Source organism: Physcomitrium patens, chromosome 2 (genome assembly GCF_059467195.1).
Source record: "Physcomitrium patens ecotype Gransden chromosome 2, ASM5946719v1, whole genome shotgun sequence".
NCBI classification, from domain to species: Eukaryota; Viridiplantae; Streptophyta; class Bryopsida; order Funariales; family Funariaceae; genus Physcomitrium; species Physcomitrium patens.
The window spans coordinates 7,563,148-7,621,354 of record NC_143411.1 but is presented as its reverse complement, the minus strand read 5'-3'; the positions used below and the strand labels follow the sequence as shown (position 1 = coordinate 7,621,354).

Below are 58,207 nucleotides of genomic sequence, written 5' to 3'. Positions count from 1 at the left end.
CAGACGACAGCTCTGGGGTGTGTCTCACGAGGGGTGCTTCAGCTTGGTTATTGGCGAACGCGTGTGAGTTGCACAGCACCTCTCGCCGAGTCCCTCCCAATCTAGAAACTGGAGTTCCTTGTTTGCAGCAGCAGCAGCAGATGCATGGCTCTGTTTAAATATATCCAACTTCTTCTTTCTGCACTGCAGCCGTAATCGCTGACCTTTATGACAATTGGGTGTGTCGGCATGTCTAGTGATTGTGTGGATATATGATGTTGCTGCGGCGTCTGTTGCCTCTGAGCTCGGGGCTGGGGGAGTTGGAATCATCAACACAAGTCGATGGATGTGGACATTCATGCATCCATTCTCGAGATCTTGATTCATCTCTTCAATTCATCACATAAATGGGGTATTGTGATTGAAATTGCAACTGATATGTGGATGATTTTTGAAACTTCTGACCGAACTGAGATTCAGAAGATGCTGTTGATTCCAACCCAGTGTAGTATTGGTGCCTTTGCGAACTCTTCTTTAGTGTTAATGCTGGTTGTTCAAATAGCAACAGACAATCATTTAGTTTGCTCAGTCAGCTCTTGTTTTTGGGTTTCGCAAAGGACTTTTGAAACTCTTTTATTCATGCTATCATGTTCAACAAAGAATAGATAAATAATAGCGAAGTAAATAAAACTTGGAGCCAGATGCAGTTTGAAGTCAAATGGGTGGTAAATTTTTTATTGAATTTATATTTAAATTCAAATGAAATTTCAAGAAAGACGTTTAACTAAGAAACTAATTGAGATGCACGGAAACTGTACGCCTGTGTGTGACATGACAATCTGAAACAATGATTTATAGTCCATGGGATATATGTGTTTGTATATATATACATATATGTGTGTGTATAAACTCAAACACACTCACACAAAGGGCTAGAAACAGGAATGAAATCCAAATTACATTTTTCATTAAAAAAAATAACGTTATTGTTATGTGTTATTTTGTAAATTCTAAAATACACATTTTAAAATGTTATTTTTTTTGCAATTATTTTTTATAAAATAAAAACTCAAGGAATATTATTGATGCAATCTCATAACTCTCTGGTAACAAAAAGCAAGAAGAATAAAAAGAATCCACCCATAGCAACTTTAGAATTTCTAGAAGTACAAAAACTCATCGATATGTAAACATGCAATCAGCGAAGCACACGTACACAGAGTGCCGGCTGTCAAGCGCTGATACACATGAAACAAAACAAGAAAAGAAGAAATTCACATGATCCATTCAGACAGAGGCACAAGTGCTGGAAGAGGGTGAGCATCATCCAAGGCACCCTGTTAATGGAACAAAATGAAGTGATGCAGTGTATTAACTGTGGAAGGAAACAGACAATCCTGTGCCCAGTGGAGCAATAAAAGATTTAGAGACTGCAGTATAGGTTGAGTCGGAGATGGGGCACCAGAATCCGAGTGCAGAAGTAGACGAGCCAGGTGGGCCCGGAAAGATTCAGGCGATGAGGAGCGGAGCACTGCGATTCATCAGAGCAGCCACAAAGATCGGAAAGCAGGGCTGATGATGAAAACGGAACGGGGTGGATTTCTAGTTGCAGATGTCGATGTGATCCGGAAATTGAAATCCATGATAACTCGGAGTTGGGAATGCTCTCTGGTTGCTGAGGCCGGGCATAGATGAATCTGACTGAGCATCGTGCCTGCGAGTTCGCGCATCCAGAGACTTGGCTCACACTCTCGCAGCACCCAACACGTCGGTTGGTCGAGGTTGCACGCTTCTTAGCCCTGCGACAACCGCACACCGACCGTCTCTGGTGCACCTCTAGCATTCAAGTTGCCGGTATCCACTGCCGGGGCTTGTATCTGTTGCGTTTTTGTTTTTGCTCATTTTTGTTGTTGCTGGGTTTGCAATTGACAGATGTCGTCATCGAGGTTGGGAGGAAGTCTTTCGGGTGCTGAGACGTGGTGACCAGACTGGGTTTCCGGAATAAGCATTTGGATGGGGGAGTTCCATTGTGTTTGAGGGATGTGGGCGCGAGGAGGGGCGTGTAGCGATGACCGGGTTACTTGGCCCTCGCATTTTCTTGCTCAGCATTGTTCTTTTCGCTATGGTGATGCACGATTGAGGGAAGCGGACGCGGATCAGCTGCTGGGCTAGTGGTGTTGATTAGTTTCAAGGCCGTAACTTGCGTTTACATTTCAACGTCTTTGGACCCTGCATGTTGACACTGGCTCTATGGACTTGCAACATGAGGGCTCAAAACCCCAAGATTTTGCAGGATCCTCTCTCGCTTCGATTCAATCCACTCAGGAGACTACGTTATATTCTTCAGCAGCTCAATCTTTGTCGACTTTGAGGAGCGCTCCACGTAATGTAGCGACGAAATTGACGTTGTCTCGGCTCTCCGAGGAATCTCGCAGTCCGAGAGTTGCTAGCAATCAGCCGACGACGCTGTTCATAGCCCTCACTTTCCCCCCCACTACTGTTCCTACACTTAAAATACGCTCGGGCGGTCGCCGCAGCAGAAAAGCTTTGGTGCCGTCATTTAAACCCGATGAGCTGTTTCCTTCACCCAGCGTTTCCGAGAAATCCCATTTTGCGTCGGGGTTGGACTCCACTGCCCCCATCATCTCCCTCATAGGCACCGAAATCTCGACAAACTCACCAGTCTACTCCTCCTTCTCACATCCGACTCCTAGTTTAGAACAATCCTCGCCTCCCTTCTCATCTTTCCCTCCCTCCGTCGAATCCCTGCTCCCACCCTCGCATTCTGAACCCTCCTATACAGAAATTCGGAATTCGTTTGATGCAACATCTGGAGAGCCGCTACAAGAACTTTTTCCGCTAGCTCTACCTTCCGGGCAAAATGTCCCATTTGTGAATCCCTTGACTGCGACAAGCACTCCCGTGTCTCTGACGCCGTCGACAGCCCACTCCCATGGCGCGTTTATCGAATGCCACACTCCTCGATCTCCACCTCCGTTCGCATTGCCCTCTTCGGCCGCCTCCCACTACGAGTACGTTTCTGAGTCAGATCGATCAGGATTTTTCACGCCAGAAACTGGAAGCTTCCTCTCCAATAGCGCGAGCACAGCATACTTCACGCCGGGCACAGTCCCCGGGAATGGAACCCCTCCACGGTTATTGCCAGGGGCGGCTCTCAACGTGCTTGAGAAACGGGATGTCCCTCGACGAAATTATATTGCATCTGATTATCAAACAAAGTCCAGGAATGGAGGTGGAACATTTGGATCGACGTCGTCGACGCAGGATACACCTTGGATTTCTTTGTCACCGGGATCCGCAGCGCACCCCCGGAGCTGCGATGTGTACATAGGTTTGTTCGGGAGGGATCCGATGCTGCTCAGATACGCTAAGTGGCTGCACGCGGAGCTGGAGTTGTATGGGTTTGCCTGTTTCTCTGCGGACCGATCACTGTATGCTGATCAGCGGAGCCACGACATTGCGCGAGGGATTCTGCATTCGGTTACTTTCGGCGTGGTACTCATCTCCCGGAAGGCTTTTAAGAATCCCTACACCGTTGAAGAACTGACCATCTTTCTGGACCGGGGGAACCTGGTGCCAGTGTTTTTTGATGTGGCGCCGCCCGACTGCCTGGTGAGGGACATCGTGGAGAAGCAGGGGGACATTTGGGAGGTCGATGGAGGGGAGCTTTGGAAGGTGTACATGGGTGAGGAGGACGGGTGGTCGGAAGCAGTGAAGGGGTTGCTTACGGTGGAGGATTGGCGGGTGGAAGCCTACAGAAAGAATTGGCGAGAGAGCATCCAGCGAGTAGTAGGCTTGGTGGGGTCGCAGTTAGGAATGCGCAGCATTGCAGAGAGGTTGAAGATCCGTGCGGAGCAAGAAGCTACAGAGGAAATTCCATGGCCGAGGAATGTTTACTTCGCAGGAAGGGAAAAGGAGCTGAAAATTCTAGAGAAGCTGTTGTTTGCTGATACCAAAGCGTCGCCGCTAGCACAAATGCTACCCTCACGGAGGAGCGACGTCTCCAGCAAGGCTAGCGACGAGGACGAAACAGAATCGAGGCTGTCGAATTATGACAGTGAGAATTTTGAAGAGTTTTCGAACCAGAGTGAAGGGGAGCGAGGAAGGGACCATGCCCGTAGTCGGCGAGGTGCAGTCCCCCGCCCAAGTGCGCAAGCCTGCGACAAACGGCAAGACTCTGCAGATCGGAGAGGAGAGGGCGGCAAAACCAGGTTTACGCACACGTGTGTTGTGACGGGAATTTCAGGACTTGGGAAATCTGAGCTAGCTTTAGAATTTGCCTACAGGCACGCACAGATGTATCGGATGGTGTTGTGGGTGGGCGGGGAGTCGCGGTACCTCCGGCAGAACTATATAAATCTGTCCACTCTGTTGGGCCTGAATGTTGGTACGGAGAATGGACCTGGGTCAGAAAGGGGTCGAATGCGGTCGTTCGATGAGCAGGAGGCAGAAGCAGTGGAGAGGGTGCGACATGAATTACAGAAAGACATTCCATACCTTCTTATCATTGACAATTTGGACTCAGAGTGCGACTCCTGGGATGGGCGAGAGATTTCAGAGCTTTTGCCTCGGCCAGGAAGTGCAACGCACGTTATCATCACCACTCGTCTCCCTCGCGTCATGCACCTGGATTCGATCGAGCTTCCTTACTTGTCAACCTTTGAAGCTCTCACCCTCATGCGCGACGGGAAGAAGTCGGAAAGATCGTTTTCTATTCAACAGATTGACAAGTTCAAAGAATTCGAAGAAAAACTCCGCCGTCTGCCGTTTGGATTAGCCATCGTCGGGAGGCTCATTAACGAATTCAACATGAAACCCACGGAGATTCTTGTGAAGATGGGAACGATTGATGCCAAACGAACTTCCACCGTACAGAAAGACGACATGGTGTTGCGCAGTAATCCATTCCTGGTGAAGCTTCTGGACGTTTGCTTCAATCTCATGGGGGGTGTGAGCGACGCCAGCGGCCTAGCAGTGCGCATGGCGTATGTTGGGGGATGGTTTGGCCCGGGGCCTTGCTCTCTCTCGCTTCTTTACAAGGCTGCCAAGAAGCTGAAGAAGGAACTCGGTGGGCGGACCAGAAACATGTTTAGCAGCTGGATGTCTAAAACTAGCACACGCGGTGAGGCTGACTCCAAAAACCTCTTGACCAGACTCGGTCTCGCTCGCGCCTCTGTGCGTCCCGATTGCCTCTACTTCCCAGATATAATCCAGGTGCGGCTTCCTCTCGACTTCATGCTCACAAGCTTTAGGGGTTGAATTCCAAATGCCTTCAAGTGCATAGCGTTTGATTTTGGTAGTTTGATAATTTACCACGCTTAGATACTGGAAAGGCTTATTTCGAGGTGATTTGGCAGGTTTATTGTCAGAAACGGGGAGGCGCAGCAGCGGCTCGGTCCTTCGTGTATGCCATTCGAAAGAGCGGCCATCTTTTACACCATTATAATCTCTTCTGGGCCGCAACTCACTTAATATGTCGGTTGAGCAATGAACCAGTGGTCTTAGAATTCCAAGTGCCAGAACTCCTTGACTTAACAAGGCGCCTTGTAATGCCATTGGCAATTCGTGCCTTCAACAATTTCTCGCGCTGCACAGCTGCATTGGAGATATTGCGCTTGTGTTACGTGATGTTGGAGGACGTTGAGAAACTATACGTTTCACAGATTCAGGATGGGTGGGATCGGTCCCGGTGCTGGGGGTGTAGCCGCAATAGTTCATTGCATCAGGTACGGCTGCATCCACTGCAATCTTCATGACATTTTTTGGTAGTATATTAAGAGCCTATACGTGTCAGTCTTGCAATTCAACAATTCTGAAAAACACTACTCCATGTCTTGGGCACTTCGAGATCGCACCCTACATAGCTAGAACATTGGTTTCTGATTCACGCGTGTCCTGAGCTGACCCTCTTCAACTTCTACCCTCAGGTGGACGAGTACGTATGGCAAGACCTGACCCTCCTAAAAGCCCTCCTGCTAGAAGCGCGAGCGAAGCTCATGCTGCGAGGTGCCCAATACGACGCTGGACAGGAGCTCTGTCGCACTTGTATCAGTATCCGACACATCATGCTTGGACCCGAGCATCCGGACACTCTCGCTGCCCAGGAAACCCTCTCCAAGTTCGACGTCCGAAACAAACTCAGCTACAAGTAACGATTCTCATTTTTATCCGTCGCATGACGCTGCTTCAGCCAGGTTGCAGGGCTCTAGTCGCCGTTTCAACTTGCCAACCGATGCAGAGAGAGTATGGACGACTCAAGGGGGTAATTATTTTCTGGCAACAAATGACCAGTATGGATTGTTGCGAGTAAATCCTGCACATGAACGCAGAGATTTCTGAGAGTACCAAACTCTTGACCCTCGACGAAGATGAGAATCCTAGTTGTGTGTTCGAGGACCTGGGTGACCAAGGAATGTTCCGGAGCTCTGCGAAACGGTGATAAAAAAGTGCCAAGGAATGAACAAGACAAGCACAGAAGCAAGAATATATCTCCAGTTCGATGGAGACTTGTGTGATTGGGAGTTACTAGACGCATTCTGCTGGAATCCTCTAGCTTCTAGCGTGTTGTGTTGTTTTGGTACGGGATCGATGAAGAAGAAGAAGAAGAAGTCTTTTCAACGCCGAGGTTGCAGGTATTCTGGGGCCTCAACACCCAATTCCTATCGTCCATTGTGGCTCCTCAGCACCCACCTCATATATAATTTGTACAATGGGTTCGTAGACAGAAAGTAGTTTGAACTTAGGATGACCTCCAGCTTTGCATTCTTTCCGATGCGCTCCATACACCCCCACACAAGGCGCCGCGTTGTTTTTATAGTGTTTTTGAGGTGTGTGCTTGTGTCCTTTTGTTCCATTTTATTTAAAAATATATATTATTGTTAATGAAATGATCCTTTTTTGAATTTGCGTCTTTGGACTTGTTAATTTTTATTCTGAATCGTGACGAAGAAAGCGGGGTTGAAGATTGAGTGCTGCGTTTTACAGGGAATTTTGGGAATATTTTCGGATGCTATTAAGGAATGTTGTTTGTATTTATGCTGCCATTGAATTACATTGCAGTGCAATTAGAGTGATGCTGTTTAAATGGTTGAGATAATGTATGGTGCTTTCCCTGCCAAAATATCACAACATATAAGTCTTTATCAATGCCATTTAAGAATTAGGCATAAGGTTTTGCAATTAGAAATTGAATTAATCAATACTATTTATAAAAATTATTCGTTGAAATGATTTTGCTTTTATATATATATATATATATATATATATATTTATCTTTTAGATTAATAATTTAATATGGCTAAATGTTGTAAACAAACTGTAACTACTGTGTGCATCATAATATATGTGTAATCATAATATATGTGTGCATCATAATATATGTGTGCATCATAATATATGTGTGCATCATAATATATGTGTGCATCATAATATATTTGTAAGATTATTATTATTTAATACTTTACTTCTATTAATTAGCATTAATTGTATTGCAAGATTTTATCTTAACAAGGTATTTATATGTATATATGTATATAAATATACAATCAAAAAATACATATATTCAACATTTTTATAAATAGTTCTACTGACATAAATAAGATATGAGAGCTCTAAAAAACTTTGTATAGAATTTATGGCTCTGAAATGATTATTATTATAGTTTCCAATATTGTTTCAAATATATATTTTTTAAAAATAAAATCATTAATTTTTTTTCTTAGGATTTTATTCCAACTTTAGTAAGGTAATTTAAAAGCTATATTCATACAACCATTCACAACCTTCTTACTTGTAGTTTGTATACAATTGTAACAAGAAGCTTTGAAACTACATACTGTAAAAAACATCATTCTAATGTTTTGTAATCATTTATTATTCTTTAAATCATTAATTTTCTAAATTATGCTTTTTATGTGTTTTTAAAATACTATGAACTTTGAGATTTACAAACAATATAATATCAAAATAAAGTTTGAATTATGTAGATCAATATTAGAACTTAATAAGACCTTTGCAATCTAAACAATCTATGAACTTTGATAAGGAAACATTAAAAATATGAAAGTATTATAGATATTAGAAAGCATATACAATTGTGGACATGAAGCCAATAAGATGGACGAGTGGAAATGTTTTCAAGAAAATTAGTTGACAATAAATTATGTCACCTTTGAGCCTTTTGATTAGAGCCACATTAGTATCCATTGAGGCATTGAGAATTTTGTTGTTCTTTTAAAAAATCTACTAAAGTTAGTTTTTACCAAAGTACAAAGAAAAACATGAAATAGAATCCTAGAGCTATTGTGGTGTTGTAACTTTGACTTTGACCATGGTATTATGATGGATGTTATAATATATAAGATATTTTAATTTAATTAATCTTACTCTTACTTTTTGATCATGTTGACACAATCTAAATCTTGCTTTAGTAGACTTGACTTGTGTCTCTGTGGTTTGAGTATAGATGGCTATGATTTTTTTGCAATTATGATTTAGCTGTAATTGAATTATTTTGGTATATGCCAAATTATTTTGATGCATTTGAACATTACCAATTTTCTTATTTAATCCATAATTAGAAATTATATTTTCTACAATAGAAATTTTTTATTGGCTTAATAAAAAAAAGTATTTGAAATAAAATGCTATTTATAATTAGCCTAAATTAAAATATATAGTTATAAATTATAATTTTTCTTTAAAAAAGATCCAAAGATACAATTTGATCAATTGTTGGTAACTTGTATGAATATTTAATAAATATGTGTGTTTTGTTGTATTCAAGTAGATTTGTAATTAAATAAGTCTATAAAACTAACCATTGATTTCAATGGTTTGTAATTGCAATGCATTATAATAAATTCTTATCATATTTTTGTAGAAAATATATATTCTTTGATATACTACTATAATTTAAAGGTCTTAAGACAATATTAAAGTAGAGTGATACAACAAGTATTGTAGAAATTAACTCCTTGATTACAATTGCATGTAAACAACAACCATTAGTGCTCAAAATTAGAGAAAGATTTATAGGATCTTAATATGTAATATGCACTTTTAGCACTATTCAATTTTAAATTGAAATAGCTAAATTTTTATTGAAGTAAGATTAGTTTTGTAAGATTGATTCCTCATTCATATATATATATATAATATTAATTTATCAAGTCAAATTATTAGCTTGCATCTAGTTAGATAAGCAAGAGTGATGATTGTAGAGTAAATATAGAGTTGCATCTTTTGATGATCCTAGTATATATTAATAATATGTTATCACAATGATAACAATTTATAAAATATATGTAATAATTTTCTTTCTTCTCTACTTTGGTTCTTTCTTGAATAGTTTTACACATTTTTTCTTCATTCCTTAAGGATCAAAAATATACTTTAAAAGAGTTTATTAAATGTGATAGATATTGTGAAATATTTGATAAATGTATAATGTAAGCATCTACTCCCTATCCATAATATCAACCTTCAAAGAAGGAGAACATGAATTTTTGATGTTTCCATCCTCAAAGAAGGGTGTCAATGTTACAACCAAATCTAACTTCTTTTCTATTCCTTGGTGTGTATTTTGGAATTTTTATGCTGTGTTTATAATTATATTTATATTTTAGATTTTGAGATTGAGAATGAGGTTTATTTGATTATTATTTGTCATTATTAAAATTGTATATATTTTACATGATACATCTTGTAAGTTGTTATTGTTAACTATGCTTGTACTAGATGCTTGTGCACGTTCTCTACCCTACACCTTCACGACCACGATTGGTTGTGTTTGGTATAGAAGGGTTTTATACCAACATCCAAATATAAATACCGGCTTCTTCTCGACCACAGCTATTTCAAACATCTGTTAATTTTCTATTAATCAGCCCAACATGCAGATTTCTTGGACCTACCACAGAAACATTTAATCCAAGCATTGTCATTTTCTGCTTCCTATGTCTGAATAATTAACTGCAAGTATGATTTGTCGGAGAGGAAAGGCATGAACTCACTTTCAAAGCCAGCATAAATGCTATCAGCCGTGACCCAAGTCAGCTATTTCAGCTCACTGCCGAAAAGTTTTCTCCTGATTCGGCACATCCAATGACATAAATATTTTTGTTACTCTGGCACCAAAGATAGTGTACCTGAAAGTCTCTGTGATTAATATTCATGACTTGCTTCAATCTTTGCCTCACTCTGCCAAGTTGAAGACGAAAGCCATGTTGAGTTAATGGGTTCTAACCAAGTATGATCTCAAAGTAAAGGACCCACCGATAGAATAGAATAAGCTGAGATAAATATAAAAGGGTGAGAACATTACATCGCACAGAAGTGGACATACAGAGAGAGAGAGAGTGAGAGACCTCATACAATCTTACTTATACTTGATACGGGATGACTTTATAGTCTGGCCAGGTGGTTACCAATCACGGTTTATCCAGTGGACAATTACCTCGAGGTGAAAGTGTTCCAACAGCTTCCCTCACCTCGAGCATCGGTGACTTGTTTTTGGAATAGGGAGTCTCTTTACTTTTCTACGCTGGAGCCCTCCCTATCTATGATTTTCAATTTCTTTGGAAGTGTTTTGTAATGCCTGAGGTTGGTTGTCCCTCCTGTAGGTGTGGACGTTAGTAATGCAACCTTCCCATGATGTTTCTTACTCAAGAGATTGGAGATCGACTCTTTGTGGTGAGTGTTGTGTCTCATTTGTGTCCTTTAGGCGAGGAATAGAATCTTGAAATATGACTAATCGTCTATGCTTGCAGACAGTGGGAGTCCTTTTTATTACTTCTATGGTCTATATTCTTGCTTGCGCAACATATTTTGGACAGAGTTGGCGCAGTTATTGGAGGTGAGCTGCTTCAGTCGATGAGCTAGCGCAAGGTTTTTGCTTCAACAAATCTACGAGTGAATGGCTACTACTTTTGCGATAGTGAATTGAGTCTGTTTTCACATGCTCTAGATATGGTGATTGAAGAGTTTTTGTGGCCAAAATTGAATTTTCCTGCTTGTCCGTTTCTCTTGTGGCGTTTTTCAAGTAATCAATAGGCGTTGGAGATCGTATGTTGCTAGCACAGTTGAGTGGCAGGGACTTTAAGACGTTAGGATTGATTATTGCGGTTATCTACGAGCAGCTTTACTGGCAGGTGAAGAGTGCAAGTCGATAGCAGCAAGATTAAATTTTAAAACTCAGCATCTACGGATTCTAGACTGACGCTCATTGTTCATATTGGTTGTTCTTCCAATCAAATATTGTGTCCTATGCTTTGTGAGTCACTTTGTGAAGAGGACATCTTCTCTAGCGTATGAGGGAAAATTCAATTCAGAAGTTCTCAAAGTCTATAAGACTCAGTATTCCAATCTGATCACAAAATTGAAGAAATTTTAGGCGACCGAGAGCTTATGTGAGGAGATCGGCCACTTGATTATTAGTTGCTAGGCAGGCGAGATTCACTATGCCTGTGACGACGTTTTCCCTTACAAAGTGTCGCCAAACTTCTACATGATTTGAGCGGGCTTGACTTACTAGATTCTTTGCTGATTTTATAGAGCTTTAATTGTTGCAGTAGATAGATAGTGATGGGTTTAGCATCTTAGCCTGTGATTTGATGCAGCATTGTGCAAAGCCAGATGGCTTCCTTAATTCCTTCTGCAATTGCTTTGGTCTCTGTTGAGAATGTTTAGAAAGACACAAGAGTAATAATAAGTCATACACACACAAGAGTAGTAGTAAGTCATACATACAAGAGGGTTTCTAAGGAGAGAGAGCTTCACACACACACATCTATTGATTTGTTTGTGTCTCGTATACAAGAAGAGAAAAAAGAAGAGGATAAACAATACTTCTCCACTAGACTCTAAATACTGTAGCTATGGTAATTACTATAGTATACAAGAAGAGAAAAAAGAAGAGGATAAACAATACTTCTCCACTAGACTCTAAATACTGTAGCTATGGTAATTACTATAGTCTATAGTAAATATTATGGAGAGCGTCGGCTATATTTAATAATCTCAACACTCCTCTTTGCTCATCATAATATTTACATAATATAAAATTGGTATAGAATTATGATCTATACTTTTCTGTGATCTTGCAAGATCAAGAATTGTTGCCTCATTAAAACCTTATCTAGGAAAACCTTATTTTATTTAAGGACAAAACCATAGATGAAGGAAAAAGAGTACAACATCATTTTCTTTAATTATTTAAAGAGCTCATTAACTTTCTTATTCAAGAAAAGTAAGTCGCTACATAGCAATGCCATAAGTAAGTCGACGATGGTTGCTTAATGGAAGAGCTTTGGTGAAGAGATCAGCAAGGTTATTTGTAGATTCAATTTTCTTAATTATAAGTGCTTGATCAGTAATTAAGTCATGAGTATAACTAAAATACTTTGGATCAATATGCTTTGTCTTGTCACCTTTAATGAAACCAACTTGCATCTATGCAATGCAAATACTATTATTTTCATGCAAGATAGTTAGAGAATCATCATATGAAAATCCACAGGTTGTTTGAATGAATTTATCAATTGATCACAACCAAATACATTCTTGAGATGCTTCATGTAAGGCAATAATTTCTGCATGGTTGGATGAAGTTGCAGTTATTGTTTGTTTCACTGATTTCCATGATATTGCAACTCCATGTCTTAAAAATACATATCCTATTTGAGATTTAGCTGTTGCAATATCAGATTTATATCCTGCATCACAATATCCAACCAATTTTGGATCTACAGATTTTGTGTAATATAATCCCAAGTCTTCAATACCTTTTAAATAACATAATAAATTTTTGATGCCATTCCAATGTCGTAGTATTGGACGTGCACTATATCTTGCAAGAACACTAACTGCAAATGCAATATCTGGTCTTGTAGATGTAGCTAAATACAAAAGTGCTCCAACTGCTGTGAGGTATGGATATTGGTCTCTCAATATTTCTTCTTCCTCCTCGCATAGACGGTATGGATCATGGCCATTACGACCACGTCAAACCATTGGTGTGGACAATAGATAAGCATCAATCATATTAAATCTTTGCAAAATTCATCTAATATACGTTAGTTGGTAGAGAAAAATGCTACCATCTGTAAGATGCATAATTTGAAGACCAATGCAGAAAGTTATTTTTCCTAGCATTTTCATCTCAAATTCACGTACAAATAGGTTTGTAGCTGTAACACATGCAGATGTAGTGCCTACTAGGTTAAGATCATCAACATATACAACGATGATCACAAAACCAGTTTTATCTCGTTTGATAAAGAAACAAGGGATTAGTGGATCACTTATAAAATTATTTGTAATTAAATAATCTCGAAGACATTGATACCACATTGATCCGGATTGTTTTAAACCATACAAGGCCTTACATAATTTAATACCACGATATTTTTCTAGAGCGGGTTGATTTGGAGTTCCTGTTTCTAAACTAAATGGAATTTTCATATAAATATTTGCATCAAGAGAACCATATAGATATACAGTAACTATATCCATCAGATGCATCTCAAGGGTGGCATGAACTGTCATTCCAATAATATATCGAAATGTAATTGAATCCATGACTGGAAAATATGTGGATTCATAATCACTGCCAAATTGTTGAATAAATCCTTGAGCAACAAGAGGAGCTTTATAGCGGGTAATTTGACCTTGAGCATCTCGCTTGCATATTAATACTATTTTATATCCCATAGGGCGAGATGTAAGAGTGTCTTCAATTGGACCAAAGACTTTCATCTTACGCAAAGAGGCATACTCCTCCTCAATAGCAATTTTCCATTTTGACCAATTAGAGCGATGCATCACCTCTTTGATGGTTTGAGGTTCAGAATCATCTTCCTTGCAAGAAAAGGCTTCTATAATCATATATGCAAATGATTCATCTACCATAATAGATGGTCTGTCCCAAATATCATCTGTAGCACAATATATAATAGATAATTCTTTACTCAACTTGTTCTTATTCCTTCCAATTCTAAGTTTGTTTTTCATAGGAATTGAAGGTACATTATGCATGGATATATCATCATGAATTGGTAGTTCTGCAAGATGAGTGGCAATTTCTTGAAAAATAATACCAGGATTAGTTAATTTTATAGCTTTCTTCTTACATGGTTGCTTATCTGGTCCACGAGTTCTTTTAATTGTTGTTGTTATAATTTGAGGTATTGTAGTCAATGGCACTGTAATCTGAGCAGGTGCATTCTGAGCCTCATTAATAGGAATTCTTGTAATTCTAGGTGCATCATTGAAGCCATCAGGTGTTTCATCCGCGATCCATTTTAAATGTAAAATCTTAGCAACTTCAGTTTCTCCCAAAGATGTCCTAGGATCGGGATTCACTATAAACGTTTTTGGTGCTTCAAATATGAGTACTTTATTTCTTTGTTGATTGGATACTCCTCTTTGAAGAGATGGAAATACAATTTCTTCAAAATGGCAATTTTGCAAATATGCATGTAATAATGTGCCAGTTGATGGATCAATAATATGAATAATGCTTGGTGAATCAAAACCAACATATATGCCTTCTTATCTATGAGCTCCAATGGTACGCCATTGAGGTTCTGGTACTAGAATCCAAGCACGGCAACCAAATACTCGTAAGTGAGATACATTTGGAACACGACCCGAAATGAGCTCATGTAGTGAAACAATTTCAAGAGAAGAAGGGCGGAGGCGTATTAATGCTATAGCATGTAAAACTGCATGACCTCACATAAATGCAAGTAGATTTGTATGAAGGAGGAGTAGCCACATAATGAGTTATATACGCTTTATAAATGACTCTGTAAGTCCATTTTGAGCATGTTCATATGGAACACAATATGTCAACTCGATTCTTGTTGCAGTACAATAGTCTTCAAAAGACTTCGATACAAATTCTTTTGCATTATCCATACGCAATGTTTTTATAGGATAATCAAGAAAATGTGCTCGAAAGCAAATAAGCATAGATATAAGATTGGCAAACACCATGTTTCGAGTTGATAATAATGAAACATGTGATTGTTTACCTGATGCATCAACAAGGACCAAAAAATAAGGAAATGGTCTTGATATTGGATTAATAGGACCACAAATATCACCATGCAATCTTTCAAGCCTTGGTGGTAATTCTTGTGGAAGTTTTCAAATTGAAGGCCGAGTAATCTTTTTACCTTGTATGCATATACGACATAATTCCATAGAGTCTACATCTGCAGGCTTTAAATTGTGCCCAGTTATACATGGAATGATCTTTCTAAATAATGTGGATCTTGGATGTCCCAATCGTCCATGCCAGAGAGAAACACGACTCTCTGAGATAGATGATGCAAAATTAAATATAATGGGAGACCGAATTATAATTCTGTATAAACCATTTTCTGTAGCAAAAGCTTTTTCAACAACTTTATGGTTCTTCGCAAGAACCAAAACCTCTTTTCTATTTAAAGTGGCGATCGAGAGGTGTTAACCATTAATACGCACATCTCGGTAGCTGATTAGACTCCGAGGTGCTGAGGGTGCAAACATTGCATGTTTACATTTTATGATGGAACCCGCAGGTAATTTTACCATCGCTGTGCCCTCTTGGAAACAAAATGCATTTGTTCCAACCATGGTTATCATGTTTTTAGTTTGCCAAGTTGAAGATTTTTCAATAAAAAATTGTCTATCTTGCAAGATAATATGTGTTGTTGCAGAATCAATGAGCGCATCATTTGATTCATCATTAGAGGTTCTATCATTCATATAAGCCTCTAAGTCATCAACACCAATTGAATCCATGGATGCATCCATGGTATGAACTTCACGAGCCTCAACTCGTAATTTCTTATTTTCTTGGAATATTTTAATAAAATATTTTGAAGTATGGCACGCATGTGCTAAATGTCCAATCATTCCACACTTATAACAAGAATGCATCTCTGATTTTTATTTTCTACTATAATTACTAGTAGAACATTTATTCTTTCCATATGGGTAAAAATGGTCTTGACTATGATTACCCTGATACTTATGAGCATGTTTGCCATGTTTATATAATTTCTTCTTAGACTTTGAAATATTAAGTGCATGAGATTCTGGAACTGTAGTTCCAATAGGACGAGCTTCTGCATTACGCAAGAGTAACTCATTTTGCTTCTCCGCAAGAAGTAGATAGGACATGAGATCAGAATGACTCTAAAATTTCATATTCCTATATTGTTGTGTAAGCACAGCAGATGCAAGAGGAAATGTAGAGAGAGTTTTCTCAATCATTTCTTCTTCAGAAATGTTTTTTCCACATAATCGTAATTGTGAGACAATACTATATATTTCACTATTGAAAGCATTTAAATTTGGAAAATCCAAGACATATAAATGATTCCAATTATGACGTGCACGTGGAAGAAAAATGGTCTTTTGATGATCAAACCTAGATTTAAGATTCTTCCAAAGTTCTGCAGGGTCTTCCATTTCCAAATATTGATGTTGTAATGTAAGTACAAGATGATGATGAAGGAGAAGAAGTACTTTCCAACAAATAGTAAGAGATATAGAAATACTTGTTGTAGGAGATTCTTCAAACATAATAGCATCTGAGAGTTGTTCTGCAAATAAATTTGCTTTTGCCATTTTTGCCCATAATAGATAATTGTTTCCATCCACAGTCAATGGTGGAAATAAAAGAGCTTGAAAATGTTGAGATGCACTAGTAATAGTTGGAACCATAGTAGAAGTAGTTGAAAATATTGAAGCACTCATTATAAATAAATTTGTAAAGAAAATACAAGATCAAGTAAAAAAGTTGAGTAAAACGTACCTTAAAATATAAAGTCAAATAAATTGATAAACTTGAACTTGAAAAAAACAAATATATATATATATATATATATATTTTAAAGAGAGAGAGTTGTAGATTAAGGCAGTAGAAGAGCGGTAGGGCGGCAGGGTGGCAGCGGCAGACAACTGCGGTGGGCAACGGCAGGCAGCGGCGAACAGCGGCAATGGTAGCGGGCGGCAGTGTCAGCAGCAACAAGGTGGCAGCGGCGGGTTTGGCAGCAGTTTGGCATTTGTTCGGTGACAGGCGCAGGGCGCAGCATGGAGCAAGCAGAGGGTGAAGTTGGGTTAGATCAAGTATTCAGAGCAAACAAAGCAAGGAGTGGAACAAGTGCTCTAAACAAGCAGCTAATGTATGAGGGACCAACAAAAAGAACAAGATCATGAAGCAGACACTAAGCAAGGGTAGCAAAGGGTTTGAAGAGTCAAAGACTAGAGCAAAAAATTGTAATAGTATGTAGAAGAGAATTGTGCTGATAACGTGTTGAGAATGTTTAGAAAGACACAAGAGTAATAATAAGTCATACACACACACAAGAGTAGTAGTAAATCATACACACACAAGAGTAGTAGTAAGTCATATACACAAGAGGGTTTCTAAAGAGAGAGAGCTTCACACACACACATCTATTGATCTGTTTGTGTCTCGTATATAAGAAGAGAAAAAAGAAGAGGATAAACAATACTTCTCCACTAGACTCTAAATACTATAGCTATGGTAATTATTGTAGTCTACAGTAAATATTATGGAGAGCGCCGGCTACATTTAATGATCTCAACAGTCTCAGCATCAATTGAGGATGTGGCTACCGTGGCTTGCTTTTTGTAGGACCAAGTGATGGGTCCTCCTGCGGATTTGAAAATATAAGTTGAGATAGATTTTTGGTAATCAGTGTCGTTTGCCCAGTCTGCATCAATGAAACCAACAATGGTAGGAACTTCTCCTGAAAGATGTCTGCATCAATGAAACCAACAATGGTAGGAACTTCTCCTGAAAGATATGTGATGCCGTGGTCGCTTGTTTCTCTTAGAAATCTCAAAATGTTCTTTGCCGCTTTCCAGTGGAGTACACGGGGATCATGCATATGTCAACTTATAGATCCAACTGCAAACAATATATCTGTTCTAGAATTTTGAAGATAACTGAGTTTTCCAACTAACTTGCAGTAGAGTATTTTGTCCACTGGCTAAGCTTTTTCTTCCTTGCTTAAGCGGAGGCCTTTTGGTATTGGAACTGATAAGTTGTGGCAATCCTTCATTCCAAATTCTTAAGGAATTCACTCGATATAGTTTCTCTAGGTGAGAAAAATTTCCTTGTCTGATGAGATGAATTTTACACTAAGATAAAACTTTATTAGGCCTAGGTCTGACATTTTGATTTTGTGGAGCAATTTTTGTTTGAGTTGGCTTAGTTGTACAAGATTGTCTCATGTTAAGAGGAGATCATCGACGTAGAAGATGAGAAGGAATACTCCCCCGTCATCCCTATGGTAGTACGAAGAGTAATCCGCCTCGGTCCTGGTTAAACCATTTGATTGTAAGAACTCATCTACTTTCTCAAACCAAGCACGGGGTGCTTCCTTGAGGCCGTAAAGAGATTTTAGAAGTCGGCACACTTTTGATGAGCCATGGTGGTTGAAACCTTCGGGGATGAGCATGTAGACAAGTTCTGTAAGATCACCATTTAAGAATGCTCTCTTCATGTTGAGGCGATGAATTTTCCATCAATAGCTGGCAACTAGAGCAATCACAATGCAAATGGAGTTCCATTTTGCCACCAGTGCAAAAATTTCCTGATAACCTAGACCTTCAATCTGCTGGTAGCCTCGTGCTACCAAGTGGGCTTTTAATTTGGTGGATCTGTTGTCGGGGCCGACTTTGGTCTTGTAGATCCATTTGGCAGTCAGAAGATTAGCTCCAGGCGGCAGATCACAAATTTTCCAGGTCCAATTATTGGTTATCGATTCACGTTCCTCGTCCATTGCTGAGCGCTAGCTGGGATGACAAGGTCAATAGTTTCTTCAGCGAGGCCAAAAAATTACTCAACCTTGATTGATTTGACGACTTCAGTGAGGTGTGTGACGCTGTTGCGGAGTCTAGTAGAGAGCTGCCAGGTGCAGGACGGCAGATTGCAAAGACGTGTTGCAAATGTCGGATTGTGATCAATGACTGTGGGTGAAGACGGCGCCATGTCTTGTGTGGGTTGTGATCTGACTAAAGAGGCGGTTGGATCGGAGGCTGTGGTCAGATCATGTTGACAAATGAAACCTTTTTATGTATTTGCCGCTCAATGAGGTGAGTCTGGATTGTGGTATTGTTCTCTATCGAGGATGGGCAGTGGCGGTGCATTGATCCCTTGATGTGATTAGTGGGACTCATCGAACCGCACATTTCAAGTAATTTCTGATCTTTTGTTGTGACGGAAGGAAACAACGGTAACCTTTGGTTTGTTCATCATACCCATCAAAGACCCCTTCTGTGGCGCGTGGTTGGAGCTTATCCCGCTTGTCTTCGTCGATGAAGATGTAAACGTTGCTATCGAAAATACGAACGTTATTGAGTTTAGGCCCTCTCTTATATAACATCTAAAAAGGTATTTTGTCCGGATTCAATCTAGTGGGCGTTTGGTTGAGCAAGAAGGCGGCAGTATTTACTGCTTTGGTCCAAAAAAAACGTGGCCTTCCGGCTTCCAGGTGCATGCTGCGTGCCATCTCCAACAATTTCTGATTTGTTTGTTCAACTATACCGTTCTGTTCGGGAGTGGAAGCATTCGTTAACTGATTCCATAGGTGGAGAACAATGTTGAGAATTTGTCCAATAAAAACTCACCTCTACGATCGGATCTGACTGTTGCAATTTTGGATTTCAGTTGTAATTCTATCATTGTTTTAAAATCACAAAATAATTGAAAGGCTTGTGATTTGGTTGGCAAAAACCTGACCCAGATAAATCTGCTGAAGTCGTCTATGATAGCCATGAAGTAAAGGGATCCTCCGAGTGACTTAGTCAGTAGTGGGCTACTTAAATCGATATGAATTAATTCCAACATCAATGTAGCTTGGGATTTGCTTCGATGTGGAAAAAATCCCAAGGAAAAGCCCAAGATTGTTTTGCAAGCTGGCATGTTCTGCAGATTTTGTCATTAGTTGGTATGTAAGGGATACTTGAGGCGAGTTTATTGGCTGTGAGTTGGTGAAGTCGCTCGAAATTAATATGTCCTAGCCGCCTGTGCCAGAGGCAAGCTAGTTCTACCGTCGAGGAGGCAATGTTAGCCTAAATATTTGTACTTTGTACTATTAGTTGATATAATCCGTTGTGTGGATTGTGTTTCTCTTCGGCCCCGACCTTCTGTAATTTCTTGCTAAAGAGCACACATTTCTCATCATCAAAACATGCTATGCAGCCACGATCAGCGATGGACCCTACTGATAATAATTTTTTCTTGAGGCCTGGGACATACAAAACATTGTGCACACTCTTTATTGTCCCAGAAGGCAATGTGAAGTTTACAGAACCGCAGCCTGTGGTTGAATGATTATGCCTTCCAGCTGTTCTAACGCTTCCTTTAAAATCAGCTAGTCTGTCGAAGTGTTCGCAAGTTCCACTTGCATGCTTGGTAGCTCCTAAATCAAGATACTAGTCTGAGTCATTTTCTTGAATTTCGAGATCTGAAGTAGCTACCTCAAAGATATCTTGGTCGGCAAAGTTGATGTTGTCAGCTAAGATTTCCTCAGACTCTGGTAGATGCCATGATGCTTCTTCTGTAACCACATTCGCAGATCCGAATTTGTTATGTTGTTGGAGCTGCATACTTCGATCTGCTTCGAGCTTGCGTATATCTGTGAGCCATTTGGGACACATTCCCTTCCATTGTCCTTGTTTTCCGTAATAATTGCAATCTCTCTAAGTCTGAAAGTTGGTGTTGTAGCTGGAAGCTCTTCCTAGAAGACTAGTTGGGTTGTGCATGGAATTTGATCTGTTGTTTCGAAAATAAAGAGCTCCGTTGGAGCCGTTGTGTCTGTTATCTTTTACCTTTGCTTTCACTGCACGTCTACTTTCTTCAAGCATGAGGTTAGTTTGTCATTCATTCAGAGGTGGATACTTGCGTGCGCTAGTGTAATGTTGAAGGAAGTGATCGCAACTGTTAGGTACATTCTTGATTACAATCTGAACTAAATCAAAATATGCGATGGTGACTCCTATTGCTGAAAGTTGAGCTCCTAACCTTGTTGAAGTATTGTTCGAATCATGTCTCCTCGCTCATAGTAATGAGGGAGAGCTTGTTCTTCAGATGGTACTTCCGACTGTCTGAATTGACTTCGTAGGTTTTCCTCAAAAAATCCCACAATTCCTTCGGATGATAGATGCTAGTCAGGTTAGCCACAAGTTCTGGTCGAATGGAGTAGATAAGGATATTGAGTACAATCTCATTGTTCTTGTTCGTGTCTGACTCTTAAGTTCCCTTGCCGTTTTTGACTGGGTCCAGGATGCTCCACAGCCGCTCTTTCTTCACCGCACGGATTAAGTAGTACTTCCAGACGTTAAAGTTGGAGGATCCTGTCAATCTGACTTCCTCCGGGACAGGACTGTTCTTTGGCATGATGCTGGATTGCAAACGTTAGTGTAAATAGCCGTATCGGAGAGGAGTACTAGCACATGAGGTAAGGAAGAGAGGGTGAAGTGGGATTCAAAGTTTGAAGAGATGAGAGGGTTGAGGAGTGAGAGAAAGACGCTCACTCTAATACCACAGAAGTGGATATACAGAGAGACCTCGATACAGGATGACTTTACAGTCTGGCAGGTGGTTACTAATCACGGTTAATCTAGTGGACAGTGGACAGTTACCTGGAGGTGAAAGTGTTCACACACCCACTCCGGAGGATGATTCACAAGGAAGCCGAAACCTCATTCCGTTACGAAGGCGGTGCTCTTCTCGAGCACTGATGAAGAAATCTTTGGTAGTTTTGGATCTGAACAAACTGGGTGTAGGAATAGCTGGTTGAGTCCTGTCGCGTCGTTGTCCTTTACACCTGCTGGTGAAGAGCAGATTTTGAGATGTGAATTACTTGTTCCTTGCATCCCACGTTGTTCATCGAGAGTCCTGTTGATTTCCCTTACGCAAATCTTCGCTGTATTTGTACACTAGTTGCAGCAAAATTACACATTTAGCAGTGTTTTACATCTCCATCACTCTTTATGTTGTGCCCCGCTCATGGAGAAGATAACCAATTCTTGACACAGGTGTGCTCAACTTCAATCGATATCTGAGCTGTGACTCACTCCATCACCTTTACAATACTGATTCGTCGTATCCCTTCGCGTAAACCAATTCCCACACTGACTTAATGAGTTGCATTGGGGTAACATTATGAGAGTTTAGAAAGGGAGATCAAAATCAAGAAGAATAAGCCCAAACACACTACTCTGTCCGCAAGCAAATATCTTCTATATCACGCGATGAATGGACTTCATCACTGTCAAGGGTATTTTCCTTCCACGTAAATTCTTGTGGAACGTAACAAGTGAACTGTTTAGATCTGTTATTGTGGAATTTGAGATAAAGGCAGGGGAGATATAAGATGATTTTTTAACAATAATTCGCTTTCCTGCACAAATTCCTGTTAGAACTTGATGAGGAATTGATGTGACAACTAACTTGTCTGACGCTGTCTCTTAATCGTCCCAACTAATGTGCGATTAATTCATCTTTATTTGTTACATTTTACCTGAACACTGAGAGACAGACTTCAAGCATCAGCAGCTTCGAGCTGTATATTAACGCTCCAATCTCCAAAGGACTTCTCCAGTTCCATGAATAACAGTCAGAAAAAATTGCACGCAAATGAAAAACGAAAAATTTGCACTGATGAATTCACTCACAATAATTTGGGTAATTAGCAGCCTATGATCAAATATATTACAGAACAGTCTGACTACCATATCAACAATCTCCAGGAGCAGAAGCAGGAATTATTGCAGACGCAGCTTGAGTCAACTCAATGCTTCTGACATGTCCTCAATATCTAACCTGCTTGTGGGCGCTGGTGAGCCATGGCTTGTAGCCGGAGAGTCACTGAGCAAGCTCCAATTAGGTAGTTCAACCATGGATTTTACTCCACGTACAGTCGGGGGAGTCTGAAGAGAGGAGAATTTTTTATCAGGAAGAGGCGAGACTTTAACTAAATTATTGTTTATCCCAAGTGGTTTGGGTCGTTGAGTAATAACCTCGGGACTGTCTAAAACTATACAGGGTTTGTCCTCGGACAAGTCGACAACAGGAGTTCGAACGACCGACAGAGATTGCCATTGCACGGCGATGTTCTCCTTATTGCCAGCAATCAGCTCAGCCTCTCTGAGATCATGCTCAGTTTCATTAATCTTCTTGTCCAAGCTAGTTCCATGAACTTGCACCCTCGAAAGCAGTGCCTGCGAAGCACATATGATCAGGCAGTGTCATATCAGTTCTCTGTAGTACAAGGGGGTACACGAATCTGAATCATACAGAGAAATAGAATGTAAACATACAGATAGAGGAGACTTGCATGCTGCTTACCTTATCATCAAGAGTTCTATAAAGCCGTTCTAACTTGCTCCTCAAAAATTGCACCTTAAGCAAATTGTCATTCGCATTACTACGGGGTTGTAAACCCTTGGGAGCACTTCTTGACAAAATACTTCGCCTGTTCCAACCCAAAGAGCACCTCACTTACCAATTAGTCCTCAAATCCTTGCATGAGGATGAAGGAAGAAGCTAGCTGCTGACATCCAAGATGGATCCGAGAATGCTTTGAAGACAAACCCTTTAATGATACGATGCTCACTCAAAGAAAAAGAGGTTAACGTACCCAACGGCCTGTGAAGTTTCCTGAACATATTTTTCAGACTTCGAGGCTGCTTTAAAATGCTGCTCCACATATGAAGAATTCCTGTTGAAGAAGCAGTTTGTGATTAAAAGTGTTGCTGATGTCGTGCCCCAAAGACATCAGATGACTCAAAATCTGACGCAGAGAAGGTGACTGAATAGCTCACCTAGGTTCCCAGGAAGCTTTCAGGTCTTCATCCTCGTCATACCCAGGTGGAGGCAATGGTTCTGCTTTAGTAAACAGAAGATCATGGTGGCTTACCCCAGCAATGCCCAACTCCGCTAGAAAGTGAATGTGCTCCCCCAGCTCTTCATCTCTATAACACACAAAAGAAATGTCGTGAACATAAAAAGACTGCTCTAAGAGGACTATTAAAATTCTAACTTTTTTCGCAATTTGATATAGGTCCAGATCACCTCAAAATCGTCCATTTGAGTGTTAAAAAGATGGTACACCTACTCTGAGAAAATGAGGAAGACGTCAAGAGTAAGTAGAAAAATTTATAGATTACAATCAAAACAGCTGGCTTACATCTTATACTGCCTGAAATGCTCCTTGTGGAGCTGCTGTTGAGTTAAAGACACCCTAAAGCCTGCTTCAGGTACTTTAAACATTTCTCCTAGTTCCTGTACAAAGTAACCCCCTACGGAACATGAGAATCGCAACTTAATTCGCAAACATTGCTGACCACTTTCTCTGCAGACTCATTACGAAAACGAAGATTTTGGAATTGGTAAAAGCACAAACCCCTTGCGAGAAATATCGCATTTGATTCTTTTTTTCCGTAGCTACTTTCATAAGGTGACCCTTGAAAACCTGTAACGGACGGGAGAACGAGTTTAGAGAATATTATTATTTGAATCGAATTAGAAAGTAAATCCATGAAAGAAACAAAGAAACAAAGATAAATACTGATTCAAACCCAGAGGAACAGCCTCATGCAAAGAGGATTCAACATCCTTAAGCATAGAATGGCTAGAAATAGTGAACTGTTGTGACGAATTCAGTAACCAAGAGTTTCTTACTTGCTTGCGGTATATCTTTTCTTCAATAGTTCCACATGTCATGAGCCGATAAACAACAACATTCTTCTTCTGACCAATACGGTAAGCTCGATCAACACTCTGGTTGTCAGTACTGTTTGCAAAGCAGTGCTAGTCTGTTAGCTGATTGATCGAAATGCTAAATAGTAGACCACCAAACCGAATGGTGACATTTCGAAATAAGACGAAAAAGGAATCCACATACAAACCAAGTATGAAAGTCTCAGACAAAAATGAAAGTAGTAACCTTGGGTTCCAGGCAGGGTCAACAATCACCACCCTGTTGGCTCCAGTTAGTGTAAGTCCTAAGCCTCCGACTTGAGATGTCAACAAGAAGAGCGGTATGTCGTTATCAGATTGGAATTCCTGTAAGAAGTCAATACCACATGCATAAATCGTATGAAACTGACCCAGACAGCAACCCGTGGGCGCACTATAAGTTCACATCTTGCCTCAATCTCAGCTCCATGAACTCCTGAAGCCTGTGAATTTTATCCTAAAATGCATTACATCATAATTGTAGAAGGGGGACAAATTTATACAGCGTGTCTTTCTACCCTGAACTAAAGGTCTGCTTGATGAAATCGAGCGTCCAAAGACAGCAAGAATTACTTCCAAGATGGGGTAAATCTACGAACTTGCACACATTGTTCTCGATCAGCTGCCTTGATGGTGCCGTCAATACGTCTGAAAATCCATCCTCTATCAAGAATTTCATCCTACAAAATGGAATCACCTCCAAATATCGTCAGATGATACGATTTTGGCAGTAGTGATTGTGGTCGGAGGGTGCATTACCAAATCTCAAGATCATATTCACTGAACAACTGAATAAGTAGAAGCGCACCACGGAGAAAACGCCGAAACTAGAGAGATGACCGAGCAACGGATATGCAAGAGATAGATACCATAAATCAGTAGTTCAAATATGTACCTGAATAATGTCCAGCATCTTCCGAGTTTGGGCAAATATGAGAGTGCGATGGCCTTCGGTAACTAGGTTTTCCTGCACGTTAACGACCCCAGATTAGCAGACTTCGGTCAGAATTTTTCTGGAGTCACAACAGATACCGGAATATGAAAACTGAGATAGAAGAGCGTAGAGATTTGAGAAATATTACTAGTAAGGCCATGAGGAAATCGATCTTGCAAGAAGCACCGTGCACGCGATCATCCTCAACCATGCCAGCTAATGAACGAGTCATGGCTTCAGCAGCTTGAATATCTTCACCGTCCAAGTAGCCTTCCATGCCTTCGGCGATGTCAATTGCAGCCCTTTTTGTGAGCAATGATGGATGATCGCAAATCTTCTTCATCACCTGGATGAGAGAAATGTATCACTGAGTTTTCTTAGAAATAAACTCACTGGGTCTTACATATGAGCGATAACATTCTGTCTCTCTAATGGCAGGTACTATGTAACACGCCCATTACGTCAATAATCCAGCGTGCAACAAATGCTAGCAATGTTACTGTGAGAGCATCGAGCAAACTTAAACATAAAATCTAGTACTAAAGAGCTGATGCCACGTACTGTAAGGGCGGAGAGAACTCTTGTCCCCGTACTCAGTGTTTCTTCAGCTGCATTACTGTTCAAGAAAGCCCGATATAATCTCTCCTGCAGGAGCACTCAAACCAAATGACCAGGACCATGAGATATAGCACAAGTTCATACGCGAAGGGTGATGACAAGCGCTGAATAAGAATAAGCACGTTCATGCACGAACAACATAAAACGACTTGACTTGGGAATGGTTACAATGAAATTAACCTGGCATTTAGACAGGGGCAGCCAGACGATGAGGTCATTCTTCTTAGATAATTTTCTTTCCTCTAGATTGTTCGATTCCGGGAAGACTTCACTTTTCAGACGGCGAAGGAAGTAGGGAGCGAACTTTTGTCTTAACTCCTGAAGGTGCGGAAAGTTTCAATCAGACGCATTAGCAATGTAAGGGGAGAAGAAAACTTGGGTGTAGTGAAACAGAACACCGCTTCTGAAAGTAACGAGATATTAGATTAGTGGATGAGCAGTCGCATTTCGTGGTGGAGAACTAATCCAAACTATGGCGACCTCAAAATTGCATGACGGGAATAATTAACCTCTGCAACTTGTATTCCAATTCGTTTTTGTCGATCAGACGCATTCTTGTCGGTCCCAGCCAGGATTTGGCGCTCGTACTTCTCCCTAAACCTGAAATCCAAACTACCAGTTACATGAGGAAGGAATTTCGCATATGTAGCGCAAGTCTCCTTGCTATTCTAATGCTCTCATCCTCATCAACATAAAAATCTTGTTGAAAGTTCTGGAAACGAAACACATACTCTTTCCGATCTCCGAGAAGGTTGGGGCAGCAGAAATCGAAAAGTGCCCACATTTCCTACACCAAAATCAAGAACAGTAATTGAAGAAGTCAAAAGTCACTCTGGGCTGCAACACGGAAATGTAACATCTTCCAATTATCTCTAAGGACAAGAAGGGAGCAGTAGAAAACCACTAGGACGCGGGCAGAAGGAAGACCTTACCTGAAGATGATTCTGGATCGGAGTGCCACTTATAACAATGCGATGGGCAGCAGGAATGGCTCTCAAGCTTTTGGCACGCTGAGTGTTCGGATTTTTCACAAGATGACCCTGATATATCGAACATTCAGCAGAATCAGTAGGTCACTGCTATGGAGTCGACAAGAGTAGACTAGTTACTTTATAATTCAATAAGAATGCCATAGACGAACAAAGAAAGGCGCCTGCGACCTGAACAATTATTTCGGTTAAGAGTGTTTTTGATTCTCTTACGCACGTTACCGAGGTCTTCACTGGATCTAGAGGTACTACATAGTTAAATATCTTGAACAATTTTAAGCGTCATAAGTTTACTTGAGCTTCATGCTCATTCTCTTCTAACTGAAATTTCACTCCAGGTTTAGATACTCCTCAGGGAAAGACCTGAATGTCAACCCTGATGAGAGCAAATTCTCCCGGAAGGATGGGGCATATTCCTTCCTAATTACCAATTATATAAGGTAAATGAAAGAATATGTTTGATGAGCGGGAAAAACCTCGTCTAGAATTATGTAGTCCCAAGTAATGATGTCATCACTTGCGTCTCCGAATCCATCTCTTCCATTGTAATCTCCTCTAAGAGCCTTGAAGTTGCAGCGGACCATGTCGTAGGTTGTGAGCAATACTCCTCCCATTTGTAAGACGTGTGATAGAGCAGATTCGCGTACTTTAACGGACGTACCCGAATAACTGCATGATTGTGACTTTCGTACATGAGAGATGGAAGATTTAGAAGGGCACTGGTAACATGCAGGAGCGTATCGTAAACGTTTACCCGCTAACAATCGCCAACAACCAACAAGATGATAAACTCATGTAACTAGAGTAAGCTAAACTCACTCTTGCGTTTTGCGAGAGAGCCCAACCACCTTGAGCTCTTTCACCCAATGTGCAATAAGCGTCTTCGGAGCGACAATAAGAGCACATTTGATGTTTTGGGTACAGAAAAGTCCAGCAAGGAATGAAGCGACCTGTAAAAATGAAGATCAGATCGGAAGTTTTACGATAGATTCTGTGGTATACAAGAGTTCTAATTCAAGGCTGCAGAAAATTAGTAATCCACTAGGTCAAACACTCGAAGCTGAGACAAGTAACATCATAGCCTTTGCAAAGTGGGGTAACACGCGGGAAGGAGATACTGTAAAGGATATGATATACATATCACCACCAAGGTCACTGGGGACTCATGAATACGTTGAGAATGATTAAATATAAAAGCTACCTGCAGGGTTTTACCAAGTCCCATGTCATCACCGAGGATACCGCCCATCCCTTTAGTGTGCAGACTCCAGAACCATTCTAGTCCTTTGCGTTGATGTGGGTATAGCATGTTTGCAATTTTCGCCCTGAGAGTGAATCGATGCTTTCCTTTAATCAACACCATATCCTTTTCTTCATTATCTGCTCTATCACCCTCGTTGCTAGTATGAGTAGCTGGCGGAGACTGTAGCCCAGATGTTACTGCTGCAGACAAGCTCTCGGTGAGATGATAAATTTTTGGATAAATTTGGGTTCAAAACTAATTAAATTATATGATCAACACCTTCCTAAAATGATCACCACGAGGCTTTTTTGTGTACAATCAGGTTGGTTACCAATTATGATCAGGTTTGTTACATCACACTACCTGTTGCCCTTCTCTCAATCTTTGGAGGTGATACGAATGCCGCGTCGTCGTCATCGTTATGATAATCATCATAGTTAGAGGAGCGGTGAAACTGAGTGGTCCAGGATGGAAAGGTCTTTGACAGCACACCCGGTTGATTAATTTTCGACTTGGTTTTCGATACAAAAGGAGAGTCCACATCACCGTCATCAGCTGAGGTATAATCTACAGAAGGAGAGGAAGCTGCGGGGTCTAGGCTAGCAAAGCTCTCGTCTTCGGAGTCAGTCTCCAAGTCAACAATCGTTGACTTGCTGGCCATTTGTTTCCTTATATTCAAAATGAGGTCCTTCGGCTTTCTTTCGAACTGCTTCTCCACCAATCTTGATCTATCGACGCTATGACCTCCACTCTCGTCTTTTAAACTTATCTGATCAAGGACAGAGCTCAGGTCTTCCACTGCTGTAGCTCCAGAAGAAGAGTTCTTTCGATTCAATCTCTGATCAGACGATCCTCGCCCATCACTAACATAGTTGGAGTAACTTGAACCTGAAGAACCCAAAGAAGTAATCCTTAAGCTGCACTACCATAACTCGCAGTCCAATTCAAGCAAGAGATTCATCTTTAATGCATCAAATCATGCCTCAGATTCAGAAGTCCTGTGAGTGAGCGGCACATTCGTTTCAGCTGGAAGGCAACATATTTCTACTCGATTTCAAAGAATGACTGAAATTTCTGACGTTCACCACCATACGTACCTGCAGGAGAGGTACTGCTGTCTGATTCGTCAACATCATCCCCACTCAATTCGCTCGCATCGGACGATTCTGGAAGAATCATGGATGCAGCCTTCCTAGCCTCGGCATAAAAATGCTTGCCATTCTCATTTAGAACTTCGTCTGCATGACTATCCCCAGTTAGAAATAACGGTTCCCTTTCTATCATCTTCATTCACCTGCCTACAATGACAAATGAATACATTCATGGAGTTCATGATCGCGGTTGAAATCTCACCAAATTCCTATTGTTCCTATGACTGACCATCCAAAAATCTTTGAGACGTTCTTCTTCAGGTATTGCACACATGAGACCATGCCATTCTTAATAAATTAACTAATGTATATCTAGATAATTAAGAAAATGATGAAATCAAAATTTCGAATACGCACATCTACCCTGCGAGTAACATCTAAGGTTTCGGAATTCTTAGGAAAATACCATTAAGATTCATACCACGAAAATTGATTGTAGTGATGCTTTATTCAAAGAGTGTAACTTCCATCACAATGAATGCGACGCACTTAAACACACTCCAAAACAAAGTATTATAGGTCTCCACGCACAACCGCTTTTGAGGGTGAGGATATACCAACCTGGGCGTCGAGAGGGTGTATTAATGCTGCGGAGAAGCTGAGCTTGGCGACGAGCTGCAATAGCTTGAAGAAGTTCAGCTTTTGAATGCCGAACAGCGGACTTCGCTTCTCTCCGAGGCCGAGCATCCGCTCTTCCATTATCTCCCATTACCCTCTCCCTTCTTGTTATGGCTGCTAAATCCTACAGACTGATCCCACACTCAGAGCCGATCCTCAGACTCATACAATCCTCTCCTCGCCCACGCAATCCTCATCAAGACATGGCAAGTATCTGCAATCGGAGCAGGGTTAAGGAGCCGCGAGCATCAAACCATCAATCTGCCAAATTCCAACAACGACCCATCACACCCTAAATGCAAGGGATTGCAACTCGTCTCGCCCCGTCTAAGACTGGTAATATCACTGAGGTTTGAAATTTGAATGACGTGACGAGCCGTCAAGGAGACGGGGGAACAGTTTGAATGGAACCCCAGCGCGGAGGGCCGTTGGTGAAGACCCACGTGGCGGAGCTTACGTGGACGCTACCTGTCTGGGTTCTGTCTGTTCGAATTCGTTTCTCAGCAGTCAGATAGGAGGTTCTCATATTCTCTGCCGTGTTCCGCTAAGTCTCGGAACATATGCAAAAGAGACTAGTACGACATTATCAACAACAAGAAGTAAAATTTGAGAGTTGTTGTAATGGCATCGGACATAGTGTCTGTGTGGTTAAAATTTGAATTTAGTGCAGGGTGTAAATAAAGTCGGTTTGAATGAAATCGTGTTTCATCACACCAGTAAATACAAAAAGTATGACTAAAAACATTTCCAAATTGTACAAAAAGGTGAGTTCAGAATCGAACGAAAAGTTGGACAAACAGACTGGGGTGGCTTGAACAAGTGTACATAAAAATCCAAGGAGTTAAACGTCAGAAGGCACACTTGTGCTTTCAAAGATGATGCACTCTCACAGGGACTGATGAGAATTTATCAATGAAAAGTATGTGTAGCAAAGCAGCTCGCTACAATACTCCTCTTCAGCAGAAATACCAGAGCTCACTTCTCACCGCCTGCCACCACTCTTCTTGCAATTGAACTTTCACTTTGAAAATTCCAGCATATCTTAGTCAAAATCCCTGTCAGACCTCTCTCTCTACTTCAAAAAAGAGATATCTCTACAGCTAGCTAGATCTCCACAATTTTTGATTCAGAAATGAACCGTCTTCCAAGTTGACGAGAACGAAATGCACATTAACATACAGCTTCACAAGGGTCAGTTCCTAAACTGTCTCCTTATACCAAACAATAAGAGCAGAAGCCCTGCTCAAACAAAACACCTACTGATCTTACAATCGTACCTGTTTTAATTCCCCTGATCTAAACCCTAGTAACAGAGTAGGGGAAAACAACAAAAATCTTGGAAGAAAAGATGCATCTTGGGTATTACCGCATATGGAATCTGCAAGTTTCCTAATACTTGCGATTTCTGTTCATGCTTTGATGCTCTCAGACTCATAAAATCCCAATCCTACTCTCCCATCCCTGGTCAGTTCGACAGTGTCAACGTGAAAGCATGATCTGCGATCTGTCACAACATTAGCAGTTGTGGTCATTACCAAACTTGAACCAGGGCACATCCTCATTAAGATGACTTGGAAGACGAATCTCTCATGGATACGACCATCACAGGGATAATGCATAGCCTGTGACAGTCATATTCCTTTAGCTAATGAACTCAGGCAACCAAGCTACTTGTCAAGTGTTAGGGTTGGCACCCTGGGCCGGTATTGGGACTCCGATCCGTGCTGGGCTGTTTAAGACTGGCTGCACTTGCAACACCATCAACAATGTGACAATAAGTCATGCTGCTCCGTTGGTACCCATAAGCCTCTAGGCGTTTCCAAGTAGTCTCCCGCATTTCTTCCACCCCTTGAGCCTTGGCTTCATCTTCTAGATACTTTCGCTGGCATTCTATAAACAGTTCCTGGTCCATCTCCAGGAACATTTTTCGTACATTGAGCGTAAGTCCGTGAACGGCCTGATTCCAGTGACTTCTTGTATTTCTTTCCAAAGCAGGAAAAATGATAGGTAGCACGACATGGCAGTTCTGGGCCACCAAACTCACGATGTGATCGTTGTTCCACAAGAACAGAGCCCGTTCTGCAACCTGTATTTCACAATATTAAACAAACTATGCCGTGAGAAGGTAAATATATTTCAAAACAGAAATAGTATCCTTTTATACAACTTGAGCAGATTAAACCATTCGTTAACGATTCCAATTTCAATATATCAAAAAGAATCTCCCTGCTAAAATGATCCACAATTCAGGCTTTCACCTCCGTCCACATTAGAAATTCTTGGAAAATACCTTATGAACAAATAGTACAGCACATCATGCTACTGCGTCGAACCCATCATGGAGGAAAAACATCAACACCTCAATACATGCATGAATGAATGCCATGGGATCAACCCGACACACACACACACACACAGCGAGAGAGAGAGAGAGGGAGAGAGCTTAGTGTAAACCGTATCAGATTACGAACTAAATAAAACACTGTAACCCCACAAAAGGTTACGTGCCACACCTGAAAGTGCGAACTGTTCAGACAACGACCCAACTGTCGAAACAACGGCACCATGCACCGCTGAAACTCCCTGCTCTGTGTCGCCTCCAATACCTCTTCCAACTCTCCCAGAAACAACACCTCCTTCTGGCTGTTCGTCAACGGCCAGTACCGCAGCAGACCCCGTATTACCACGTCCGCCAGCGTATAGTCCTTCTCCACGAACTGGATTATGCAGTATGAAAGCTGCTGGTGGTACATTGACACGCACTTCGGCTTATGCAGTGGTATCAGCGCCCGAACCAAAAACAACTTGTGCTCTTCCTTCAGCGGCAGCGCGAACCCGTTGATGATGCTCCCCAATATCTCAAGAAGTTCTGCGACCCCATTGTGCTTCTCCGTCTCGAATATAAACCTGTAAAATATATTGTTAATCGCCTTCCGAATGAATGGCCTGTGCACCATGAACTTCCCATATATCCGGTGCAGTATCGTCTTCAAATATTCCCTCTCTCGCGGGTCTTCGCTGTCGAACAAGTCCAGCAGCCGAAGCACGAACGAGTGGTCAATGTACCGCTTCGCTAGCTTCGCATCCGTCTCACTTGACACCACATACCGTAGCAGAAACTCGTACACAATCTGCAGATGCGGCCACGCCGGCTCCATCGTCGGCTCCTCCTCCTCCGGATCGAAATTGTCCGACCCGGTGTTCTCGTGCGATGACGGCGGGAGCGTCCGGAACAGATTCGCAGCCAGCATCTTTGTGATGTCCTCGAACACTGTCTCTGTGAACTTCCCTGTCCCAGACGTCACGTAGTCTACAAGTTCCAAAAGCGTCTGCCGCTTGATTTCCTTCTCTCTCACATTCTTTGACGGATCCGTAAAATCAAACGTATGGCAGCACAGCGCCAGCTTCCGCACAAACAAGCTCTGCCTGTCCGACGTCGGCACGTCTCTGAATGATGGCAGAGTTTCGAAAGCTCCGTTCGGCATATTACCTCCAGCTGCTCCATATCGGCCCGCCGGTTGCATGGCGGAAGGTGGCCCTCCTACGGCCTTGGGGGGAGGAACACCCGCTGCTGGTCCTGCTCGAGCACCATTGCTGCCACCTTTGGTACCCGCTGCCTGCCCTGCGCTCGCCGGAGATCCTGAAGATGACACATTTGGAACTACACCAGCTGAACCAGATGCATCCGTTTTCTCATCGTTTTTCCCCTTGCTTCCCCGCTGGATCACGCGCTTCAGCTTGAAAACCATGTCTAGGTGGTTCCCTGATTCCTTAGCCGATTCCTCAACAAACCAGACCCAAAACAATACTCTCGCGATTTCCAAACTGCTTTTCCAGTTCTCCCAGAGGCAGCATTTGCGGCTCACACTCGCCCTAAGCCGTCACAACAATCCGCATCGACCAATTGCTAATACGTCTGCTCTTGAGTTCCACTCCTTCACGGAATCGACATCCCATGCTGCACCTTCGGACTCCGATAAAGCTGCCTCCACCTACCCGGTAAGCGCTCGTTAACCAACCACATCCACAAACTCACAACGTTGTCCAGTGGCACCCGTCAAACTTCAACAAAGATCCCGAGCAATCCAAACTTCGATGCCAGGATTCACCAAGCACCCATCCATTTCGTTTCAGCGCACGTGACCTATGTCACCACCCAATTCTGCTGCTAACCTAAACAGGTTCCTCTTGCCTTTTAACCCGATGGCGCCGATATATGTAAAGACACAGAGAGATATAGATAAAAATACGAATACATCACATCATATCAAACCCACAATCCAGAAGCTTCCCCAACCTACTTCTGGCAACCGAAGCAAGCCTTCAAGCCTCCACCTGAAACCTGTCCGCCCTCTCAGTTCCCCAACACCATGTCTCCGATCCGCTGCAACACGGAGTGCCAAACCCTGGGGGGGGGGGGGGGCTCCCACCCAAAAACCTGACGAATCTGAAACAACAAGTTACCCCTACTGGCACCAAGTCCTATCCTACAAGTCGTCGCCTCTGGAAATCGCACTTGTATCAAAACAACCCAAAACCACCTCGAGTATCGATTCGGCCAACCAACCTCGCCTCCTCGACAGCGAAATACTACAAATCCAGAGCATACTCACTGCTGCAACGACCAGTTATAGGATATGCCAGTAAAACACCTTGACCAAGCCTGACAATGCAGAAGAAGAGTGATGTCAAAGAGGTCAGTCAGGACGCGCAAGGGTGCCAACCCTGGCGATGAGGGGGGAGGGAAAACCAGCAGGCAGAGAGGCCGAGCCTGGCAAGGGGCCTCGAAGGAAAAGGAAGAAGAGAGAAGAACGCAGTGGCGCCGCGACACTCACTCACGCTCTTCAAAGGGAACTGAGCTCCGCGCTGGAGCGACCTTTCTTCTAAGTCTCCGACCTCACTCACTTACTCACTCACTGACTCCTCTCACACTTTCACTCGCTCGCTTCCTTCAGCGAGCTGGACTTGTATGTGGGAGCGCAGTAGCAGCAGAGCACCAGGAGCAGCATCTACTCATCACGCCCCACCTCATCAATGTGTTTCACATCCTTCGAAGTCTGTTGTGAATGGTAGAAATTTTATTTTTTTATTTTTTTTATTTTGTAAAGGGAGAATGATTTGTCTTGTTGCATTACTACCCCGAACATGCAATATCCTTCAGCTTTTCAAAGCAATTCCTTTCTACACGTTACATGTTCTCTGTTTTCTATTTTATTTTTTCTGTTTTTTCTTTTACTGGGTAGGAAAGTTGACATACACTTGCCACGTCGTAGTAAGATTGGAATTGTTGAAATTCCCTTCGTAGAAAAAAGAATGTTGCTGGAATGGATGAGGGATGTGTTGTCATATCCTATCAGTGCCCCCGATGGGCTTTACTCAGCGACCAGATTGTTGCGTCTGAATCATGAATCTACAAGTCAAAAGCATGATTCTACTCGTGTAATAGCAACAAGAATCAACAATTAGGGTTGTTGTTGCAAGCATTCTTAGTACCAAACTAACAATTGGATGCAATCCAGAAGGATTTTCATCTTCCTCTCCCTCTTCCTCTTCTTCGTCTTCTACAACGTTTTTGCCCGGACCCACAGCTCGTCCATCGGATTTCAGACTCTTGCATGAATCGAAGTTAAAATGGTCGTGATCACCAGAATATGGTGAGTGACGGTGATGCCGCAAGGACCTTGACTTCCCACAGGCTGGAATGGATCGTGATGGGCCTGATGGGATACAATGATGGTGGATCGCGTCAGGGAGATTCGATGATGACCATGGAGTCCTCGACCCGTCGCCACCGGAATCTGCATGAATTCCCCTCAATGCTCTGCTTCAGGCGAAAGAGTGCATGCGTGCCACAAGCCATAGCGAGCGGGCTTGCGTGTGCATCCCCACAGAATACGAGCATAGCGACTTTCAGGAGCTCATCAATGGGCTGCTGGTACACAAAAGAACGTGACAAGGAAATCTACCTGCATTTCAGCTGCCCTACTCGTGGCGATGTGTGGCGATGTGTGACGCTGTCAGAATGAGCTTTTCAGGAAGAAAGTTGATTTTGGATGCGCTCTCAGATTGCTGTGCTGTCGGTTTCTGGGTGTTGCGTGAGAGAATAATCCCTGTGGGTCATGGCTGTCGACATATGCTGCGGAGTTGGTCTCGTCAGGTCGTGCGGGTGCGCGCGTAAGCTGCAAGGTATTGTAGCAACGTAAGGTCTTATGTTGCTTCATTTTGGGTGAGAATTAAGTTTCCTCGTTAGCGTAAGCTGGGGGTTAAGAGGGTGCCGGTTTCCGCCGTCATACTGTGGGTGCCCTGGACAAGACAATTTGTGGCGAGATGTGCGCTTTCCAAATTAGTTTTGGCTTTGCGCGTGCAGCATTTGAGACATTGGCCAACTGGATTTGTGACCGGGAGATTCGAATTACAACTGCAAGTGTGCTCAAATCAGCAGTCTCATACTCCATATCTTACCAAGATAAAGGAGTTCTAAATCTCTCGGTATCTGAGCCGGCTTCTCACTGCAGCGTCTTTAGGTTTAGGGAACATTGTGCGCAGAGTTGATGAGCCTAGGGTTGCTAGTGGAAGTGTAGGACACTGGCTTCTGGAATGTAGGACCCAGGAGAGATCCGTTCGACGTGTGTTGAGCACTGTGCAAAATTGGACACGTTCAATGGGTTGTGACGTAATGTTTGTGAGTGTTCCCTTTCCCATCTTCTCCAATGGCATTGCAGATCATTTAAGTCACATATTTCTTTTTCTTTTTTCCTCTATTTGCATCTTACTAGATTAACTAAGTTATTTTTCTAGAGAGGAGGGCTCACTGAACACCCACGTAATGGCGCAGGATGGCAACTCTAGTTCTCAGTTCTACACCTACTGCATGAGCTCAGAGGTCGGTGCGCCGCGGCACGAGCTTCCGGGTTTGCAAGGCGGGAATCTAAATACTTTCTCCGGCTGTAACCATCTCTGCATCGGCGCGCGCATGAATTGCCTTACGCTTCTGTGTTTTTTTTTTCCCTTCCTTGACTTGATTGTTGGTGGCGCGTATTTCTCGTGATCACAGAGCAATTCTCTCCATTACGAATAGGTTTATGCAGGCAGTTCTGGGCCTACATACAGACCCGTATGCACCCCGAGGTTGTCAACCATAGATTCCGCGGGTCATGGTCAGTTCTGGGAGCATTCTTCACAAGTTTCACGCGATTTTGTAGCAGTGTTTCGCATCAACGACACCTGGATTGTTTGGTGCGTGATTGTGTGGAGGTCGCTGGGACCTCCGCATTGTCTTAACCTCAACGGAGTGATCTATCCCTTGTCAAATTTTGACGCTTCTTCGGCTCCGGTTTATACTCCATGCACCAGATCATCTTGGTTCGTTCTCTGCTCTTTCAATAAGCTAACAGTGACCTCAAATTGGCACAGCTGAACCGGTATGTCCACAACCTTTCTAAACCTACAGTCTCTGGGAGGGAATGCCCTAGTGACCTAAACAGCAAATCTAACTTCGTGAGGGGCTTGTTGTCATCAAAACTCAACTAATTCCTTTGGCAGTAGCATGTTGTACTTTGCAGCTTGATGATGTATTGCTCTTTGGCAGATCACAGAGCTCTAGAATGTGGATCCACATCCATAATCTCGGTGAAGCCTTTTCTTCAGTGCCTCGGAGTGCTGTTGAATCGTAAGCTTGTGTGTGAGCTTGTCGCCATTGCCAGCATCACATGATTCATGAAGGTAACCTGCCTTTGCACTGCTTCTGATATCAGAAGAATTGTCAAAGGATATCAGAAGAAGAGCCTTAAACATTGCAGTACTTATACATGTAGTAAACCTGTCATTTGATTCAATGTTTTTATGCTTTAACTGTGGGTTGTTCGTATGCAAGCTAATACCATATTCACTTAGGTAGTTCTAAGAGCTTTGATATGGAGGAGAGATAGGAAAGTTGGAGAGAGTTTTTGTGTAGATGCTAGAACAAGTGAAAAACTCGGAGGTTTAATAGGATTTGGGTCTACTACAACCATTGTCCAATGGAGTTACTAAAAAAAATACTTATAGAAGTGTCAAAAAATTTAGAAGTCTTGGAAAAAGGTAAGTTCTATATTTTTGATATAAACACTTCAATCTCCAGAACCAAAATAAATGAATAAAGAAAGAAAGAAATAAGAACTGATTTTATTGTAATATGATTTTTTTCGTAAGCATTGGAACCCAAAAATTCAAAACCCAAAAAAAGAAAAAAGAATAAGTTATTTATTTTTATATATAAATATACACATACACATCAGTATTGCAATGACTTAAGAATCAGAGTCTTTTACACTATCCCTCACTACATTCCAGAAAATACTAGAAGGGAAAATTTGAAGAAAAGGGGAAACACGTTAGTTAGGTGTATAAACTTCCAACACCTATAGATCATGTAATTCCAAAACTATGTAAAATTCCAGGCTATTGTAAGTAATTATCCTAGTTGGAGATTGGAGAATGAAGTTGGTCAAGCGATAAGGAGTCGATAAGAGGAACGGCAAATGCAGGATTAGATCAAATGGTGTTTCACTAATGGAAGAATGGAGCTTGCACAGCAACATTCGAAACAATGAGGTAAGACCCCCGAAAAAATACCAAACAAAAGCGTCGAAACATGCAGTTCGAAGGTGTGAATCCTGATCCTAACGATGAAAATCATGAGAGACCAGTGAATTTATCTGCTATAAAGATTTAAGACTGGTTGCTGTGGAAGGATACACATTATTCCGCAAGCACTGAAAGAAAGCTAATATCAGAGTTATTGTGAATTAATCTCCACGAGTTGAAGCCTCGTCTTTCTTTTAAGGTGAGAACTTCGAAGTTTGCTGATAGAAAGACGACCAAACGTGGGTACGCATCGCAATATGAATACATCGCTCTTGTACAGTCTGGATCTCCGACTCCAGCCTGCCCTTAGAGAACCCTGCCAGCTGCAGTGACCACAGAGGAGCTTCTCGCATCAGATTTTGAAAGGAGCCACACACTTCGTGGTGCTCCTGTGGCGGAGGCAAGCTTTTCCTGAATTAATGGTGATAAACGTGGCTTTTAATTTCAGCAAAATGTTTCCAGGATTGGCACATGCACGTAACTCTGAGAAGCACAAGGTCTCTATGCAAATCTAGACAGGCCCATATGCTGAGGAATGCCATGTGAAGGCCAATTTCAGCAACGGATTATACTGCAATGAAGGACTAGCTCACCTCGTCAGCATGGCTCGCTGGGAGGAGATTCACGGAGGAACTTCAATCGATGCAATTCTCGCAGACAGAGACTAACAGCACGCCGACAAAGCATCGCAAATCTCCTCTGATCCAGTATCTTACATTGAGATAGAGATTTTAAGATTGTAGGATTGAGTTGAGGCAAGAAATGTGGTCTCCTGACTTCTTTGCACATTGCAAGTCATCTTAAAAGTCTTTGTGCAAGCTTACGGCTTGTGTACGTGCCGTTACCTCTGAGTGTTGACCTACATTTAGTTCCATTAAACCACTCATTGAGTAGCTCCGAAGACATTAAAATCTTTTAGTAATGGATTGCAAGCCGAAGTCAGAACCAAAGAGTTTTGTTCTTGTTGTTTCTGAGTGTGTGGGACATCGATGAGACTCATCTTCTATAAATGACCTTTAATGTATCAACATAATATGCTATGCTTTGATCAATCGCTGGGAAATAAACGAGCAATACTGGAAACATACTTGACTGTGGGCACTTGAAAGTTGGAACATACCCTCTTCATCTCTGAGTCTAACTCCTAAGGTCTTCTATATGTTTCTATCTTCTCGAAATAAATTGAATTGCAAATGAAAGGCCAGTGGCCTTATAAACATGTGAGCAGATAATATGAATTGCCTCAACGAGGCCTTGACGCAATGACGTATAAATGATACCTGAAATTTAATGAAGTCACCTTTCACACTCCAACCTGTGGCTACGACTTTGATAAGCCTAGATTTACAAGGGTCAAGCAAACGGAACACACTCCAGTTCTCCACTTGCTTAAGACTCCAAAATCCATGTCCCATACTACCTTGAGTCGAATCTTCAGCTGAAACGGTCAATAGATTGAGTTTTAGCATACTCAGAACGCTTAATATACAACTTCCCTGCAATACATGATCTCTGGTATCCAAGTGAAGGAAATTTCACTCATATGGAGTTCATCGGTTATTTTTCAATTTAGCTTACATGAGGATGCGAAGAAGACCAAGCCCAACAGCCGTAACAGACACGACGGTACCTGCATACGAGTAGTTCATGTTACCGAAAATCACCAGCGGTACATCTGTCGATGTGATACTCTTATTCAAAATCAAGGAGTCTGTTCTCTACAAAACTGCTAATTCTGAAATGATCACCAAAGTTCCATACCATGAAACAGGTGACAAAATAAAGCTGTAAACACAAAACCCAAGGCAACACCGTGGGAGAACCGTACCAATGCAGTATTTGATGACATCATACTTGGCTGCCTCGAGTTGAGTTTTTAGTGTATGTATTTCCTGCTCACAAGAACACACATGCAGGACATCAGATCGGAAATATACCTCTGCATCATCTAAACCCATATTTTCGAGGAATACAATCCAAAAACTATACATGGGGCCTTTCTGCTTATTTTATTAAATAGAATAAAAAAATTGTAAAATAAATCTAAGAAAATAATGATAGTTGAAATGGGCTCGTATCTAACTCACCCTGTCTAACTTGTTGGTGAGATTGGTAGTCTCACTGCTTTGTGCAGCCAACTCCTCTCGGATGCGCCTGAACAGGAGCATAATCTTCTTACAGATACGTCCAATTCCAGGCTACTAAAAATACAGGGCAGGATATTGAAACTAGGATAAAAAGCCACAGCTTATCGACACATAGCATTCGGCACGCGCTCAATGCAACTTGGAGCAAGGTTAAAAAGAGAAAGCGGTTAAATCACAAATAGAAAACCAACAGTTTAAGAAAGAATTACCCTCTTTCTAGATTCAAATCCAGACGCTGACCTGCTGTCACTTTGTCAATCTCATACCTGCAACATAAAAGATTCATCATAAAATATTGAAATAAGGTACGATAGTTACTGCAAATTTAGAAAAAGAAAAACTACAAATACTTCCAGTGAGTTTGAGAAAGAGAACATTGACAAATGGTGCGCTAAGATATACCTAAGTTCACTTCGCATTTTCTCAATATCAGTTCGAAGCCTTTCTGTCTCTCGCTGCAAGGTTGCGAAGTGAAGCTCCTATGCACAACAGAAATCATGTAAGGGACAAATTTACACTCATAACGTCGGACTTCATAAGTTTGCCCGTATAGATTAAAAGGTCTACACTTCCAACGAGCACCAAGTATAGGACTAGCCCAAAAGGATAATCAAGAAATGACGCAAAATCGCATGGACTTTAAACGAGAAATCGGCCTATTAAAAGAATGATACCTGTGAACTTTGAACTTCACTCTTAAACTTGGACAGTGCTGCTTCGGCCATCATCTCACTCTGCAACCACGCACCAAAATAAGATAGTTCGTCTCCTGAGCACGTCCCTTATCTCCTCGGAACAGAAAACAAACAGAATTGACTGAGCGCAACAGTTCACACCTTAGAATAACTCATAAAAGCTAATGAACCCCAAAGATTGTCTGATCTTTAATTCAAGCATTCATGAAAAAGTAATGAGCATGGACATGTTCTAGTAAAAGAGCTAGCCTGCGTAATGATCAAGGAAGGACTGACAGACGTACTCTTGTCATCTCCGTTTTGGAAGTAAACGATTGAGCCACATTCTCTAAGCTGTCATTAAGCACTTCAGTGATGACTGCTGTAATCGCCTCCGCCTGCTTAGCTGTCAATCCCTGGGATTCTAATCTCCGAACCTGTCAACACATTCCGCGGACGTCATGATACTCACACTACGCTCTTCAGCTGTCAAAGGATTTCAAAGAAGCGAAAAAAGAAGACGACAATGGAGAATGTGGATAAGGAATTCTTAGAAATGAATCTCGTGAACATGAATACTTAATAGAATCCCACTGCATCATGGAACATCGGTGCAGAGTTGAAAAGCCCTACAAATTTCATTCTGAGTTCTTGCAACGAAGCTGACTAATCCTCTTGGTGCAATCATCGCTCTTCAACATATCAACAGCTAAGTCATCTAAGAAAAGCTACAAGTTAATTGAATTTTATGCTGATTTTTCAGATTTTAACAACAGTTTGTAGAGAGCTTCGGGCACAACTTGACTTTATGAATTTCAACCTCGGCAGAAATTTAAGAGTCTAATTTCGTGAGCAGATCTGGGTAAGAATGACTAAAAGTCCCCTTCCAATCGAAGAATGTTGATGGAGATGTTTCAATTAAAGTAAGAGCCTCAAGAGACTAAAAAAAACAAATGAATCCGATTGGTGGTACATTAAAGAAAAAGAGAAGTTACCAGTGCCAGGGTATCAACGAGGAAGGCTCTCTTGTTATTCGCCGTAGCGACAAGTTGCGAAATATTGCGCATGTAGTATCCCCTTACTGCCGCGTAGTTCCACGCTCTCAAAGGGCTCAATCCAATTGAATAGAATTCACAAGGTCTGATATCGTGCGCAAATTGCAAATCATGAAGCACCGACGGCAGGAGCACCGGCAACTGCAATTTCACATCGGAACAAATCGACTCCGCAGAGGTAGTGCCTGGGCGAGAGACACCCGCTGCTAATTGCATCGTCTGCAGCGGGAGAGCCCCCGGATACTGCATGGCTCTCCGCACGGCAGCTGCCATTTCTCCACCCTGAGGCAACCCTTGCGCCTCAATTCTCAAATTACAAGAAGGCTATCCAGAACTGCAAACCTCGACTTGATCCTACCGCCCTGGATGTACCTCTCTGCAAACAGCATCACTCTGGATCAAGAATCCGCACCAACAGAGATCCCGCAATCAGTCTCCTTCACAAGCACTCCACATCACACAGAGAGCAGCAAGGCCGCGTCCACCGAACAAACAATCCCACAGGCTGTCGAAAACCATTCCTCTTCTCGTAGCTGCTGGCTGAGCAGACCGTAACATCTGCCATGCCTTACGGAGGAGTCACCAATGCACATCTTCTACCCGATCATTTTGCTCGTGCGAACATTCTCATGCGGCATTTACATGAAACCAAGCATGTGAGAAATGGCCAATTCTCACAGGAATCTTAATGACGAACATTGAGAATGACAGAATCATATGCCTTCATTCGCGGAGAGCATTGAATGGTATTGAAATTCGAAACCCTAGTCCTCTTGCGACGACATCCATCCACATGAAAGTTCGGCTTTGGCCGAACCCTCTCCCCTGCTCTCCCGCCATTGTTTCACCTGGTTCGAAGCACAGCAATTGCTTCCCATGATGTGAATTCCCAGTCCTGAACTGTGCAGTTCTTCGATACTTGTAAAGGACGACGCGAGCACTGCTACGAAGCCAAAATGAGTTGGAGACACTGATCCTAGAGTGGACCATGTCAAAGGCAGCGTTCCAGTCCAGAGATTTTAGTAGAAGGAATTCTGTCATCGTTAGTTTAAAGTATCTTTTATGTATTCATGAGTTTGTCAGATTATTCACTGATATTGATCCTGGCTTTGCACACAGGCACCAAAAGCGTCTTTTGGTTCAGGCCAAGGGCTAAGTTGTGCTGATTCTTCGTATCTGCTCAGCAGAATAGTTCTTCCACAAGTTCGTGTAGTCGAATTGTGGTGTCTAGTCACACAGGAGAAAGATGAGAATTCACTGAATTTCGACGTTACATGTGGGATTTTTTTTTTTTTTTTATCATGAAAGAATTTTTAAAATTACAAATAAATTTATTTTATTTACATGTATTCAAGAACGTATAATTAGGATTCATTACATAGATGCATCAAAAAACTTTATATCTCCTATCTAAAATTGGTATACTAATAAAAATATGGTTTTAAAACAATGCATTGCCATATATTGCATTAAAAATAAAAAAATTACTTGTATTAATTTCTTTCATATATATATTTATATTTATATATATATATGATATCCTTTTCTATAATCTCTAAACAATAAAGGTTTGTTTTTTAAACTTATTAAACTAATAATCGTATTAAATTAATTTTAAAAACCCATCTTTCTTTAAAAACATTGACCAAATATGTCAATCCATGTTATTTTAAACAATCCATATTATAAGATGCTAAGTATAAGAAATTTTATATTTTATTCAATTATAGAAGATTAAATAAAGAAATCGACAAGCCTTTACATAGGGCAAGGAACCATATGTACTTTGAGCAGAATTTTATACAATCAAGTTTGGAATTTTATGCATTGCATCTGGAATTTTTAAGTGTGGAAAAGAAATTTTTGTAAAGTTTATGAAGCAATAAGAGCAGTTTTTCTTAGAGATATCTACAATGATAATTATTTATCCAATGTAAAAGCAAACATAAAGGTTATACTTCTACATTAAAATACCATTGTAGGCCTTCATTTATTATTACATATAGGCAAAAATAAAATAATGTAGATCAATGCAACTACTAGCATTTAAGTTAAGGCATTTAAAAGAATTTTGTGTATAGAATTGATGTATTCTATTTTTCATTATTTGTGTGCTTATGACACAAATTTCTATTAGTATGCCTACACATATGTGTGTTTGTATATATATATATATATATATATATATACATATATAATATCAATTTGACATTAGAAGTAAAAAAAAAAAAAAAAAAAAAAAAAAAAAGTGCACTATAAAAAAGAACTCGTTTATGTTGTGTAATATGTAAGGGAGTAAAAAACAATGGTACAAAAGCCTTACAAAAGTCCCTTGTTTGATTTATTTGTTTATTTATTAAATAAAAAACTCTCTTTTGAAAACATCGACACAGGTTTAGAGGCAATTGATCAAAAACTTTTAGAGCTAATATGAAGTAAGGAGAGGCCTTGAAATAAGCCAAATCATTTTCGATTATTACAAATATAAATAATTGATTTAGTAACTATTTGTAGTAAGTTAATTTGAATACTCAATTTTTTGTGAAAATTAATTTTTTGAGATTGGCCTACTTCAAATCCCAAGAAAAAACACTATTCATGTCATATAACAAAAATAATATGTTCCACTTCATTTTTTCCTCTTGCAACTTTTGAGCTAATTTTCCCAAGTATAAAAGTAACTAAATGAGGCTAATCAACTTCAACTTAGCAAAGGATTTAAAAGTTGGAACATCTTGTCTACTCCTCCTCCTCCTCCTCCTCCTCTGAGTATAAAGGCTTGAGAAGATTTTATTTTTTATTTTGAAACAAAAAAGTGAGATGGAAGTGAAGCACTGCAAACCCTTAATACTCATAAATACAGGAATGCAGGAAAAGGTCGGACCCAGATTCCCTCGTGTGAACAGGACCGAGGCACAAGACGATATGAAATGCCAGGATTAGAATGCAGGGGCGGAGTGGTCTCCAGCGTCGGCGATGGCGAGCACTTGCCAATCTGGTCACTCGACGGCGATGACGACGACGAGGCAGTCTCGTTGCTCGATCCTCGGAGACCTATTCCTGCTGCTCGCATGGCAGCTGATCAATTGCCTCTCCACCCCCCCCCGACCCAGTTCTCAGTTGCCCCCTCAACCGCTTCAAGGCACACTGCAGCGTTTCCGTGACGAAGGAGTTTGTCTGTGCCAATTGGTGTGCTTGAGCAGGTGGTGGAATTCATTCTCGGGTAGTGTTTGCGGCTGCCCCGATGGAGGGATTTTTCAATACGCTCAAAAGTTCGGGACTCGTGGAGGCGGTCAAAGACTTGGCGATGGATGCGCTACACTTGGACGACAACGACGAGAAGAAGAAAGGTAGTTCTGATGTTGGATTGTGCATTTTTCACGTTTGTCTTTCGTGTAGGCGATGCTAATTGCCTCCAGTGACTTGTTGGGTTTGATTAGTTGCTGGATTCGTTAGAGTTGTGGGGTTCGATTTGAGCGGCTCGTTCAACTCTGTATTAGGTGCACGAACTCTGGACCGCAATTTTCATATTCTATGAGTGGGTGGGTGTGTGTCGGGGGGGGAGAGGAAATTGAGCAATCTGGATGGAAATCCATATCCAGGAAGTCCTTTGTGATGTATGGCTTTGATTGGATACACGCATTTCATCATTTGAGCGTTGTTATGCTCTTTCAATATAGCGCTCCCGGAAGCTGTAATAATTTTGTTTGGAGCTTTCTTCGTGGTTTGGCTCAGTTGTATGTATTCGTGGGGTGCTTGTGTTGTGTAGAAGAGAATGTTGAATCAGCTTCGCGTCGCCATCACTCCTCTTCATCCCCCTGGAGGTCATCTCCACATAAGGCACAAGAGGCTGAATCCGGTGAAAGGCAACCTGAGTGGCGGCGTCAACGTCCGGCACGCACTGATGGTGACGAGTGGAATCAATCTGCATGGGAGCGTCCACGTCCAGCTCACGATGATGATGAGCAAGAAACTCAACCTGAATGGCGGCGTCCACGTCCACAGCGTGAAGAGGGGAATCCTTCAGGGGGCAGCTGGGCTCAGGTGCTCGTCTCTCCATGTGCCTGATTTTCAATCTATGAGGACAAGACTTAGGTATTCATCTTTCCGCCATTTTTGGCCGACTATGGTACAGGTTCTATGTAGCGTGACTGTTTAGAATCGCACTCTAATATCTATCAAGGATGACAGTTCGTTCGAAGGAAAGTTTGTTGCGGTGATGAAATTTGCTCTCCCTCTTCTTGGCTGGGCTGAACATTGGAGACTAAGAAAGTGAGGTACGTGTTTGGGTATGCAAATGGAAGCACTCTTTTCACGTCACTCTTTGCGTTCAGGTGGCAGGTAGTCAAGGTGGCCGTGGTCAAGGTCGTAAACCCCGGCCGCACTTACGTCCAGCTCAGGAGCAGTTAAATGAATATGGGAATGAGCCTAGTGAACAGCATTATGCAGAAGAGGTTTCTGTGAACATCGAACCAACGGAGGAAGAACTGGCCGACATCTCTGCTGCTTGCAACCGTCTGTGGGAGCTTGATCTTAACAGGTTGACACCCGGCCAAGACTACGAGATCGATTGCGGAGGAGGCAAGAAGCTTTATAACAAAGAGGACGTGTCCGAAGCTTCTCTATTCAGCTTTTTGGACAAGAGTGTGTTCAAACGTCCCACATACGCTCGTTTCTACCACCTGTTGGATAACTACTGTGCCGATGAGAGTAGGAGCGAAGCGCACTCAGCAGCAGAGGAACGAGAACAGGTGGCCTTTATCGAAGAGATCAGCCGCACTGGTCCTATCAAATACCTACTCCGGTACCTCACCGAAAAGAGAATCGTTCCTGGAAGCATGGAAAAGTTTAAGCAGACATTGCGCATTCTATGGTTTAAGTTCTTCAATCGCGGTGGCACACGAGATTCGTCTTCTGGGTTTGAGCATGTATTTGTCGGAGAAATCAAGCGCAATGGAGAGGTGTCGGGCTTACACAACTGGATCCAGGTATACTAACTCAAGCAGACGAGATCCTTGCTCCCTTAGCAATTTTTGAGTGGTAGTTAATTAGTCTCTCTTGGAATGTATAGATTCGATACTATTCGATTGTCTGTGTACCTAACCATCCAATTTGTTGCGTGTTGGTCGCTCAGTTTTACGTTGAGGAAGAAAAAGGAACTCTAGATTACCAAGGCTACATTCTACCACGGAGGCGAGGGGGAGACTTGGTAAGTTTTTTGCAAGTTCTATTCCTCTCCATGTGTCGGCAGCGGCCCTGCGTTCTCTTTGCTCAATGTTTTTCACGGTTGTTTTGTGCAGCCAGACTCGCAAACACAGCTTCTCACAGTCCAATTGGAGTGGAATGGTGTTCGAAAGGATCAAAGCAGCATCCTAGTCGGCGTGAGCCCAGAATTCGAGTTCGCTTTGTACACTTTGTGTTTCTACTGTGGCCAAGAAGACAACTACGTAGACCTGGGTCCTTACAGAGTGAACGTCAAGTGCTATCGCATGGGTGAAAACAGAATTGGTTCTGTCTTTCCAATTGCTCTTGATTAAGTCTTTTGTTACATACATCTTCTACTGGACTTGGCTGTTTGTGCAGAAGCAAGTACTAGATCAATTTGTTTCTCATCACTTTTTAGTTTTTTTTAGTTTTAGTTTTAGTTTAAGTTTAATTAATTAATTAATTTATTTATATTTATTTTTCTCAAAAGGTTACTTGCAGCATGTTCTGAAGTTGTAGAACATGGGGCATGGAGCTCAACTCCTATGCTCGGTTATAATTTACGTATTTATATACGAGCTCTCTGTTCACTGCGGTTACGGATAAATTAGCTGCATGAACTGAATTTGTTATAACTTCACTACTACGCTAGCGCTTTACTTGACATCCTTCCACAGCTGACGTGGGAAATTTTTCGATGGACATTTCATCGGTGTTCGGTGCAGTAGGAAAGAGCACTACACGCATTGAAAGGGCTAATCAAGTCTGATACATCAAGTCTACAGGGGATGAGCTTCTCGAAGTCGTCATTTATTGGAGAGTTGGTGGAGACTCTGTTTTCAATCAGAAGAACCTTTTGACTCAGACTACTGCGTATGTGTGAAATCCAGTGCACGAACTGCATCAAATGTGGTGAAGCACGACAGTATCTTCAGATTGCGGAAGAGAGTTGTAACTGGCCATATATGGAGGCCATGGGGGAATGCACCCGCCTAGGTCGTACCCAGATGAAAGTGGTTCTGTCTTCAAGGCTCATGAGATCTTCTAAATGCTATTTTTTTGGCGCATTGCTTACCATATTAGTAAGGGATGTTGCCGGATAAACTAGCATTCAAGTGGAGTAGAGGCCATGTTTTACTTATATCACCTTTATCTGGTAGGTGCCTCAAGACCTGCAAGACCTGCAAATTTACAGTTCTCGTTCTGTTGGAGGATTACAATTAGTCCTTGAAGGACTTAGGTTGCGGCTCTTTGAGGCCCTTAATCTCGTAGAGCTTGTGAAGGCCCACTATTGCTGACAGAGGTGTAAGATGCCGCCACAGCTTCCTCTCGTCTGCCATAGATGTGGTATGTTGTAGGCCTTCTCTGAGTCAACGACGAGTTTGGATTTAGCATGTTTGTCGATTCGCTTAAGACGCAACACCAGATCAGTCACGTCGAAGTTGCCCTTCACCCAACTTTCCAATCACGCAGAAGCTCTGTAGTCAGCATGTGCTTAACAATCCATGAAGGAAACTCAATTGTCAATTGCTGGAGGGTGGCTTTTGCATGGGTGACATGTGAAGAAAGTGGCCACAAAGAGAGCAGGAGTGTAAGTGTTCGCGTTTACAGGAAGCGGGGAGGAGTGAAAGATCGTGACCAATCTTTAGCTGAGGCATATGAGCTCGATTGCTTGAGCTTGAGTTTTTGTGGTTGAGACAATTTGCTGCTCTGCCTACTGAATTCTGGGTGTGTGTCTCTTCGAAGTGTTGGTTTAAGTCCTGTATTGAAGGATGCTTCAATGAGGCTTTCCAGGTCCATGTTTTGCGGCACCGCGGAAGCAAACATGTTCACTGTTTGTGGTGTTGGTTAGTGTGGTTGTGTGTTGAACTTGTGAGAAATCTTGTGGTGCAATTGGGTGCGCAGTAGTAGAATACTCAGAAGTTTTAAGCACAGGAACGAGCCAGCGAACACATGACAATCAGCTTGCATGTGTTTCTGCGACTGTAATTTTGTTAGTTTTTCGTTAATGTACGATAGATTACATTTTGGCGCAGAATTGCTTCTCAAAAGTACGTTGCTCTGTGGGTTCTGTGAAAAAGGAAAATGATTAGTGCTTCCAGGCTTGTTTTTAGCGACATTGTAAATTGTCTGGTTACTTTTTATCACTGAGGACTTGAGCTTCGAGAGGATTTCAATTCTTTCTGTAGAGACTAGGTAGTGAAGGAGACTCTGATTCTGGTTCTGCACATTTCTTGTCATCTTTATCAACACGAGCTGGTAAAGCCATAGTTTACGGCTGTGAGCTGTGATTTGTGTTCATTGTCATTTTCTACGTACAAATTTCAGAGGCAGAGAAAACAGGTTATGCTCAGTTCATAAAAAACGAGAAGTTTTCCCACGGGCTTGAAGCAGAGGACAGTCGTGTGCTTAGGATATTGACACTACAAAATTCGCACCGGCGGGCGTCAATATGGTTCCCAATCTTCCATAGCTTAGAAAAGAATAGTCATGAGAATTGCCAACGGAAACGTGCGGGTTGCGATTTTAGACAATCGATGTGTTGTCGGAAAATCTCATATAAGAAGTGCATTCTTGTAGAATCACCAAGTGATGGAAGAGGAGATAGTACAACTATGAAGTTGCACACCACGAAATCTATCATATCTCAAACAGTAACCAGCGATAGGCCAGTCATGAAGACTGCTCAAAGCATGGATTATTCCTCAGCTGCACCCGAAGTTTGTTCTTTCTTCAACCCTCCACACACTCGCCGAGTTGCTCCACTCTACAGTGAGTTGACAAACAGGTCAGTACACAGAGATTCATCAAACCCTCTTATACTTTCTGGGGAGACCTGACGTCCTAAAAAAGCATCCAAAAGATAACGAATAGTGAGGAGTGTGATAATTTCGTGCTGTACATTGTAAAGATGTACCCAATTTCTCTTTTCAGCTAATCATTTTTCTAAATTAATTTGGGTGCTGGGACTTCATGGTGTAATTTCCGCTTAAATAACGTTCCAAAAAACTGTACATAGAACCATTCAAGCTACTTAGTTGAGGATACTGCTCACGATTAAAGAAAACTCAGCCACTTCTCTTACCTGTTAACAGCGTTTCTCTCGTAAAATCCAGCCTTCCCTGGAATCTTTCATTTGATGAGTTCGAGGAGTGCAAATCTGAAGGTGATGGCTGCGCATATTCTTCAACGTCAATATTGTGCAACTCTCTTGGCTTAGCATCTCTGAATTCTATTAAAATCATCTCCGTCACTTTCATCCAAGGCTTGTCCATCCGATTCTCCACCATGTGGCATAAAGAGTACCATTCCAAACCATGTTATTGCAGTTTTGGTGAATGGCTACTCGACTAGGCGATAAAATATTTGTTTTATATCTGAACTTTGTGCTGATGTCCTCTCAGGATACTACCCATTACAACTTGTTTTCAAATTAATCGAAATTATCTGAAACGGTTTTCATGAACTGTTAAGCTTCAAATTTGAGTGACTTCCTTTGCACTATGAACAGTGATCTCATGTTGAATCAGAAGCTTGTCACAGGAATTCACTCTTTGTTGTCGATATCAATTTAAGTGACATGCAGCAGGTCTTGACTATATGCAGCACCAAATGAAGACGGCGTGTTCGCAGATCATCCGACCAAGGAAACATCTGAACAGGATGTCAGGTTCCCTACCGCAGCCGGAAAAGGTCTGACGGTGTTTGTGTGGGACATGGACGAAACCCTGATAATCTTTCAAACCCTCCTCGACGGACGATACGTGGGGCTGTTCGATGGTTACAAGGACTGCCAAAAGGCTACTCACCTTGGCCGCCGTTGGGAGCAGCTTATCTTGGAAGTGTGTGACGAGTATTTCTTCTATCAGCAGGTATTGAGCTCTCACATTGTTTATCTGTTTATTTACTTATTCCTTCTTGTGCTAGAACTACCAGCTGGTGTACTGTTTTGAGCAATTTCCAGAATTTCATTTGCATGAAACAACTCGCATTTCAGAACAAGGTTTGTCCAACCGGAAACAGTCGGGACCTTCTCACCTGGAAGTCCACCAACGTCATCCATTCTTACGACTTATATTGTAGGTGTATGTCAGCCGCTGGAGCAGAATGAAAATTTTCTAAAGGGAAGAAAGTGATTCAGGTGGAGGAACACGATTATCCAAACTTGAATTCGTTGCAAGAATATGATGATGGGATTGATCTTGATGACTATAAGTTTGGAGAAATTAGCTTGACGTCGCCACTAGGTGCTGAAAACTTGCGAAAATTAAGATACTTACATCGGTATATCATCCAACGATACGAGCAGGTCAAGATTCTCTACAACTTCTGATGTTCATCGTAGGAGACCTGTATCCATAAATCAGCAATCAAAACAGAGTTCTAGTTTAGACATCAAATTGGGCCAGTTCGCTGTTCAGTGAAACAACATTATAATGCTTGAGTTTATTGATTGCACGCTCATTTGGCCTGCCCTTCTCAATGTGCTGAAGGGGAATTTTAAGTGTAGATTGCATTGAAATTGTAAACTGACGGTGTTCAGTTTCGCCGCCCTTGCAGGGCCTGGAAACCCTTCTGAGTCCAGAACAAGCCAAGAAATGGAATGGCATTTATGAAGAGACAGATAAATATACTGATAGTTGGCTTTCTTCTGGTAATCCTGTCATACGAGAGCACGGCTCCTTTACCAGCAGCTGACGAAAGGGACCGAGAATCATGGTCTTATAACTGTGACATTTGCCGAGTTATCCTACTGAACAGTGTAAATTCAAGTCTATTTCTTGCTGAGATATTTTGGATGGTGGTGGGCACCAGGAAGGCAGAATGTCCGATCAATTACCTTGAGGGATAGAAGCTCTAAGAGTGCTACTGAGCTAGTCGTAGTTCCTTCCTATTCGTACAATTACTTGGTCACATCCGGGACCCTCATTCGAAGTCTTGTGAAATGTTTGCTCTTCAAGCTCAATCCTTATTTCCGCTCAAACAGTGAGCCCACACCCCTTGCACTAGTCAATGAGTAACAACTCAGGAAGAGATCAAACAAGACAGAAAAAAACTAGCATGATTGAAACACGATGTGTGATTCCCTGCCCTGGTAACTACCTTGTGAGCGATTAAGGAGAATGATCACAATCTGACACTACTTGATGGTGCAGTTTTCAGATAAAGAGAGGTGGGGAAATTGCAGTGCTTCCGATGGATTCGTGAACGCAAACAAGACAGTGACGGATCTGCATGGTTTTGTGTCATTGGCGATGGGCCTGATGAAAAGGAAGCTGCTCGAGTTCTTGCTTGGCCTTTCGTGAAAGTAAGCATCGACCCAAGCGTTTACGAGCAGCAGCTACCTCGGCTATCGTTCAAGACCATTCAGAAGGACATAAAGGCCGTGTACAGAGATTCTGACTCTGCATAATGAAGCAGCTACATATTCTGTAAGTTGTTGCAATAGCTAGACTTGTAGACCATATTTTGCACGAATCACTACTTATAAACATCCCATGATTTCACATCATTTCCATCTGTCATTCACATCTGAATTCATCAGTCCGTCAGGAGAATGGAAAGGGTTGTAATTTGAAGAGCATTTTCAGAAAAGGGCAATTGAATTCAACTACTTGGCACTTACTGTTGTCAAACTGGATTTCATGTTCGTTTTCCTTTCTTTTTTTTTAACTTCCTTGTCAGACTGCTCATTCATCACAGCATAAAATCCTTCAGGACAATTTAACTTTCAATTGGATTTTATTATTGGGTCTTTTTAAAAATGTGTTTAAAATTCCTTCCTGTATTCTATTCTATAGATCAAGGTTTCAAATGACTTTTCAACTGTAATAGAAGTTACCGTTCCTCATGCATCATAATGAGATAGCATTATTATTGTGCATTCATAATTAATGTTTTTTTTTAGTCAATAGTCAGAAACAACAATGACTACCATTTTTAATTTTTAAAATTTTTTCTGGAAGGATTTTATAAAAATACTCCTAGATTTTATTTCCAATGATTTTTACATAATAAATTATCATTTATAGGAGCAAAATTCCTTAATATAAATAGTTATACATTGTAAAAGTTTTTTGTACTTGTGGATGTTAATTTTAGTAGTGGTATATATAGATTTCATTGTATATTGATTAATTAAATTCAATTGTATTATTTACAAACACATCTTTTTTCATGTTACTTTCAATCTTATGTTATCTTCTTTTAGACTTGAGCTACTTTTATTATCCTTTAGTTCTTAACTTAAAGAGGTATGCTGAATAAATAAAAATTAATCCAAATTAATCATCACAACAAATAAATTAAACCAATTTTAATCCCCAAATATCTAATCTATTATATAAAACAACTTGTACATAAGATAAAGACGCAAAGATACACTCTAATTAACTATTGAAAAGAAAAAGCGAAGAACTTAGAAAACACAAAGTGGTTGTATCCTTAACTATCTCTAAGAACCAAGTTGTTGGGAGCCTGAAGATTCCTAATTATAGCTATTTTACTTGCCAAGATTGTGACATGGATATGAAGTGTTGCGCTTGCCATTATGTTGTGCTTGTTATTGTGTTGTGCTCTAAGTTGTATTATGCTCTTCATTCTTAATGGAAATTCACCATCTTCTCTTTTTTGTAAGATTTGAAGCTATCTTTGCATTGGATCAAAAGATTGCTTTAAATATTAATAAGATTGGATTAGTTAGATAATTCTTTTCTTATCTCTTCTTTGATGTTGAAGGTGGCTCTATTTTAAATATCATTTTTTTTTAATATCCACCAAATTATTTACAAATTATTGTTGTTGTTATTGCTTTTGATTTTTTTTATTTTTTAATTTTGATTTTTAATCTCTCTCTCTTTTAAGATAAGATGTGGTTTGCTACAAATTAAATAAGTTTTTTCAAGTGGTTTTATATATTTCTTGATAGTTTTGCTAAAGAGGTTGCCCCACATGTTGCCCTTACTAATAAAGAAGCTAAATCAATCATTGAAAGAGCATCTGAGACACAAGTTTAACAAGGGAAGGATCATAGTATTATATAATTATAGCAAGCAAGTAATAATATAGAAAACAAGCAACATTATTGTCATTTTCATGTGTTTTTTATACACTCTTTGAAACTCTCTATTTTATATTTTGTCTTCAAATATTTACTATTTTTATGTTGTTATTATTGTTGTTGTTGTTGTTGTTGTTGTTTCTTTTCATTTATTTTTTTGTTTTGATTTTGTATTTCTCTCTCTTCTAGAATAGGATATAATTTTCTACAAATAAAGCAAGTTTTTTCAAGTATTTTTGTATGTTTTTTGATAGCTTATGTTGATTAGGCTATTTCACTTGCTACTCTTACAAAGAAAGAAGGTAAATTAATTATTGAGACAACTTCTAAGATACAAATTTAACAACATTGATCTAACAACATCAATGACGTTATTGCTATTGACTTAGTAACTCTCTTTTCATGTCTTTTTTAATATTGAGATGTTAAAATTGGCTCTATTTTAAGTATCAAATACTTCTCACAATCACCCTTGTACTAGCTACCACATGTGATCTTTTTCTATTTTTATGCTTTTGATATAAGACGTATTCTTATTTCAAAGACTTGGCATGAGATACACCAAGCTTATCTAACCACCTACAAGCCACAATCCAACAATATGACAATATAACAATTGTTTTCTATTAAAGCAAGGGATTGAGACTTTGTATTCTTAATATATTTTTTGGAGGGCATTCTATATCATTTGTTTTTTATTTGAGAAAAATCATATTTTTAAATTGAAAGCTGATATTATTATTTACTTTTTCAAAAAGCTGTATAGATTGCTATATTTGGAGTCAATATATTGGGCTAGGTGGCATATTTTTTAGACTTATAAATGCATGGTAAAGGAAAATCATCCTGATTGCAACTACAAGCTTGCATGAAATGAACAATTTTTATTTAAGATAAATACTTTTTTTCATGCTGTGTAAATACGCAACCTTTATGTAATCTTCTCTTTGCATATGCTTGGTCATAATTTTTACAATTAAGTCTACTAACTTTGTATTTTAAGGTAAGATTATGAACTTGGTGTTGATACTCTTGTAATACATTAGACTAAGTTATTATCAAGACCTTGAAAGACCATATGGATTAATTAAAATTAAAATTTTGAGCAATAAATATGTACTTAAATAATGAACAAATTTGAAGAGAGGCGTATTTTCAATGAAAGAGACATTCTCTATATTACATTGTTTTATCAAATTAGTCCTTCATAATTCTTTGTCAAAGCTAGTTGCAGTAGAAATCTTCTTTTTGTTGCAGTGATATATATAGTATTAAAAAATGGAGGATATATAGGAATCAAAAATTGCAAGTATACAGATGGATACTTATATAGCATGTAATTGAGATACAAGATATAAGTAAATAAATAAGTGCATATGTAGTGTGTAGTTGGAATATAAATTATAGAATATGAGCTATTTATTTTGGTGGTGAGAATTCACTGTTATTTTTGGAATCAATATTGGTCAATTAGACCTTTTAAAAATATATATATATATATGTATATATATATATATATATATATATATATATATGGAATTCAATTTAAAAACTTTTGCAATGTAATTAAAAAATAATACATGATTATATCTATCTTAAACAATTATATGGAACATATGAGACATTTTTCATAAATCAATGTTTTTTTTCATTAATAATACTGAGACATTTCCTCTTGCATTCTTCCTTCTCATCTACAATCAAAAGGCCTAAAGTTTTTTTCTTTTATAGTGATTGTTTGTTTTGTTGATGTGATTTAGACTAAAGAAATCATAAGAAAATTTCATTAGCAAACATGAATGCAAATGCAAAAAATAGTAATTTAAGAATAGAATTTTTATATTTACTTTTGTATGACTTTGAAAAAATAATTACAATAGTACCAGTATTATTATTATTATTAAAAAAAAATATCACTATTATTGAAAATAATTATTATGAAAAGATATTATCAAAAGTTGAATTTTTTATTTACTTGATAGCTGGCATGTCAATTGTTAATTATTAAGTTGTTGTACAATATAGGCAAAGAGCACATGAACATGTTGAGAAATATGTAGAAGCCTGTGAAGAACAAGAAAGAAGAAGATTAGATACCCTACATGAACAAAGAAATGACTTAAATAATATTGTGCCTATATGCAATTGTTGTGCAATTGAACAACTAAGATAAAAGTCATGTGAATATATTGTAGAACATAGAGAACAAAATGAATAATATATAGAAGGACATACTACTAAAATTAATAAAAATGATGGTGTTGGTAGAGAGATTGCTCAACATATGAATCTTTGAAAAAATGCACAACAAAGACAAAAGGCATAGAAGGAAGCAATCCTATGTGCATAATAAAAAGAAGAAATAAAGAAATATGATAAAAAAAAATAAATAATAAATAAGTGGAGCAACTTCTTTATAAATATTATAATAAAAGAAAAATATTGGAAGGTATTCATAATGTTAGAAATGTAGACATTCAATGTCCACATTATAAGATACTCCACTAGATTGGTGAGCAAACCATGCCATTAACAAAACAAAATCTATAATTTGGTATATGTTGTCTTGTTAGAAGTTTGAGCTTTTGCTTCTTGAAGATCCCTAATTATTAATTAGAGAACTACTTGATAGACAAGATGAATAAAATAAAGAGTTTTAGAAGACTACTTGACAATATAATGTTTCACATATATTTATATCTCTTGGTGCAAAAGTTGACAATATTATCTTGTAAATATATGGTCTATATAGCTTTTGCATTTTTAAAAAGCTTTGGTATCAAATGAATACTTTTTTACCAAAATAAGATATAAAATCAAATTATATATAATTTTATGTTTGTAATCTTGACATTGCATATGAAGCAAGAATAGTATGTAATGCCAAGTTGTCAGCCTAGACAATGTAAGAGTTTCAAGAATATTAAATAGAACATCATGTATTTTTTTTTTTTTTTTTTTTTTTTTTTACTTTGTCAAAAAGTTCATGAAATATTATCTAAAGCAAGGAAAAGAAGAGATAGCAGTGATAATATATACATACATCTTTATTTTAGTAAAAATATTACTAGAAGAAATTATAATCTTCCAACTTCTAATGAAGTAATTGTTGTTATGCC

General features: G+C 40.5%; 7 protein-coding genes and 2 long non-coding RNA genes across 11 annotated transcripts; 5 read left to right on the top strand and 4 right to left on the bottom strand.

Moving 5' to 3' along the window:
* The first annotated feature begins 1,743 nt into the window (after positions 1-1,743).
* Positions 1,744-6,902, top strand: LOC112278855 (uncharacterized). The gene is made up of 3 exons (XM_024512710.3): positions 1,744-5,214; positions 5,358-5,726; positions 5,928-6,902. Exons 1-3 carry the CDS (start codon positions 2,230-2,232, stop codon positions 6,150-6,152), a joined length of 3,579 nt encoding a protein of 1,192 aa, XP_024368478.1. The 5' UTR covers positions 1,744-2,229; the 3' UTR covers positions 6,153-6,902.
* A 13,379-nt stretch (positions 6,903-20,281) lies between these two features.
* Positions 20,282-21,314, bottom strand: LOC149989715 (uncharacterized). Its single transcript, XR_016498845.1, has 2 exons — positions 21,050-21,314; positions 20,282-20,882 (listed from the first exon to the last, which is right to left on the bottom strand). It is a non-coding gene; the product is annotated as an uncharacterized LOC149989715 (long non-coding RNA).
* Positions 21,315-22,695: 1,381 nt separating this feature from the next.
* LOC112276112 (SNF2 domain-containing protein ENL1) lies at positions 22,696-30,625 on the bottom strand. Of its 2 annotated transcripts, none has more exons than XM_024507157.3 (22): positions 30,266-30,625; positions 29,651-29,791; positions 28,917-29,441; positions 28,512-28,750; positions 28,130-28,260; positions 27,787-27,979; positions 27,254-27,361; positions 27,053-27,108; positions 26,831-26,921; positions 26,502-26,639; positions 26,265-26,348; positions 25,852-26,049; positions 25,665-25,736; positions 25,369-25,449; positions 24,978-25,096; positions 24,713-24,824; positions 24,435-24,503; positions 24,219-24,313; positions 23,854-24,003; positions 23,670-23,750; positions 23,378-23,504; positions 22,696-23,250 (listed from the first exon to the last, which is right to left on the bottom strand). In XM_024507157.3, the coding sequence occupies exons 1-22, from the start codon at positions 30,411-30,413 to the stop codon at positions 22,816-22,818; spliced, it is 3,393 nt and encodes a 1,130-aa protein (XP_024362925.1). In that variant the 5' UTR covers positions 30,414-30,625; the 3' UTR covers positions 22,696-22,815. The 2 variants fall into 2 exon arrangements, with proteins under 2 accessions (XP_024362925.1, XP_024362916.1); XM_024507148.3 differs by having other exon boundaries at positions 28,512-28,753; positions 30,266-30,594.
* Positions 30,626-31,129: 504 nt separating this feature from the next.
* On the bottom strand, positions 31,130-35,326 carry LOC112276124 (serine/threonine protein phosphatase 2A 57 kDa regulatory subunit B' beta isoform). The gene is made up of 2 exons (XM_024507171.3): positions 32,836-35,326; positions 31,130-32,408 (listed from the first exon to the last, which is right to left on the bottom strand). The coding sequence occupies exons 1-2, from the start codon at positions 34,069-34,071 to the stop codon at positions 32,004-32,006; spliced, it is 1,641 nt and encodes a 546-aa protein (XP_024362939.1). The 5' UTR covers positions 34,072-35,326; the 3' UTR covers positions 31,130-32,003.
* Positions 35,327-35,605: 279 nt separating this feature from the next.
* LOC149989713 (uncharacterized) lies at positions 35,606-40,030 on the top strand. Of its 2 annotated transcripts, none has more exons than XM_090245099.1 (5): positions 35,606-37,004; positions 37,158-37,743; positions 37,911-38,044; positions 38,761-38,914; positions 39,410-40,030. In XM_090245099.1, exon 1 carries the CDS (start codon positions 35,974-35,976, stop codon positions 36,346-36,348), a length of 375 nt encoding a protein of 124 aa, XP_090101225.1. In that variant the 5' UTR covers positions 35,606-35,973; the 3' UTR covers positions 36,349-37,004; positions 37,158-37,743; positions 37,911-38,044; positions 38,761-38,914; positions 39,410-40,030. The 2 variants fall into 2 exon arrangements, with proteins under 2 accessions (XP_090101225.1, XP_090101221.1); XM_090245095.1 differs by having other exon boundaries at positions 39,147-40,030.
* On the top strand, positions 36,371-36,874 carry LOC149989714 (uncharacterized). The gene is made up of 2 exons (XR_016498843.1): positions 36,371-36,508; positions 36,690-36,874. It is a non-coding gene; the product is annotated as an uncharacterized LOC149989714 (long non-coding RNA).
* Positions 40,031-40,116: 86 nt separating the features above from the next.
* Positions 40,117-43,804, bottom strand: LOC112276133 (protein FMP32, mitochondrial). The gene is made up of 9 exons (XM_024507183.3): positions 42,764-43,804; positions 42,074-42,205; positions 41,769-41,828; positions 41,497-41,573; positions 41,304-41,360; positions 41,035-41,101; positions 40,776-40,839; positions 40,526-40,577; positions 40,117-40,385 (listed from the first exon to the last, which is right to left on the bottom strand). The coding sequence occupies exons 1-9, from the start codon at positions 43,094-43,096 to the stop codon at positions 40,382-40,384; spliced, it is 846 nt and encodes a 281-aa protein (XP_024362951.1). The 5' UTR covers positions 43,097-43,804; the 3' UTR covers positions 40,117-40,381.
* Positions 43,805-45,794: 1,990 nt separating this feature from the next.
* Positions 45,795-50,066, top strand: LOC112278974 (uncharacterized). The gene is made up of 5 exons (XM_024512948.3): positions 45,795-46,173; positions 46,593-46,867; positions 47,158-47,811; positions 47,958-48,032; positions 48,124-50,066. The coding sequence occupies exons 1-5, from the start codon at positions 46,068-46,070 to the stop codon at positions 48,358-48,360; spliced, it is 1,347 nt and encodes a 448-aa protein (XP_024368716.1). The 5' UTR covers positions 45,795-46,067; the 3' UTR covers positions 48,361-50,066.
* Positions 49,055-54,205, top strand: LOC112278975 (protein phosphatase EYA). Its single transcript, XM_090248437.1, is given in 8 exon segments — positions 49,055-49,184; positions 50,609-50,816; positions 51,124-51,194; positions 51,635-51,900; positions 52,170-52,337; positions 52,589-52,723; positions 52,798-53,014; positions 53,185-54,205. Coding segments are annotated over 8 exon segments (1,389 nt in total). The 5' UTR covers positions 49,055-49,117; the 3' UTR covers positions 53,442-54,205.
* The last annotated feature ends 4,002 nt before the right edge of the window (positions 54,206-58,207 follow it).

Excerpts from the sequence above, each read along its gene's own strand:
- LOC112278855 (XM_024512710.3), top strand. The coding sequence starts at position 2,230 with ATGGACTTGCAACATGAGGGCTCAAAACCCCAAGATTTTGCAGGATCC. Across the intron at positions 5,215-5,357 it reads ACTTCCCAGATATAATCCAG|GTTTATTGTCAGAAACGGGG; the intron begins GTGCGGCTTCCT and ends GTGATTTGGCAG. Across the intron at positions 5,727-5,927 it reads GCAATAGTTCATTGCATCAG|GTGGACGAGTACGTATGGCA; the intron begins GTACGGCTGCAT and ends TTCTACCCTCAG.
- LOC112276112 (XM_024507148.3), bottom strand. The coding sequence starts at position 30,413 with ATGGGAGATAATGGAAGAGCGGATGCTCGGCCTCGGAGAGAAGCGAAG. Across the intron at positions 29,792-30,265 it reads TACACCCTCTCGACGCCCAG|ACGAAGTTCTAAATGAGAAT; the intron begins GTTGGTATATCC and ends ATAGTCATGCAG. Across the intron at positions 24,004-24,218 it reads CATTTCAGGCAGTATAAGAT|AGATGAAGAGCTGGGGGAGC; the intron begins GTAAGCCAGCTG and ends TGTGTGTTATAG.
- LOC112276124 (XM_024507171.3), bottom strand. The coding sequence starts at position 34,071 with ATGGTTTTCAAGCTGAAGCGCGTGATCCAGCGGGGAAGCAAGGGGAAA. Across the intron at positions 32,409-32,835 it reads TGAACAGTTCGCACTTTCAG|GTTGCAGAACGGGCTCTGTT; the intron begins GTGTGGCACGTA and ends TGTGAAATACAG.
- LOC149989713 (XM_090245099.1), top strand. The coding sequence starts at position 35,974 with ATGGTGAGTGACGGTGATGCCGCAAGGACCTTGACTTCCCACAGGCTG.
- LOC112276133 (XM_024507183.3), bottom strand. The coding sequence starts at position 43,096 with ATGGCAGCTGCCGTGCGGAGAGCCATGCAGTATCCGGGGGCTCTCCCG. Across the intron at positions 42,206-42,763 it reads TCGTTGATACCCTGGCACTG|GTTCGGAGATTAGAATCCCA; the intron begins GTAACTTCTCTT and ends ATGTGTTGACAG. Across the intron at positions 41,829-42,073 it reads CCAAAACGGAGATGACAAGA|AGTGAGATGATGGCCGAAGC; the intron begins GTACGTCTGTCA and ends GCGTGGTTGCAG.
- LOC112278974 (XM_024512948.3), top strand. The coding sequence starts at position 46,068 with ATGGAGGGATTTTTCAATACGCTCAAAAGTTCGGGACTCGTGGAGGCG. Across the intron at positions 46,868-47,157 it reads CAGGGGGCAGCTGGGCTCAG|GTGGCAGGTAGTCAAGGTGG; the intron begins GTGCTCGTCTCT and ends CTTTGCGTTCAG. Across the intron at positions 48,033-48,123 it reads GGAGGCGAGGGGGAGACTTG|CCAGACTCGCAAACACAGCT; the intron begins GTAAGTTTTTTG and ends TGTTTTGTGCAG.